Source organism: Lachnellula hyalina (assembly GCF_007821495.1).
Source record: "Lachnellula hyalina strain CBS 185.66 chromosome Unknown contig00022, whole genome shotgun sequence".
NCBI classification, from domain to species: Eukaryota; Fungi; Ascomycota; class Leotiomycetes; order Helotiales; family Lachnaceae; genus Lachnellula; species Lachnellula hyalina.
In genome coordinates this window covers 1-53,396 of record NW_022157136.1, presented here as the reverse complement: position 1 = coordinate 53,396, position 53,396 = coordinate 1, and the positions used below count along the sequence as shown (strand labels likewise).

General features: G+C 48.2%; 17 protein-coding genes across 17 annotated transcripts; 8 read left to right on the top strand and 9 right to left on the bottom strand.

Moving 5' to 3' along the window:
* Nucleotides 1-2,403: 2,403 nt before the first annotated feature.
* Nucleotides 2,404-4,472, top strand: ftsH (ATP-dependent zinc metalloprotease; the record flags this gene model as incomplete). The annotated part of the gene is made up of 2 exons (XM_031147431.1): nucleotides 2,404-2,749; nucleotides 2,770-4,472. The coding sequence occupies 2 exons, from the start codon at nucleotides 2,404-2,406 to the stop codon at nucleotides 4,470-4,472; spliced, it is 2,049 nt and encodes a 682-aa protein (XP_031007846.1).
* A 762-nt stretch (nucleotides 4,473-5,234) lies between these two features.
* Nucleotides 5,235-6,560, bottom strand: galE (UDP-glucose 4-epimerase; the record flags this gene model as incomplete). The annotated part of the gene is made up of 1 exon (XM_031147430.1): nucleotides 5,235-6,560. The coding sequence occupies one exon, from the start codon at nucleotides 6,558-6,560 to the stop codon at nucleotides 5,235-5,237; it is 1,326 nt and encodes a 441-aa protein (XP_031007849.1).
* Nucleotides 6,561-7,075: 515 nt separating this feature from the next.
* On the top strand, nucleotides 7,076-8,062 carry SR4_1 (Spherulin-4; the record flags this gene model as incomplete). The annotated part of the gene is made up of 3 exons (XM_031147429.1): nucleotides 7,076-7,173; nucleotides 7,233-7,590; nucleotides 7,742-8,062. The coding sequence occupies 3 exons, from the start codon at nucleotides 7,076-7,078 to the stop codon at nucleotides 8,060-8,062; spliced, it is 777 nt and encodes a 258-aa protein (XP_031007912.1).
* Nucleotides 8,063-10,746: 2,684 nt separating this feature from the next.
* On the bottom strand, nucleotides 10,747-11,748 carry LHYA1_G002452 (uncharacterized protein; the record flags this gene model as incomplete). Its single annotated transcript, XM_031147428.1, has 1 exon — nucleotides 10,747-11,748. The coding sequence occupies one exon, from the start codon at nucleotides 11,746-11,748 to the stop codon at nucleotides 10,747-10,749; it is 1,002 nt and encodes a 333-aa protein (XP_031007910.1).
* A 1,602-nt stretch (nucleotides 11,749-13,350) lies between these two features.
* Nucleotides 13,351-16,256, bottom strand: LHYA1_G002451 (uncharacterized protein; the record flags this gene model as incomplete). The annotated part of the gene is made up of 9 exons (XM_031147427.1): nucleotides 13,351-13,430; nucleotides 13,505-13,788; nucleotides 13,847-14,100; nucleotides 14,150-14,245; nucleotides 14,308-14,758; nucleotides 14,918-15,149; nucleotides 15,206-15,332; nucleotides 15,378-15,531; nucleotides 15,589-16,256. 9 exons carry the CDS (start codon nucleotides 16,254-16,256, stop codon nucleotides 13,351-13,353), a joined length of 2,346 nt encoding a protein of 781 aa, XP_031007848.1.
* A 1,865-nt stretch (nucleotides 16,257-18,121) lies between these two features.
* On the top strand, nucleotides 18,122-21,869 carry LHYA1_G002450 (uncharacterized protein; the record flags this gene model as incomplete). The annotated part of the gene is made up of 5 exons (XM_031147426.1): nucleotides 18,122-18,193; nucleotides 18,238-18,333; nucleotides 18,404-19,327; nucleotides 19,382-21,286; nucleotides 21,357-21,869. The coding sequence occupies 5 exons, from the start codon at nucleotides 18,122-18,124 to the stop codon at nucleotides 21,867-21,869; spliced, it is 3,510 nt and encodes a 1,169-aa protein (XP_031007911.1).
* Nucleotides 21,870-22,023: 154 nt separating this feature from the next.
* LHYA1_G002449 (uncharacterized protein) lies at nucleotides 22,024-27,599 on the top strand (the record flags this gene model as incomplete). The annotated part of the gene is given in 10 exon segments (XM_031147425.1): nucleotides 22,024-22,420; nucleotides 22,438-22,511; nucleotides 22,562-23,196; nucleotides 23,246-23,954; nucleotides 24,096-24,689; nucleotides 24,735-25,394; nucleotides 25,446-26,375; nucleotides 26,424-26,488; nucleotides 26,544-26,754; nucleotides 26,808-27,599. 10 exon segments carry the CDS (start codon nucleotides 22,024-22,026, stop codon nucleotides 27,597-27,599), a joined length of 5,067 nt encoding a protein of 1,688 aa, XP_031007889.1.
* A 923-nt stretch (nucleotides 27,600-28,522) lies between these two features.
* On the bottom strand, nucleotides 28,523-29,641 carry LHYA1_G002448 (uncharacterized protein; the record flags this gene model as incomplete). Its single annotated transcript, XM_031147424.1, has 1 exon — nucleotides 28,523-29,641. The coding sequence occupies one exon, from the start codon at nucleotides 29,639-29,641 to the stop codon at nucleotides 28,523-28,525; it is 1,119 nt and encodes a 372-aa protein (XP_031007888.1).
* Nucleotides 29,642-31,023: 1,382 nt separating this feature from the next.
* Nucleotides 31,024-32,656, bottom strand: srpA (Signal recognition particle 54 kDa-like protein; the record flags this gene model as incomplete). Its single annotated transcript, XM_031147423.1, has 2 exons — nucleotides 31,024-32,511; nucleotides 32,579-32,656. 2 exons carry the CDS (start codon nucleotides 32,654-32,656, stop codon nucleotides 31,024-31,026), a joined length of 1,566 nt encoding a protein of 521 aa, XP_031007885.1.
* A 236-nt stretch (nucleotides 32,657-32,892) lies between these two features.
* On the top strand, nucleotides 32,893-33,762 carry RRP15 (Ribosomal RNA-processing protein; the record flags this gene model as incomplete). The annotated part of the gene is made up of 1 exon (XM_031147422.1): nucleotides 32,893-33,762. The coding sequence occupies one exon, from the start codon at nucleotides 32,893-32,895 to the stop codon at nucleotides 33,760-33,762; it is 870 nt and encodes a 289-aa protein (XP_031007884.1).
* A 280-nt stretch (nucleotides 33,763-34,042) lies between these two features.
* On the bottom strand, nucleotides 34,043-34,799 carry YAH1 (Adrenodoxin-like protein, mitochondrial; the record flags this gene model as incomplete). The annotated part of the gene is made up of 3 exons (XM_031147421.1): nucleotides 34,043-34,281; nucleotides 34,347-34,453; nucleotides 34,513-34,799. 3 exons carry the CDS (start codon nucleotides 34,797-34,799, stop codon nucleotides 34,043-34,045), a joined length of 633 nt encoding a protein of 210 aa, XP_031007887.1.
* Nucleotides 34,800-35,402: 603 nt separating this feature from the next.
* ugo1 (Mitochondrial fusion and transport protein) lies at nucleotides 35,403-36,977 on the top strand (the record flags this gene model as incomplete). The annotated part of the gene is made up of 3 exons (XM_031147420.1): nucleotides 35,403-35,806; nucleotides 35,852-36,364; nucleotides 36,413-36,977. The coding sequence occupies 3 exons, from the start codon at nucleotides 35,403-35,405 to the stop codon at nucleotides 36,975-36,977; spliced, it is 1,482 nt and encodes a 493-aa protein (XP_031007886.1).
* A 1,114-nt stretch (nucleotides 36,978-38,091) lies between these two features.
* Nucleotides 38,092-39,822, bottom strand: rtt109 (Histone acetyltransferase; the record flags this gene model as incomplete). Its single annotated transcript, XM_031147419.1, has 1 exon — nucleotides 38,092-39,822. The coding sequence occupies one exon, from the start codon at nucleotides 39,820-39,822 to the stop codon at nucleotides 38,092-38,094; it is 1,731 nt and encodes a 576-aa protein (XP_031007881.1).
* Nucleotides 39,823-40,064: 242 nt separating this feature from the next.
* Nucleotides 40,065-40,933, top strand: LHYA1_G002442 (uncharacterized protein; the record flags this gene model as incomplete). Its single annotated transcript, XM_031147418.1, has 3 exons — nucleotides 40,065-40,443; nucleotides 40,501-40,739; nucleotides 40,787-40,933. 3 exons carry the CDS (start codon nucleotides 40,065-40,067, stop codon nucleotides 40,931-40,933), a joined length of 765 nt encoding a protein of 254 aa, XP_031007880.1.
* A 287-nt stretch (nucleotides 40,934-41,220) lies between these two features.
* Nucleotides 41,221-43,134, bottom strand: het-6_12 (Heterokaryon incompatibility protein 6,OR allele; the record flags this gene model as incomplete). Its single annotated transcript, XM_031147417.1, has 1 exon — nucleotides 41,221-43,134. One exon carries the CDS (start codon nucleotides 43,132-43,134, stop codon nucleotides 41,221-41,223), a length of 1,914 nt encoding a protein of 637 aa, XP_031007883.1.
* A 1,866-nt stretch (nucleotides 43,135-45,000) lies between these two features.
* cfd1 (Cytosolic Fe-S cluster assembly factor) lies at nucleotides 45,001-45,963 on the bottom strand (the record flags this gene model as incomplete). The annotated part of the gene is made up of 2 exons (XM_031147416.1): nucleotides 45,001-45,891; nucleotides 45,931-45,963. The coding sequence occupies 2 exons, from the start codon at nucleotides 45,961-45,963 to the stop codon at nucleotides 45,001-45,003; spliced, it is 924 nt and encodes a 307-aa protein (XP_031007882.1).
* A 4,576-nt stretch (nucleotides 45,964-50,539) lies between these two features.
* On the top strand, nucleotides 50,540-52,161 carry spe2 (S-adenosylmethionine decarboxylase proenzyme; the record flags this gene model as incomplete). Its single annotated transcript, XM_031147415.1, has 2 exons — nucleotides 50,540-50,654; nucleotides 50,702-52,161. 2 exons carry the CDS (start codon nucleotides 50,540-50,542, stop codon nucleotides 52,159-52,161), a joined length of 1,575 nt encoding a protein of 524 aa, XP_031007847.1.
* Between the last annotated feature and the right edge of the window lie 1,235 nt (nucleotides 52,162-53,396).

Below are 53,396 nucleotides of genomic sequence, written 5' to 3'. Positions count from 1 at the left end.
GGTTCAACACCCCCTTCCTGAGCTCTTTGGGAATTTGGAATGACGATGTGATCTTCTACATCTCTTGGACCATCATAAGACTGTGTGTTCCTTGCACTGCTGTCCTGCTGCGTATCTCTTGCATCAAAACCATCGCACTGTGCAACGTACTCCTCTTGGATACTTTGCTGGCGTGATATTTGGGGTATGTCGTCTTCCATTCTAGCGCTCGATGACCTCGGTCGGCTGAGCGTAACTTCCGATATGCTCTTCTGTATATCACGTTCTCTCCGGAGTCTCTTGTCTGTTGCGTCAGCCTCAATATCGGATTCTGAGCCTGAGTCTGAATCCAACGTAGCCTCTGTTCCGCGCCGTCTCTCCTGGCTATCTTTCCTCGAATCGTACTTTCGGGGTTCTGGTAAAGAGTTCGTCCGCTGTAAACTTCGCGCTAGTTTTGATACTGTCGATAATCTAGGCTTGGCCGTCATTGATTGGGAGAGAAGAATTCGAGTGGAAGATTGTAGTGGTGTCAGCTCTTCCTTTTCCTCGTGATTATTATTTCGCTGTGCGAGCGGAGATGAGAGTAAACGGTTGCGAGCAGGAGATGTGAAGTCGTCATAAATGTTGGGCGAAGGTCGTGCAGATGATGGAGTTTCTGCGGCTCGGCCTACTGATGGCTGGGTCGCACCAAACATTTCATGTTCTTTGAGTACTGAGCCCTTGTGGGAGAATGGATTGACTGGAGGGGCTGGAGTTTCCGGTGGCTCTGGATGGCCATGGCCAACAAATGATCCAACGGTTTGGACTGCGTAAGAAGCATCTTGCGATTCGGGTTCCTCGTAGGGAGCCTCGGGTTCGAGATCAATATTAAGGTCGATGTGTCCAGTATCGTTCTCCTTGTATGTGTGGATTGTCGATTCAGTTCGCGTGGAATATTGTTGCTTCCAGGAAGATTGAGTATGAAATGCATTTCCTTCAATTGCAGCCTGGGAATGATCGGAGCTTGGTGGAGGCACAGATCTCTCGATATCAAAGCGATCGTAGGCCGAGGAAGAATTCTCTTGGGTCGGAGAGAGAGTGCTCAATTGGGTGTTTTCAATTTCCATGGTGGCGAGGAATCGTTGCGCCTGAGTGGCTGCAGCGATCTGCGGATGCGTTTCTTGATCGAATAGCCTCAATCGGCGGAGGGAGTCACGGCCCACGTATTTCGAGGCTTCTGAATTGGTCGTAACATCGCTATCGGGAGGTGCTTCGGGAAGTTCTGCAAAGTTCGCAGGCGGGTGGAGGAATTGCTGGTCGTCGTAAGTCGCAGGGGCGGGTGCAGGCTCAGGTCCAGGTTTAGGAGCGCGTGTTGGAGATGGCTCTGCGTGAAAGTCCAACTCGAGGAGAACTTCAGGTCCAGCCTCGTCGTCGTCTGTAGCTTGAGGTTCAGGTTCAGACTCCACGGCTCGCGATATCGCAGAATACGCTGCTGCAGTCGGAGCCTGGTCGATGTCGTTCTGGATGGTGGACGCGATGCCGGGAGTCGCCAACGCGACTTGATGTGGACTCTGCTATAGGTCAGACTCCAAATCCTCACCCTGGAAGGCTGCGGCTGCAGACAGGGGATCTTCTTACCGAGAGCATCAAGACGGCCAGCTCGTCGCAGGTCTGGCTGTCCCAGTTCTGACTTTCGCCTTCAAGGGCCATCAGGGCTGCGCGCTCAGCGGCAGCTACAGACCTGCACGCCATCTTCTCATACCTTATACCTTATTCATCGATGTTAAGGTGACATCTGGAATCGCGGGGTTGCAAAGTGGCAAAACGCGAAATCCACGCGGCTAAATCAGGATGAAAGAACTATTTGCCCCACTTAAAAAGATACGTACCGATATATGAGCACGTGAGCACGTGAGCAGATCCGAGCATAAATCTGCTACTGTACATCGCCCATCTCGTCCTGTCCCGTCCCCTCCTTCCTCCTCCACATTCTGACTTCATCCTTCATCCTTCTTCCTTCTGCCTACTTGTTACTCATGACAATACCTATAGCTTTCCAACTATCCAAGCTGCCTAGAGAACATGTGAAGCTCAGGGCAGACTTATGGCCTTATTGGTTGCGATGGTCTGCTGCCAGGCAGAAGCCTTATTGCCTAGTTGGATCATCGAAGAGTCATCCCTCGAGTCATTTGAACCCTGAAACTTGTAAACTTTCCTATTTGGTCTGAAGATACTCGCTATAACTAACAAACCAACAATTTCTGCGCCGCGTTATGGCATAAAAGGGTTGAGTCGCCTTGCCTGCCTAACTTCGTCGAAGAGCCATCTATAAGTACCATTGCTTCACACTGCTATTTCTTTCACTTCTTCCATCATCCAATATCTCTTCCCGCATCTACTCACTTCTTCCATAACATCAACTTTTCCAATTTCCTCAACTTCACGATGGCCCCAGGTGCAACTGAAAACGGGGGTGGTGAAGCCCTCGTCACTGCTTTGACAGCCACCTCAAAGGAATCAAACGGAACTGAAAGCATTCCTGAAGTCGGTATGGAGTGCGACATCAAAAACCTCTACCAGAAAGAAGATGCAAGAGGTCGCACAACATGGACTGACAAGTACCCCGACAATCTCGACGAGGCTGCCGAGAACGAAATCACTGCTCGATTTGCTATTCTTGTTCGAAACAAGAAGAGCTTCGATTCCAGAAAAAAGCTTGAGATCGATAGCATCGTCGTTCAAAGCCCTTTGTTGAAGACAGTCTTATCCAAGGTTTTAAAGGATTACCCCGGTAAGTTCATTCACTCACAGAACTTGAAGAACCACCTAACACCAACCAAGGTGTTACAACTACCTTAAAGCGACTCGTCTTCCAGGCTCCCTTCAACCCATTTGTTCATCGTTGGACTCAATTCACTACAGCTCTCGAAGAGCAAGAAGAAGGAGAGACCAAGAGCCACCTGCAACTGCTGCATACAACCCTTGAGGCAGAACTCAGGGACACCATCGAGGCGAAGAATGACTTCGTCAAGAACAAGGTAATCACTTTTGGCTACTTGTGGACCATCTTTCAGCCCGGTGCTACTATTTATACAAACGAATGGGATCGTCACTGTGGTTCCAAGTTCTCTCAAGGATCCTACCATGATCACCCAAAGTATGGTCCAGTCTATGGCCTCAACTGTCAGAAAGTTGAATGGGACGGCGACAAGTTTGGCTACGCAAATTGCCAACATGTTGTCACATCTTTCGCGGGCACAATGTCTATTTCCGCACTCGACGCCATCCCTCTCGAGTTCCACCCTGAGCAAAAGAAAATTCGTGCCCAGCTCCTCAAGCGCGGTAAGCTCTTTGAACACTACCATGGTTACCATTACAAATCCTACAAATCATTTGCAATCGGCAAGAACATGTGTGGGCAAGACATCAAGGTTACCATCGACTCCCGTATCATCATAGACACCCACGCATACGGTAAATTCAATCCCAACAGCATCGGGCACCTTCAACCCCTCAAAATGAAATCCAAAGCCGACACACCTGAAAATTCCGACGAGGAATACGACGAGGAATACGACGAGGAAGAGGAGGAGACCGATGATGATTATGACCAGCAAATTCACTACTCAACCCATAATGCTGCCGCCTCCCGCACAGACACAAAGCTCATCGCTCTCTCTGAAGAGCATCTCCTGCACTGCTCCTCCCTCCTCAAAGGCTATGCCCTTAAGACCAAACGATGGTTATCATTTTTCTTAGACGAAATCTCCGAAATTATCTGGAACAACGCCGCATTCAGCAATCTCGTCCTCCCAGCCGACCAAAAGGAGCTCATCCTTGCTTTCGCGGAGTCACAAGTAAAATACAAAGACAGCTTCGACGATGTCATTTCCGGCAAGGGCAAAGGCATCATTATGCTTCTGTCAGGTGGACCAGGAATTGGTAAAACTCTCACTGCCGAATCTGTAGCAGAGAACATGCAAGTCCCACTATACATGATGTCCGCAGGAGATCTCGGCATCAAGAGCTCGGAAGTCGAATCCTCCTTAACTACCATCCTCGAAATGGTCGCCAAATGGAACGCAGTCCTCCTCCTCGACGAATGCGATGTATTCCTCGAAGCACGCAGCGCCCACGATCTCGAACGCAACAAAATCGTCTCCATCTTCCTCCGGACCCTGGAATACTACGAAGGCATTCTCTTCCTCACCACCAACCGCGTCAAGAACATGGATCCGGCCTTCCAATCTCGCATTCACATTAGTATGGAATACCCAGGTCTCGACAAGAGCGCTCGCGTCCAAGTGTGGCGTAATTTCTTGGAGAGGGGCGTTAAGCATGAGTTGAGCGAGGGGGAGATTGAGCGGCTAGCGAGCGTGGATATTAATGGCAGGCAGATTAAGAATGTGTTGAAGACTAGTCAGTTGTTGAGTCAGCATAAGGGCGTGCCGCTTCGCTATGAGCATTTGAGGACGGTTCTGTATGTGGAGAGGAAGGAGTTGGAGCTTTCTTGAGAGGGGGTGGAGGGGAGTTTTTTATAGGAAGTTTCTCGAGTAGGGAGATCTAGTTGGAGGAGTGTGGAGTAAATCGCAATAATATGATATGACATATAACCTGAAATGTCTGAGCAGTCTCGGAACAAAGTCAAGTGGGAGTATTACTGTAATTGCCTGGGTTTAAATGTTATTTTTTAACCCTAGGTAGAGTAACCTTCTCGCATACTGCGAAACGGCACGCTGAAGAGCTTCGTTGCTTAAAGTGCGGCCCCCTAAGATGTTCGGAAAAGGATACGGTCAGGTGCCATAGTTAAGTATCTATGAAAGACTCTAGACGGATGGAAAGTACGAAGTGATAGCTAGCCATAGGAGGTTATCTAGAGTTAACTTGATACTCAAGACTGTTGAAGGTGCTAAGCGCCACCAGTCTCAGTGCCTAAATTACTGACAGTACCCTTCTCACCTTTAGCATTGATGCAGTTCTGTCTTTAAACCAAGGTGGTGGATGGTGACTTCCTTCCCCTTGCTCGCTTAGTCGTTTACGTCAGCGTAGACCACTGACTTCCGCATTACGCCAGTTTCCCCTCTTCAACATCATAATACTCATCTACAACTCATCACGATAAGACCCTTTCTTTGAAAAGGTTATCAATATAATACTATTAAGGAATAAATAAGCGACAGCCACTCAATCTGTAATCCAATATCATCCCTGTCCTTTGTTTTCACGAATCGTAACTAACTAAACATACAGATCTGATTGCACACACTCTTGCTGGATCAGCCGATGGGAACTGGACCCCCCTTTTTATTCTCCAGGAAGTTGTATATGTCCCGACAACTTGTCTCTAGTGACTTCTGCGTTTTCCAGTCCAGCTCAACTTCCGCCCTTTTTGGCATCGCAACGCATATTCCAACGTCACCATCTCTGCGGTCGACGGCCCGAATCGGAATTTTCGTAGACGATACGGCTTCTACAGCAGTAACGACATCTAAAACCGAGCTCCCAGTACCACTGCCTAGATTGTATGCTCTGAAACCTTTCGGCACTCGCTCGTTGAAGGTTGCCGCAAGGGCTGCAATGTGTCCCCGAGCCAAGTCGGTAACGTGAATGAAGTCTCGAATTGCTGTGCCGTCAGGAGTGGGGTAATTGGTTCCGAAAATATCAAGTACAGGTAAGGTACCCGCAAGAACATTCAAGACCACCGGCATCAAATTTGTTGGTACACCGCGAGGATCTTCACCGAGAAGTCCTGACTCGTCACATCCCACGGGGTTGAAATATCGCAAGGCGATAATTGTCCATTCGGGATCTGCCAGCGCAAGATCCGAAAGAATTGCTTCGCACATCCATTTTGATCGACCGTAAGGATTTGTGAGGCCAGTGCAGCCCCCAAAGGTAGTTTTGATGAGGCCATCATGATCGACAAAATTCTCCGTCTGATGAGTGCAGTACTCCTCCTTCAGGGGGACACCAGAGTTGGCAAGAGAGCCATATACTGTCGCTGAGGATGAGAATATGAAATTCTTGATATTGTAGTCCCTTAAAGTTGCACATAACTCAATCACGCCAGCAACATTGTTTGCGTAGTACTTGAGGGGATTTCGAATGCTTTCTGATACTGATTTGTATGCGCCGAAATGTATAACACCTTTGATTCTTGAAGTTATGACGGAGTCGTCATCTGTGGTTGCAAAGCGTCGATTTGGCTGCGAATATTCGCTGAGGATTGACTTTATGGCTGTCTCATCTCGAAAGTCCGCCTCATAGAATCTCATAATCGGTGCATCTATCTCATGCCCTTCATAGTGGAGCTTGGAAAGTAACTCGAGGCGATCATACACACCGCGAAATGAGTTGCTCAGGTTATCGATGATAATTATATTCTCCCCCGCTTTCAATAACTCAAAACATGTATGGCTTCCAATGTATCCAAGTCCTCCAACCACGGCGATGAATTGCTGGTCAGGATATAAGAAGTTGCTCAGTGAGCCGCTGAAAAGAGTTGATCTCTCCGTCTCTGGTGTGCCAATATCTGAGATTGAGTCCGAAGTCGAAAGTGATAGTCGAGGGCTGCAAGAGCCAGAATCAGTAGTACTGGCCATCTTCAAAATATAACGGAAACTTTCTCAATCAACTGCAATGGTCTCAAAATGTTTTTGTTTTGAGAAATATATAATCAGCGAGGGTACTTGAATATATAATAAATACCTAGTGGTAATTGGTGAACACATTGTACTTGGAATGGAACTGTTCTTTTGCATACCCCTGCAAGAGGCTATTATTTTGGACTAGCTACGAAGCTCCGTAACGTGCCCGTTGAGAGACACTGAAGGTCTCACAAACCTGCCGTCGTATAAGCATGCGAAAATGCAATCCATATGCGTGACAATCCTATCTCAAAATAGATCAAGTTCTTGGCACCATCATTAGCATAAATCTCGACCGCATCTTCCTTTCTTCTTGTCAAACTCCAAAGAAACCCAAAATCATATATCCGATGAAGCCCAGAAACTTGAGAGCTTACTGCTGCACGTCTAGACTTTGGGGTATTCCCAAGTACCTATTTTGGGCCCTCTTGGGATTAGTCTTGATAGTCATCGTGGTGCCAATTGCAGTCATGTCTGGGCGGAAAAAACACTCGACACCGAAAGGAACAGTTCTAGTTCCCCTCTACGTGTATCCCTCTCCAGGAGCGTGGGACCCTTTGCTCACTGCGTACGCCACCAATACTTTTTAAATTTAGCACCAGATAACTTCAAGCTAACGGTGAATAGGATCACAAACCATCCGCGCCTCAAATTTACCGTGGTAATCAATCCTGCTAGCGGGCCAGGTGTGGAACAAGGACCTGACAGCAACTATACGAGAGAGATCCCAAAGCTCAACAAGCACGCTAATGTGCGCACCGTTGGTTATGTCTCAACAAGCTATACCAATCGAAACATCTCACTGGCATTGCGGGATATTGAAACATACTCGGCTTGGTCCGAGAACTCTACCATTGCCGGACTAGGCATGCAGGGCATATTTCTGGACGAGACGCCTTCCCAATACCAAGCTGCCAGTGCAATATTCCTTGACACCCTAGCGGATTCAATAATTTCCGATACTGGGTTTGGAAAGGACCCTTTGGTAAGTGTCGATTCTTTAATTTTTCAAGTTGTCACGTTTCTATACCCCCCTTTTCAGAAATATCCAAGCGCGCGGATAAAGCAGCAAGTGTTTGTCACCCCTCTTCAAAGCGGCACCCGTGATCGACGACGCACGAACTAATTATAAGTAGATAATTCATAATCCGGGGACAATCCCTGACTCAAGATACATGAAGTCGGCCAACCTCACCGTCGTTTTCGAGGGGGCTTATTCAACGTATCAGATGCATGGCTTCCACAAAACCATGACAGCGTTCCGGGATTCGTCGAATGCAGGTCGCGATGCGCTTGCGTGCATTGTGCACTCGCTGCCGTCAACGCTTGACGAAAGTGCGCTCGTCAAGGATCTTCGGTCGTCGTGTGGCAGCGTCTTCATCACAGGCTTATCCGGGGATTATTATGCTAGTTTCTGGGAAGGATGGCTCGGGTTCGCTATTGATATGGCAGCATAACTTCGTCTGATGGGCAGCGATGATGCAATATGACAGGACAGACCAAGAACGTGCAGAATAGACAAGCATTGATACGGGACAGACTCAGGCGTAGGGACTTTGTTTGATATCGTGGATGGATACTTCCGCGCTGTTCTTCCTTTCGTCTACTCCTTTTCACGACTTATGCGACTGGCTAGTTTAAGAAGAGGCACCGGACTGTGCGTACGTTTCGAGTAACCTGGGGTTATTGAAAAATTGAAAGCAAAAAGTTGTTAAATCCGAAGAAATGTCTGTCGTGCGACTCAATTCTTCACTTGCAGTGCAGTAATCTGCTCTGCCTCACATTATTACAGCCCCAGATAGGATGATACCGTATGATCGGATGGCATTCCAAATAAGTTCTACGAGTACAGACAATATTTGCCGTCAAAGCTCAGTCAGGGTCCTCACTCGTCAGAAATCCATTCAGCCTCGTGGATGGATTTGGGGGATTTCTCTGAGTCATATTGCTACCCTAAATATATCCCACTGATTACTATACATCTGCCGTGCATAAAATCTTACGTACCGTATTAGAGACACGACACTCTGCTCGCTGCTCGCTGCCCTTGCCATGCTGATTGATGACTACCGAACAAGCTCAACGGCCATTACCCATATGAGTACCGTATCTGACAACGCGCCTTGGCAGGCGCTAGCAATTCCCATTCCCGCGCCCAGGGGCCAAGGAAACGTCAACATCCCCGTACAGTAGCGTGGCCCCACGCTAGAATCTTCAGCCCCCCGGCCCGTGCGTGGAAGAGAAGAGAGATGAAATAAGCTAAACTTTAACTTTATCAGGACCGTAACCGTAACCGTATACTCTCTGTCCGTAACCGTGTTTTGTATCGCAGTGGTAATTCCAGAAAAGGTTGATTCACGGGTACGGAACCGATTCCCCATCCATCGTTCAGCTGTGCTTGGATGAGCCTCTTCGTATTGTTCGGTCCTGGGCTGTTGTTCCACAAAGCGCGTAATTAAAAAACACCCTAGGATTGGAATTGGAACTACGTTGAGGCATGTACGTACGTGTAACGTTTTCTAGTGGCTTGGCTTGGGATCATCTCAGCCGCATTGCCTGTCCTGCCACCAAGAGTCAAGACCGTCGTTCTCGTAGCTGGCCGGCCATCAACGACCCGAAGTCAAGACAAGACAAGACCGGATAGAAGGAGTCCGTGCTTGCTGTAGGTAGGGACCCTACTTGTCTCACTTGCACGCACGCTCCTTCCATACAGGATTCCGTGCAGGTGTTGGATTCCTTGGACTTGACCTTGCCTTGCCTTGCCTTTCCTTACCTTGCCTTGCCTTACCTACCACATCTAGCTATAGCCTGAGCATGACTCCGGATCCAATGTCCTTTACGATACGACCGACCGACGCACTCCCCACGGTACCTACCCAGCGCCATCGGAATCTCCAGCTGACATGCTGCCCGTATGGTGCGAAAGAAAGGATCACCATGAAAACATGCGCCCCGTGGTTCAGCTGACATGTATCGTCGTCGGGAGATAGATAGATAGCGAGCGGGATTTTCCATATCTCATCATCATCATGATTACAACACTCAAGAACCCGTCTACCTTCAATGTTACGAGTTGTACAAACCCAGCCAATACAATACTTCCTTGCCATGCATGGCCCGCCACGTCGCACTACTGACGGACTCTTCTTTCTCCCTTTCTCCCATTCACGTTTTCCCCACTGCTAGAGCGCTCACTCTCGCCAACGGAGCGGGCGTGCGCGTGGCTGGAGCGTACAACAGACACGCTTTCATGCGTATTGCACGCGCGAGGTAGCTTGGTTACTCGAGCACAGCATGCATGCATTCATACGGTACGGTACGTTACATTCCCTGGACCGTCGAGCTGGGAACTATAAACAGATGTATGTATGTACAGAACATTGGATATGGAAATATGTAAGATTGCATGATGTTGAGTTTAGAACACGGCATGTAGGTAGGTAGGTAGTAGTTGGATGGTGGGTATCACAGGAGAGGTTGGTTATCTACAGTACAGTACTTGTACACTACTTTCCTGTATTGTACAACTCAGGTGAGAGACTCTGAGGAATTGACGATTAATCTCATGAATGAATCACTCAGACGGATTCCGATAATGGTATTGAATTATTAAGCCACTGATCGAGCTTTCGGCGCTTGCCAGTCACCGATACCGGGGCGCACTGCACTGCACTGCCACTGCGGGGAAGTTGGCTTAATTCATCTAATCTATATTAAGGGTAAGTACCCTACAGTATACTTACAGTACTACTATAATCATAGAGTAAGCTACTGTAAGTCACGAGATACGATGGCGCAATCACAGACGCTCGTATGTCTTGCATTAGGGACGGATAGGACAGGACTAGAGCAGGACCAGGATCAGGGCCCTAGCTAGCGTCATATGCATGCATGTCGTCCAAGGGCCGCTTGGAAGGCAAGGCAAGGTAAAGTACCTCAAGGTAAGACAGACAAGACAGACGGGTTGAAATAAACGGTCAGGTTTCAATATGAGGGACGTGGGAGATTGTATGTACAGGGAAGTGCATTTGCAACGAGCTGAGATGTTCTATGTGCTGTACGAGTATTCTATGTGCATCCTATGTGCATCCTATCCTGTCCTGTCCTGTCCTGTCCTGTCCTGTCAGTCTGTCTCTCTCTCTCAGCAATCTTCCACCCAGTCATTCAGATCCATTTCCTTCATAACCGTAGAAAACCCATGCGCCTCGTTATTATCACACGCACTCTTCCGCGCGCTCGCCGAAATAGACGGTGCGGAACCAGGGTACTCGATATGGAAAACCGGCTTCCCAGCTGCGATGAAGGGCCGGAAGAGATCACACTCCTCGTACTGCACGCACTGCTCGTTGACCTCCCACTGCAGGAAGTCGAGCGTGGCGTTGACGATCGCCCCCGCGTTCTTGAGCCCGATCGACATGCTGTAGCTGTGCGCGCCGATGGCCAGGAAGCGCAGGTAGTCCTCGGCCGTGCTGGGACTGAGGCTGAGTCCGCTGTCGTTGTCGTAGCCGTCCACGTTGTCGGGATCGACACCGTCGCAGCCTTTGCTATGGGCGAGAGCCAGTCGCGCGCTCATGATGGCGCGGACGTTGGCCGAGTTCGTGTTCAGCCAGTACTCGCCGGGCCAGCCATCGAGTCCCTTGCCGTAATCACTCTTCTTGAACTGCGCCGAGTCGGCGCGGTTGGGCTCGTAGCTGCCGGCTGAGAAGTAGCAGATGACTTTGCGGCCATTGGCGTGTAGCTTGGAGATCGTAGAGGCGGTGTTGTCAAAAAGGTCGATGTCGTAGACCGCGACGTTTAGCGATGTGTCTGTAGGTGGGTTTTCGAGGACGATTTGCCAGGATGTGCCCGCGGCCGGTTTCCAGTACTCGCCAGCGGTAGCATTGGTGGTGCTATTCGGGCTTGAAGGGGTGCCTGATCCCCCACCTCCATTTCCCGAGTTGCCTCCTGAGGAGCCTCGCGTCAGGCCAATGCCGAGACCGATTCCGAGCCCGATGGCGATGATTAGGAGGAAGATGCCTGCGACGAGCAGCATCCAGAAAGTTTTCGACTGGCGTGAGAGGCAGGATCTCTTTTCAGAGGCCTTGAGTGGCCCATCAACCTGATCGGCCTGTCCACGAGATCGCGACATCCATGAGGGAGACATGCTATGAACCTGGGAAGTTTGATATAATGATTCAGCGAATGAAGGTATGTGAATGCGAGGATGCGAGAGCGTGAACGTGAACCACGACTTTGTACTACCCGAAACGAACCCTTGAAATAGCACAAGCATTCCAGATCTTTATACAAATATATTGATCCCTTGAAGCGTGAAAGATCCATGACACCAGATACGACGAGGAAAGCTTAATTCTTCCCGTCACAGCAAAGCCCCAACTGCAAAGTCTCAGCTGCCCTCATCACCAACCCCTTCCTCGAAGCACTAGCCTCTCGAGTCTCACTTCGGGTTTCCATCCGGTACCACAAGCATAGCCACCGCGGTACTCCGTCCCCAGCGTGACCGTATTCCTGCACATGATTAGAACAGCAGCGCAGCGCCCCGCCGCCCGCTTGGGGACGGTGGTACGGAGGGAAGCATCGATTGCAGCGAGTACGAAGTCACGCAAGCATGCTCTGCAATGCAAGCACCGCTTCATTGATCAAATCAACGTTCTCGCGCATCTATCTCTACACAGTATTCTATCCACTTTCGTAGTGTACTTCGTACCGTGGGAGAGGAGTTAAGGCCGCCAGCAGTAAAATGGGGTTGCACGTAGTACAGAACAGTTCACCACGGCTCGCTTAATTGGGTCAGAGTCCTCGGTTGCATGCAGAAAGAAAGAAAGAAAGCCGTTCGTGATATAGCAGATCATATAACTACCCCGAAAAAAAGAAAAGCAAATACAGTGGCACGTCGCAATAGCCTCTCCTCGTGCCCTTTGCCAGCCCGGCGTCCATCGAAGCCGATTTGGAGCATGACGGCCTTGCACGGGACGGGTATTAGTGACAGACTTGCTGTCGCGTACTGTACTGTAGCCAGGGCGCAGCAAGGGCGAAGTCAAGGCAAAGTAACCAAGACAGGTCAAGACAAGACAAAGCTCAGCCCTAAACGACCCGGCCGTGGCGGGCGGGTGCAGAGAACGAGGGCAGGTACTTACTTACCGTATAGTAGGTAGGCCGACGTGGACGTGCCAGTGGGTGTTTGTCCGGGTTACCGCCACACAGTGCACCTGGATCTATTTCATCCCAGCATACTCCGCACCGTACTATTCAGCTGGAGTCTTCTGGAAGGATGGAATCGGATACTGGAGTTTCTCAGGTCTCCGCATTTCATTTCATATCATTTTCCCCGCATGTACTGACTGTACCCCGGTATTTACCCCGAGATTCGCTGGGGTTGAGGGGTTGATAGAGGATTGCGGGGTGCTTTTTATTTTTATTTTTTATTTTTTATTTTTTAAAAAAACAAACTTGTACTGAAGGATAACAGGCTGAATTATATTTCTCACTGCATTGCACTCTTGATACCGATAAGTCTGGACTATGTGCCCGCGGTTTGTCATTAAATTCACGATGATGGGGTCGCTGACATAAGGTCATTATTGCATTCGATTTTTGATGACTCATCTAAAGACGACGTGATTGGTCTAATTAATTAATACAATAACGCCCTGTATTACCCCACGCGAATCCCTTTGACAGTAATTTTTCGCGTGCTATGCTGATCTAATATTACTCATCTTGGATGTACAACTGAGACTTTTCTTTAAAGAGAAATCGGTGTAGATAGGGTGAACGTGACTGGAAGACCCGACATCTGTACCCAGATGGTAAGAGGATCGGAGCCTATAAAAGGGTTAACACACATGACTGGAAACCCAGAGTGGAGTTGGAACTTGGAAGGAAAATAATCGACGTACCAATCTGCTCGGTCCTGAACCCTTGGGTGCTCGTCACGGCTCCTGGGACGGTCACGGGGATCGTCGTCGAACACGTGTTACCGGTCGTTGTAAGTGTTACACCTGTGATGGTTTGGGCGGTTGGGTCCACGTTGAACGCGAGGCTGGCACCGCAGGCATCCCGCGCCATGCGGCTGGCGAACGCCGTTGCAATCTGCGGACGTGGTGTCAGTATATGTCCATGCAATGGCAAGCGGAGGTTACTCACGTCGTCGTGCTTCAATGAGATGATAGGCCAGTTGACACTTGGAAGCATAGATTAGTCCCGAGAAGCTAAGCGTTTCCGAACGGCGGGCGACTTACACTCTAATCATCTCCTGTACCACGGTTTCAACCCATGCTTGTAGCATGGAATACTTTGTGCTGACTCCGTTAATAACGGTCTCGCTAGCTGTCTGGTAATTCAGGTTGGCTTGGTGGAACATGAAAGGGTCATGGTGGAGCCCGAGGAGATGGCGCGTATTTGTGTTCTTTTCAACTGCCAACAAGGCGTACCAATCTCCCTTGCCTGCAGATGTGTTGATCCATTCGAGAACGGTACAATCAGGAAGATTACACTTGAAAATATCAGCACAACGATACAATTAAAGACGGAATCAGACGAACATTATAGTAAATGTTGGTAGCCCAACGTGGAGTGATCTGTATTCCGTCATATCCATTTGCAGTAACAGTTGTGATTAGTGGCCAATGCTCATTTTGCTGTAGGACCAAAAGTCAGTCTGGATAGATGGAAAATAGCAGGATATTGATTCATTTCTTACAGTGTTTAATAAAGCAGGGCGAGTATTGTCTCCCACAACATTAACAATCCCATTATCCTTCCATGCTCTAAGAGCATCGCCGTTATGTAAACCAGTAATGGCTGGAGGGATTATACCTTTGGGGCTGAACTTAGAAGCTGATGCAATGCCGACTTGTGAGAGCCAAGCGGCATTCCAAGAAATTTCCCGAGTGACATCGTAGTATGTAGCATTGTTTTCATCTTCGTGGGTGAAAGTGTGGGAAACGTGCGCAAAGACATCGCGGTTTGCGGGGGTTGCCCACCATATCTTAAGCGCGTCAAGGTTAGTGCAGACAGTGGTATATGGATACAAAAGTGCATTTGCTGGCCATAGATTTGTCCCTGTGCCAAGTGGCTTTTGAAACTCGAGGGGCGTGTCTATCTGATCCCCGTATTCGATTGGGCCACTTCCGCATTCTAAGTGCCAACAACTTGGAGTTAGTGTCAAATCTTTCAAAACCAAACGGTTCGGAGTATATAAGGCATTGGCAGGAAAGGTTGGGTAGGAAAAGGCCGTCAACTCCAAAATTCAACGTGAACTATGTTTCAGCAAGGAATTGTGTACTTACGTGTACCTGTCGCCACATCACTGGAATCCTAGAGTCACGTGAGTATTTTTCGAATAACCAATCCAATCAAAGTCAATTACCTCAATGTTGCCATTACCATTATGACCAACCTCGACAAAGTAATTACTCCCAGCATTCAGCTTAGCGTTGACAGTAGCCATCCAGGTGACATGCTGGGCTAAATCAGCAGGCGTGATTTGAAATGTGGTACCGTTGGGGCTGTATATATCCGATTCCAGGAACATATCATCAACTATTCAAACCCAATCATTAGCAAGAGTAGAGCTAAACTCTAGATTTTCAACAAACCTTGTGTATTGAGGTTAACACGACGGAACCCGGTGTATAAGCCTCGCGTAGCCCAATGAATCCATGCGTGTTGGAGCAGGTTGGACGTAGCGGACCAGTCTGTTGCAAAACCGATAAAGAACACCATCTGCTTGATGTTAGTGCAGCCCATTTCACGTGATATGTCTCATACTTGTTGTCGGCCACCAATATTGTTGATGACCCCAGCTGTAGATGTTGTGCTAAAACCAGCAGCCGGAGCAAACTGAATAAACTCAGTAGCAATACTGGAGTTGGTAATAGTTGCCGGGTAATGATAGAGCCCTTGGGTGCTCACTCCTGCTCCACTGCTGTTGTTAGATGCTGTGGAGACTCCCGTAAAGGAGCGAAGGCTTTGAACTCACGTCTTCAAACCAGAAGTAGGAAATTTAGTTGTATCAGATATGCTCAAAAGCTGCTCCACCCCATCGCCACAACAGTCACCAAGAGCTGTTGTCCCAGAATCTGCAGATGGGAAAACATCCAAGCGAACCATCCGTACACCGAACGTGTTTTGATACTGGTAGAGAGTAGCTAGTTGCGCTGAAGTCAGAGCACTCTGGAAGCCCAGTGTGCCTCCATAGTCGTAACTGACTTCTGACAAGATAACGATGGCTCCATAATTGCCAGAAGTCGCACTGCTGTTCAGATTGGGGAGAGTGACGCCAGCCTGAGGGACGACAACAACTTGATATGGAATGGCGTAGCCATTAAGACCAGAATATCCAGAGTATGAAGATGCAGTATCTCGAGCGAGTATCAAAACAGTACTCTTCACTGTTGTTGCAGCGACGACGGCAGCTGGAGTGGTCACGTTAGAGGTTATAGCTGAAGTATTAGAATTGACGGCGACATTGTTGATTTCCGCAGATACTGTTTGTACGACTGGAACTGGTCCGCGAACAGCGGAGGGTATAACGATAGCCTCTGGTTTGGCATTACTGATTTTCGCCTGTGGGGATGCAGATGCGGCAGTGATAAACGAGATGGACGCTGCCAAGACAGCAGATTGAAAAACTACTTTGGAAATCATGTTGATGGTAAAGAAGTGAAATTGTAGATCCCTCTAAAATATGGGAACTTTTTTATGGGAGAGCAAGAAGCAGCTATGCGTTCTCTGCGGATGTATATACTTTTTAGATCACAGACGATCAGGGGGTTTCCTTACAAGTTCGTGGAAATACGAAAACCACCTAGACTTCTAGAATGCTTTTTCAGTCATGGCACCAGTGGCTGACGAACAGAACGTTCTTTAGAGTGATTCGCGGGACGGATCTAAACACAAGAACGATTCCGCAACTCGGATTTCGGGTTCCATAACATAATGGTAAGAGCCAGCATGACAAATAGACGCGTGGATCCTATTTTTGGTTGTTATAGCTGAAATTGTATGACGCCGTGACCTTCACTCAGCTCCCACTATCGACGATTTGCAGTATAGTATGCCAAAGATGATGTTTTCTGATTTTGACCGGGTTGAGGTGAACAGATCTCATCCCGGGTCAGCATCAGGGTTGTCGTCTGCGCTGCGCTGCTACTTGACAGCCACGACGGGGGGGGGGGGGAGCACTGGGATTGAGGCGCAAGTTATACGGAATAGGCCAACAGGGAGGTCGAAAGAGGTGAAGTTTGCGAAATGGAATTATCCCGTGCATCTTCTGGCCCGTTTACGGATGCCCCGATGCCGATACGGATGTACGACGGCGTGGGAACACAAAACGCGAGACATGGAGGCTGGTTCACGGGTGAAGTGAAGCGTGGAGATGAATAAAAAGGAATAAATACCTGCATTGAGGCGGTGGAACGTTGATTTTAACCTTTGGACCCGGCGCTTTAGACCCCTGTGACTCGCTGCTTTACGAGTAAGTGGAGAATCTACACCACCAGTGCACTGCTCGTACTCGAGTACGGTACGAAGGTACGCCAAGGGTGTTTGACGACATGGAGCAGATACATCCATCCGATCACGACAGCTTACCAGAGACATGCAATTGTCTGTCAGACCACAGTCCTGGGAAAATCATATACTATTTCTATTCACAGTCCCAGTGCAACCATCGCATTGGGCCCCTGGCGCTATTCTTGGCGCTTCCATTCCACGCTATGTGACTCCCTACTCCCGGCACGAGGGCCAAAGTTGTCCAATTCAGCGCTTCCTAGTTCTGCGTCGAGTGGCTGATCCTCTTTTGACATCCTCTACGTGCATGCATGACGATATCGTGGATTGCTAGGATCCCGGAAGAGCCCTGCATGCGTTTCTTGCATGCGTTTCTTGCATGCGTTTCTCGCATGCATCAACGCTTTCGTCCCAATTCAAGTACCTAGCTCGTGGCTAATGCATTGTTGTCATGGAAGATTTAACATCAGAGCAATACGAGCTATGTGATCGCCGCCTGGGGGTGTGAGGTAAAACTTGCAGCCAGCTCATGAGCTCTCGGACCCGGATAGTGGTCACCGCTTCTTCCTAGAGCTAGAAATTTGAAGTCCTCGAATGAGGATGAGAAGATCAGGATTCGTCTATGTCTTTCTACTCACCCCGGTCTCTATCTTCAGCTTCCGTGCTGAAGTGCTTTTAATAGTCCATGGTGGGTGTTCTATTGACAGCCTACGTCAGTTGGCAGGTAGGGACTGAGCCGGCCCTTCTTATAGATTCCCCTAACCAACCTTTCAAGGAGATTTTGGTACCAGAAACTCATCACCACGAATATTACTTCCTCCCGCGGCGTCCGCCACCCCTTTCCGTCCAAGTATCCTCACAGCCTTGCAAAAGAAGTTATTGTAGGCTTGCAGGTACTTCGACTACACACAACATCCTATGTGGATGTTGTAGTTGCAGTAGCTTATTTAATTTTTAGTCGTTTATATGCGGAACTTCACATTCTTTCGCTTTTAGTGACAATGGTCAACACGTACATCCTTCCCATCGATGCAAGCAGCGGATCTCAACTCTTTGATCACTGGTGGCAATGGGTGAGCTAAGCGTCATAACTTTATATACTTTACTAACAATATAGGTTCTCATCGGTGCTGCCCTCACGTCCATTACTATTGGCTCCACTTACATCGCTTTTACTCTTCTCAAAAAGTGTTACCAGCATTTTTCAATCGGGGTTAGTTCTTGAAACTTAATGTTGTTTCCCGATTATACCAAAAATCATACTTATAGTTTTGTTACACTAGAACCAAGCATCTGATGTTCTCCCCGCTGAGGTTGCGAGTCATCTACAAAAGTACACAGCTTCGCGGTCACAACTGACGCTTGAGAAATCCGACAAGCTGAAACCAAAGTCCCTTGGGATTTATTTGGGACACTTTGATGAAAAAATTTCGGCAGACCAAGAAAAAATTCTCTCCGATAAAGATGCAATAATAATCGATCCTCTTGGGCGCAATGTTGTTGCCGCATTAGCGCAGCGCCCGCATAACCAGCAGCAGCACAAATCGCAATCTGTCATTGGCAGACTCGATATTGGCGAAATATTACATATGCCAATCGCAACCAAGCAGTCAGGAGACCTGCTTATCTCGGGGATTGATCAATTGATGACTCTCATTGCTACACGATTTCAGGACTACGAAGGGCGCAGCACTGGTTTTACTGGTGTCCTTCTGGCAGGCTGGGAGGCGATATCGAACAAGGTCTTACATGCGCTGATTGATGCACTTTCCGTCTTCGATCTTGAAGTCTACTTGGAGACCTCGGCTCCCAACTTTCTACATGATTCAAACGTTTTGGATTGTGACGCAATCTCTGGGCTCGTGATCCGTAACTGCCTTATCTTGGAAAATGGAGAGAGGCGCGATTGTTTTGGGTTGGAATCTTTGCGTACCACACTCAAGGCATTTGTTTCGCAAGCCTGCCTGAGAGACTTTACAGTCTTGATCTGGGATACATTGGGAGATGGCGTAGTACCTTCCAGCGCAGTTCTGAAGAGAACGTTTACATGGTGTAGCTTTTACAATGCTGTTCCTTGGATCGGCCCGCATAGCGCCCTTGTTGATGCGTCTATTGAAGTTGTTCCATTTGAACCTCTGAGTGCATTTGATTGGCTGAAAGAACCTCGCGTAATGGAGCTGCACGATCAATGGAAAAGCAAGCGAGCTGTAAGTGGCTCCAACGCATTATTATTATTCCAGACTAACAATCTATGAAAACAGGTGCAATATTCCGATCAATATCATTGCATCAATGAGCAGCTTGAAAACTTGCTGCCTACTTTGAAGGACGTTGAGATGGGTAGCCTGTGCACACGCCATGACTTAACAGCAGCTCCAGAGGCAACTGCCTCCGATTTGGGAGATTCCGAGTGGTTTATTCTGCGAGATGCGGAGTTGAGAGATCCGCTTTGTGTACCGACAAGGGGTTGTAGCAGCCTTGATGGGCTGGGGTGTTGCCCTTTGGGAGTAGATGTCACGGAGGACGATTTTAGAGATATCATTTTCTCCCAGAGAAATCTCAGGAAGCTAGAACTTCTGGACGCAGTCGGTCCTCCCGAACTCCGAAAATATGGAGAGAAATTGGGAAGGTTCATCGCCGAAACCGACTTTTGGACGGAGTCTACGAATCTTGGTGCATCTTGCTCGTCTAAAAGTATCGAGACTTTGGCAATGGAGTTATCCCAGACTCTCGATGATAGCTGTGGTAACGTTCAAGTCTTCCTGGGGCTGCATTCCGGCTTCCAAAAGAAGGGAAGGAAGCAATTCTGGGCAGTATATCACCAGTCACAAAACACCACCGATATATATATCTCCAAAAGTTCGCATGATATATTGAGCGTCCTGCTCCATGCTTTCTTGTCAAGCGAAGGCTTAACACGGGATCAATGTCTTGCTGCTGAGATTTCGTTTGGTCAATGGCAAGACACTCTCGTTTCGCCTCATGATCTGCCTCCACGGATGATTCAGGACATTTCGTTGCTCACTCCAGATGAAAATATCCTACTACTGCAACGTCTTTCCCTTGCCCCGAAATCAAATAACGAAGAAATTCCAAGGCGTGTAACGTCTGCGGCAACCGAGGCATTGATTGATGTCCCAAGTCTGAGTCAGCTCAGGGCGCTGAATACAATTGGATACATCAGTGGAGATATAAACGCAGAGGAGTTGGTGAAAACAAGATTACAGTGGCACTGTAAGTCCGAACGTTCGCATCCAGATCTGCCAGCCGCAATGTCTTTGTTCCAAGAAGTCGAAGGGACGGTCTTGAGGGCCCTCAAAACTCGAAACCGTAACAATCTGAACGCCATCGTTGAAGCTCTTGAATTGTCACTTCAACATTCAAATCCAGACGCTATCGGCGACATATTCGCTCTTTCGGCTTTTTGTACCATGCGAAGAGCAGCATTCGAAGAGGTGTACATCGAAGTCACAGACAGAAATCCGCTTTTCAACGATCAGCCCGATCAAGCTGCTGCTTTTGCCGAACTCTTTGCACTGGGATCGCGATGTGAGGCATACTTTGATATCACTCCGAGTCAGTTTGGACAACTTCTTTTCAAGAAATTCCGCAATTACTATGGCGAATCTAGATATCAGCCTCCTACAATTATGGACACTTCAGAAGCTCTCGATTCAGCCTACTCGGAAGCACGAATGGACGTTGACCAGAATCAGAAGGCAATGGGAATGCCTACGTACCAACGATTCACGTTCTTGAGTGTCTTCGCCATCCCGGCTCTCATTGATATCCTAATGCTTACTACTACTGGTCACGGCCTTTACCTGAGTGGAAAGATGTCCTATCAAGAACAGCATAGCGCAACGGTTGCGTTGATGGTATCTCTGCTACTATCTGGTGCAATTGGAACGTGGATTACATGCGGTGGAACTTACTACTTGGCGTCAATGGCCTTCTCTGCTATGAACTATTTTGTAGTCACACGCTTGCTGGGTGGATTTGCGTTCACACTTATTGCAGGCTTAATCGGGTTCATTGCATTCTTTTGCACTAGCGGGTCTCATGCAGCCATTGTCTTCTTTCTGTATCTTGTTGCTTTAACGACGTATCTTTGCTTATTGGCCGCACTCGCCAACTACCAGTTTACGGGGTCCGGATTTCAATCGGTAAGTAATACGCAATATAGCCCACATGTTCCTAACGTTGGTCGTCTTGATGTATTAACCTTCAACTCAGGGTCGCGTTATCATTATTGCCTGTATCCCGATACTCTTTATCTCGCCACTGGTCTCGATCTTCATCTCACATAGCGATGTCACCATCTATCTAACCGTGATTTACGTGTTCATATTTATGCTATTTCTCGGAGTTCGACGCACTGGCTCACGTTGGACAACGTGGTACCAGAAAATCGCCTTGATCGATGACGCTGCTCTCAGGAGTTGGCATATGAATACTATCTCGCCTCGTGAGAGAGAAGACATCCAGAAGATGACAGATCCAAGTGTCTTGAAATTGGCCCGTGGATCTTTACAACAAATTGTTCTCCTAGAACTACGGAAGTCGGCTTTTGCTAAGGGAAACACCGATCCCATGGTATCAAAACTCGTAAAATCATATGAATCAACAATCTTCCTCATGGTAATGTGCACCGTCCTCTTATCTGACAAGTTCCTGACAAAATTAGGACTGGTATTGCCGATTTACTGGTGTTCCGAAGCCTATAATGTTCAGTTCGTCATGGAATAATACAGCTAAAGTCGCTTTAGATTCTCTGCAAAAGTCCCAACTTGGTATAAGATTCCACTCTGGATTCATCCACTGGCGACAGGCCGGCGATGAGGTAGGCCAACTTCCGGAGTACACTCGTTTCCTTCTAAAGATCCATTAGATCGGCTGCACAATGTTATATTTCATCGTGGCGCTTCTTGATAAGTGGGTCGCTTTGATCGACGGTCGCCATGTTCTCGGTCTCGGTTCATCCTCAATCTCCTTGAGAATCCCCGTGGGCTTTGGGCTAGCCTATTATCTGATCGGGGCGGTCTTACTTGATTTCAATGCTACTAAGCTGCACGAACTGGCTGGTACTGGTGATCAAGAGATCGTATCGTCTGATGCTGATATCGCAAACGCCATGAAGATGAAGTTGCAGAATCGTAAGCTGCTATATTGGAAGACACTTTCTCGATACTTGCTGTGGCATATATGGGGTCTAGCTGTAACATCGATCCTAATCTGGTTGTTTGCCAAGAAGAAGGAAGAGTCAATCTATTTTCTAAGCTATGTAGGAGCCTACACCGGTAAGTCACTTCTCCAGATCTCGCTTGGCCAAAGCCTTTGAAGTGTATTTTATTAAAGGGATATCTTTACGCAGGTCTTTTGTGGTTCCAGGTACGTATAGCAAGTCTATCACCATTACATTAATACTCACACGTCGACAGTACACAAAAATATTTTGCGGACCCCATGCTCTGAAGCCTCTGTTAATTGGTGTCTGTGTTGGCTTACCTCTCGGGTTTATACTCGAACATGAAGCACCAGATTTCAAATACTCAGATGTAGTCGCTCTTGCATCAGCAACTTGGACTGTAGCGATTCTCTCATTATTTGCCGGAAAAATCATTGGGAAATTTGAGGATCACATCCCGCTCATCACCAAAGGATCATATGACGAATATTCTGGCCCAGGTGTCGATCAATCCTGGTCCCAACCAGAACTCAAAGGCTTTTACCACCAATTGGAGGGGCTCCCAAGAGCAGAGAAAATGCACATTGAGCCCCAGTCAGCATCTGGTCACCAAGTTTCTCGGCTCTTAAACCGATGTGGCGATTCAAAACTCACCGACCTTGCACAGCGAGCCTTCCCGGAGGCGGAACATCTACTTCGTCTCAGTGGCAAGCTTTTCAACGAGGGTAAAGTCAAGATTGAATTAGTCTCCATTGAACACTTCTCTAAGTATGACCATGCAATGAGAGCGGTAAGCCACACTGGAAATACCTCAGTTAGTCTTTTGGTTGGGTGCAAGACCAAATGTATTTCTACGGGTCGGGATCACCCCCCTGGCTTCTACCAAGAGTAAGCTCACCACCTCGGAATCTTAAGATATTTGTTAACGCCTTTATAGGGTAGTAGAACTTCTTGTTCAGGTTACTGCTGAACAATATTTGGGCTACAAGACTCGCGATGCTCTTCTTGCACAAACTCTGATACTTAACAACGCAGGGTGGAGAGAGAACTCTGGTTGTTCAAGTGCCTTAGAACGCCAACTGAAGATCAACTCCAAACTAGGAAATACTCCTGAGCTACTAAGTGTTCTCCAAAAACAGTTGCTGAAAGACCTATGCCTTGGAGTTGACCCGGACCTTGAATGGGAAGCGCTCCCTTCAGAGATGCGGCACTATCTCATCGATCGGTGCGTAGGGATTTCAACTTCAGTCCTAGAAGAGCAGAAACCAATATTTATGGAAAAACTCAACATTTCATCGGGAGTTAGACTGGAAACACACATTGCTCGCTGCAATTATGCAGCATTTGCAACTGCGGTCTCACTCGCGCGTGCAACTTCATGGGCCACTAGAGACCCCCCAAGCAAATCGCACGAACTTGCTAGAGTTGCTTCATTGCCGGTTCTTCCTGTAATTGACCTGCATGAAAATACCGCTACTCCTCCGAAATATTCGACTTATGAGAAGCTTCGCATGTACACTGGGAAGCTGTACCACTACTTGGGAAAACTTTGCAAATTCTTTTCTATTGCCTTTGTGGCAGATCCAGAGTATCAAAGGGAGGTCAGATATGGATTCCCGGGCGCGTCTCATCCGGGTAATTATTTGGTAAGAGGAGTACTCATTGGGATTTGGATGTGGTCCAAGAGCATTCAACAGTTTCTTCTCCCAATATTTTTGGTAAGGGCTTCTTCTTATATCTGCAATTCACATTCCTGTTTATGACTTCGCATACTAAGACTATGATAGTTCCACAAGCGTACAAAGTTGGCCGCAGTGTGGAAGAATATCCGCGGTGTCCAAGTTACTATCAAACGACGTCGAGTTTTGATCCGTAATCTGGACGGTGTCTACACAGGCTTCATCCACCCAATTGACAAAGACAGCTTTAAGCTCATCCAGTATCGCGGTGATCATACCATAGAGCCAAGCACCAAGATGGACTCATACGCGGTCAACATATATTCAACTACCATGACTCTGCAGCGCCGCGTGGAAATATCTGGCGGAGATACGGTAAATGATTACATCTACGATTATAGAGACTCTGATGTGGCAGCACAGACGCGGCTCTCTAGGACCGACCTTCTCAACACTCCAATCACCAGAAAGGCGATCGCTGGCAAAAATGCGCTACAGTCTATCAGCTATAATTCGAGAGGGCAGATCGACTCTGGCTCCTACTTCAAAGACGACAACCTCATACGATTCCAGTATCACTACCAAAAGGGCCCGAAGCATTCTGGGGCACTGTTACGCGCCGTGTTTGTACTTCCGCATTTGAGCTGTACTGTTTCATGGTGTGCGCCTCCACGACGAAAACCAGAAAAGCTCGAAACTTGGGTAATTGACAACCCCTAGACAATGAATACTGGGCTAACTATTTAGGTCCCACATTCACAAGTCACAGAAGCAACCTTTGTTGTTGATAGAGATGTCTGGGAAAGCAAGTATTTTTACGACCATAAATTCCACCCCATAATTGTCACCACACTGAATGGACAACCCGTGGATACACCTCCACTAATTCTATATGATCATCTGGATGTTTTGAAGAGGCCCAAACATGTTTCTATCCTGGACGACAACCCACTCTTCGGTTTTAGTACCATTGACTTCAATCCACTCGCTCGTTTCCTTGGACGCTCAACTCGACAATACCCCGTCTCAACTACGCAAACCCGTTCCTGGCTTTGGAAGGCCTGGAAGGAAGATCGCACATTTGACGGTGTAGTAGTACGTTGGCTTGATGAGCGCTTGCTTCGTCGTGACCCAATTCTCCGTCCGTATTGGAGAAAGCGTGACATTGGCAACTTGAAAGCTGCCGAAGACTATCTTGACCAAAATAGAGATGCGGTTATGGCAAGCGTAGACCTTGACAACAGCATATCCAGCATGACCCCGCTTTCTATCAAAATCAATGACATGTATAGCTTTGGCCAAGGTGGAGATTCCGTCAGCAGGACCCGATCGAATATTACTACTCAAGAGGAAGACGAAACGCAGCTCCATGTCATCGCCGTCGATACAGGAACATGGCCAAACGAGGTAAATCATCCTTCTATTCCCTTTATAAAACAACCCTAACTCTAAAAACAGGGTGGTGGCGTCTCAGCCTGCCGCAGTGATGTGGTCAACAATTTACGTACGATTAAATGGCACATGGTCGCCGAATCCGCCAACGATTTCGGGCTCCCCAAGCGCCAAATCGAGCGCAACGTGCACTCCTTAAAGATCATCCCTCTCTGGGGCCTCGATTTGATGACACCCACCCACGGTCTCTTCAATAACAAGCTCGATTCAGAGGTGGAGCACATAACCACGCATGCCACACTCCTTGAAATTGAGCGTGCCTTTGTTCCTATCTTGGAGGCGATGATCAAAGGGGCTCGAGCAATCGAATTGTCAGTGGCCGATATCAAGCAACTTACAAGGTCACTTGTGAATCTAAACTCATACTTCAAGGAAACAAAGCATTGGAGCGAAACGTGGAGGAGTGAAGTGGTGAAGGCTGCATGGAGACGGCTATGGCTTTCCCAAACTACAACAAATGCCCGGCCTTCATCGGAATGGCTGAAGACAGAGCATCCAACACTAGGACAGCTTGATCAAGGACTAGAGCTCTGGTCTCGGTATCTATTTATCTTCGCTATCCCACTCCCGGACAAGATGCCCGCCGTTTTTCAAGCATCTCATCACAGCGTTAGTGCTTCGTATGGTGTTATATGCAAAATCAAGCGGGGCTGTACCCTCCAGATATGGGACCATGCTATTAGCTGGAGAGAAACGAACTTGTATCTTTCTTCAGCGCTCTGTCCACTCTCACCATTTGTCAGGAACTCGCTACTTGGCTTGATGAGAATGACTTCAGTCCTAACTTTGCATCATGCGGACACGATTTTGCCATGTGCTGATTTCTTTAACCCGAATTGGGAGCTTGAAATTGGCACTTGCCAAGGAAGGATTGAGCATCGCGCAGCGTTCAAGAGAAAGATAGATCCTGTCGTGAATGGCATTACGGATATGCAGGTATGTCTCATTACGCGTTGCTTCATCACCCCTGCTAACAGATGAAAGCGCTTTGTTCCAGTAAAAGAGATCAAGACCACAATACCAACTGTTACAATGCTATCGCATGTATGGTACGTGTCGACCGTTCCTCCCTCTGCTATATCATTTGCTAATTCACATTCTTAGGTACGCCAAAGATATTAAGACTGCGCTGCTTTCTGCAGACATAATCGTTAATAAATGGGGCTTTAGAGACTTCAGATTGGACATTTATGGTACTATTGACAAAGCACCTTCATACACGACACAGTGCCAAGAAATTATCGCTACAAAGTCCCTACGGCACCAAGTCAAGCTTCAAGGAGAAGCGGACCCCCTCAAAGTTCTCGAGAACACCGTATGTCGCACCTTGTATTCCTGCACCTCTTTCATATACTAACTCTTATGTAGTGGGTATTCCTCAACTCCTCCGTCTCCGAAGGCCTCCCCCTCGCCCTTGGTGAAGCAGCCCTGACCGGTGCCCCAGTCGTCTGTACTGATGTTGGCGCCTCCCTCCGCGTCCTCACCAATCCCTCTGACGGTGCTTGCTATAGCGCAGTCGTAGCACCCAACGATGCGCTCGCCATGGCCCGCGCCCAAATCAAGCTTCTGGCACTACTAGACGAATGGGCGCAATACTCCGACCATGCTCAAGAAACCAAAGATGCCTCATTCCCGGAAGAGCCGACACCTGAAGATGTAGCGCGGATTACGAAACGTATGTATGAGCAGCAGGATGCTCGGAGAGCGCTAGGGATGCGCACTAGGGCTATTGTGCAGAAATCCTTTAGTGGGGATAGGTATCTGAGGGAGCATGAACAGATGCTGTGGATTGGGAAGGCGAAGAAGGATATGGCTTATTCCAGGACATCTGGCCATTCTTCTACACCTATGGAGCCGATTTCCAAGCAGATTCGAATACCTGACACGCTGACGCCGAGCCTGGTTATGCCGCCTCCTATTTACCCGAAGCGGGCATCGGCTGAGGATTCGGCGGTACCAAGTTTGGCGTTTGGAAATACGAGTTGTGTGCCCAGTCTCATGACAGATAGTATTCCTAGTCGGGCGAGCACGATTACGAGCTTGGAGGTTGGCGCAAGGATAGAGAAGCCGTTGCAATCCGCCGTCGGCGTTCCTGGAAAAGTATTGCGGCGGGAGATGAGGACAATTAATGTTGTTAGCGTTGGTGATGATATTGTGTGACGGGATCTGGGGCTGGTGTAATAATTACCAATGAAAATAATATGCAAGTGTGTTAAGTAGGAGCATGTATTTATAATATCATAGACTAATATCATAGACATAGATGAGGATAGATTTAATTTGATATTTTTCGCCAAAATCACACGTTGCTATTCAGTATAACAAAGTAATTTACTTAGCTTCTAGAAGGAAACATCTGCAAAAAGAATATAAAAAGAAAAAGGAGACAAATCTAAGCTTAATAATATAAAAGGTCCACCTAAGTTTAACTTACGTTCAGATTTCTCCTAATTGCACTTTAAACTCGGATAACATCCTCCCCCAAGCAACACTGCGTAATGTGGTGCTTGAAGCCTTCTATCTCTCACTCTAGACTCCTCAATGGTTAATGCCTAGCTAATATGCTTCTCCCCGTGGATCATGGAAGTAATTAGTGTGTGGTAGCGGTCTTGGAGAGTTCAGAGCATAATGTTAATAGACAAGTTGAGAGCAGTTGCGCCATCTTTCTAGAGATTTATGCTTTATTTGTTATGATGGACAACCTGTTTATTTTGAGCTATACTTTATTGAATGGCTAGTTTTTATTCACCTTTTCCACCGCAGAACTGAGACTTACATCTAATCTTCCTCTTCGATCATAACACTAGTATTCGCAAACTACTATTAGTAAGTGGAACATGTCTTCTTATTAGTACTAATCTATATGTTTGCTGACACTCCATGCATTATCAATGGCCATCACACTTGTCACGATTAGAGAAAGATTCTTATAGAAGCGTAGTCATTATCAGTATTGTTTTTCTTTAAAGTGATTTGAATTTTTTATCTTTGACGAAACCTCCCATTACCCATATATTGAAACGTACTGCTTTATTCTTCTTTTACGTTACCTTGTGCATAAAGTAACTACTAACTAGCAGTGTTCACGACTTAATTATAGTCAATCCGACACCCTCGCCACCGGTGCAATGCGTTCCAGAGCCAAGTGGTTGCGGAGCCGTCCAGGTTCCACCCGTGCAGGTAGAGAATTCGTTGCCATTGACACAAAGCAGATGACCCTCCCCACATTTCCCGCTCGGAGAAGCCGCTGGTGCTGAGCCAGAAGCCGTGACCGACGCAGCCGAGCTGGTAACATGGGCTGGCGAAGTCGTAGGTGAGGTAACCTGGGTTGAACTCAAGACCGGAACGCATGACACCGAAGGTACTGGTGCTGAAGGGATTGGTGTCGATGGATCTGGCTGTAACCCGCTCCCGCTATTCCTAGGATTGCCATCGCACACCTGATGAAACAACTGGGAGAGGCCTGAGCCAGACGGGTCGCCATTAGGATGAACAATATTACTCCCAGGATGCGGGAATGCAATAGCAGCCTGTACATAGTGGGCTTCAGTAGTCGTACACCCCTTGCTCGCATCCCCGATGTTTGCCAGGAAGAGATCAGGAAATTGCGCACGCTTCTCAATTTGCGCTCGACGCTGTAGGTCCCGACGGCTCTTAGGCCCGTCAGACTTGACCACGATCGGTGCACAGTTCATGTAGAATTCGGGCGAGCCAGCGATGCGGTTCACCCACGTCCACGCAAATGTGTACTCGCCTGGGGCAATGCCTACCGGGATCGTGAAGGTATATGTGCTGGGTGTATCGGGGTCTTCCAAATTGCCTGTTTTGTTGATGGCCGGGCATCCGCCTTCGATTGACTCAATCACAGACCATGCGGATGTTTTGTTGGGCATAAAGCTGGGAGTGAGAGCAAATTGACAACTACCTCCACCATGAACAGCTAGTCCTGTAAAGGAGGCTTGTTGTTCTTGGCCGATGGTCATCTCCGTAAGACTGCCGTCGATCTCGAGTTTGGTGGTCCCAGGTGGCATTTTGCACGGGAAGTCTGACCCATCTGGCGAGATAGGATTGCTGGGACCATAGGCCGCGAAGAGAAACGGCTTTGGGGTTTTCAGGATAACGTGCCCAACAGCACCCTGAAAGGACAATGAAAGTGTGAGGAGAAAGAGTGCAAAACTTATCGTGGGATTAGGATGGAACATTCTGTGGAGCTTGTTGTGTGCGTTTGCTATGGCTAGCAGTGTGTAGATGAGCGAGCTGTTGATCAAGTTTGTTTGGTATTCAGCTGTAGGTTGAGGTCGTGGGTTGAAGTTGGTTGATAGAATATAGAACGCGGGCGGAGATGGTCTTTTTATCAATAAAGCGTTCACACTGTTCCATATTGCTTATCGACGAACAATACCCCCAAGGACATGATATAATCTTGTCTCAACAGAGGCAGAACAGTCATCCATTTCGACACCATAATTGATGGATTTACTATTGGGCCTTTGACTCAAAGATACGACCTTCTTTCATCTATACAATCATGGCTATCCTGTTTCTTTGTTTTTTTGGTATGTATAAAAGAGCAAAACAAACAATGCAAGAACAGGGAACAATAAACCAGATAAAGTCAACCAAGGAGGTAGAGTCTTCATCACGTGCACTAGACAAGTCAGGTACTTTGTTAGAAATATCTGATGCAGTATAGTCTGTGTATTGTCTGATATGTAGGTGGTTATGTGTTAAGTACGCTAGCGATCAAGGTTAATTTGTCTGTTGACTAAGCAATACTGAAGTCCACTAGATCCTGGTGGTCCAACATACTTCGAGTAATCCCCCCAGAAAGGTTAGCAGGGCGTCATTTCAAAACGCTCTACAATATCCTACCTCATGCGTAATCTAATACATAGTCGTAAGCCCGGACTACCATTTAAACTGCCCATCCAAAACAAAAATATCCCCCCCACATAAAATTCAGTTCTGCGTCATATGTCGATAGTGACCCACTATACTATAGGAAAGGAAACGGATATGCTCTGGCATTCAACGTGCTTGGCTTTATTCTCACGTTTGTAAATAATTTGGCTGTTAATGAGGAGAACTTCCAAAAGGTCAGCAGCAGCAGATACAGTTGAAGTTGCAGCTCTACGCCGCTTGGGGGTAGAGGAGATTCAGGATAGGCACCCTGACTCTTTATACTACCTGTAGAGAGGAACGGTTCAACCCGACACTTTTCATCAAGGGCTGCCTATTTTTCTTGAACTCAAAATGTTGCTTGAAATGGACACAGGGGGAAATTCGAAGCGCGCAAAGGACTAGCGATGCAGGCTCAGGGGCTCGCTTAGGGCCCTGCCGTTCAAAACGTGATCCCTTGGCGCCTAGGACATTAGGTAGACTCTTGTGTAAACTAATGCCAGAGCAAACCTGAAGATTTAGCATTATCACGGGGGAATAAACACGCAGAGCTACAACAGACATTAAACCCAAACATGATTTTAATCGCTATGTCTAGCGAAGGAGGCTTTAAAAAGCACTACTCCATACCATCCCGAACGCCTCGCTCTATGCACTGACATTCTTTCTTACACCTGTCTCTTTACTACCGTCGTCCTCTTCCAGCCCCGGCACCACCCCCACCCATCATTCCGCCCATCTGCTTCATCATCGCCTGCATATCCATTCCTCCTGGCATCCCGCCACCACCACCACCTCCCATCATTTTCATCAAAGATGACATATCCGGCATTCCACCACCTCCAGCACCGCCTGCGCCACCCATGCTTGCCAGGCGCTTCTGCATCGCAGCCATTTGCTGTTGCTTGTTTCCACCGCCCATGGCTGCTTGTGCCTTTTGAATGTTCTTCATGTTACCACCCATCTTCTTTGCCATACCAGCCATCATCTTGTGCTGCGTAAGCAGATCCTCAATTTCACGGACACTTGTTCCACTTCCGCATGCTATCCGGGTCATCCGTGTAGGTTGGTCGAGGAACATCTTGCCGTCGCTATCTAGCTCTTTTGTTGTCATGGAATCGCAGATGTAGATCATGCGTTTGAGCTTCATGGAGCCCTCTTCATCATCCATACCTTGCATCATGCCTGACATTCCTGGGATCATACCTGCCATCTTTGATAACGGTCCCATCTTCATGATGTTTGATAGCTGGTCCCTGAGATCGCGTACGGTAAAGACTCCTTCGGCGATATGCTTCATGGTATCTTTTTGATCAAGCTTCAAAGATTGGACGTGTTCCACCAGTCCTTGCATGTCTCCCATTCCCAGTAGTTTCGATACGAACTGCTGTGGTGCAAACTTTTCCAAGTCCAACATGTGCTCTCCAGTGCCGATGAAAACAATGGGAGTATGTGTTGCAGCAACTGCTGAAATAGCACCACCTCCACTTGCATGGCCATCGGTTTTAGTGATTATAATGGCACCGAAATCTGCAGTCTCCTTGAAAGCTTTACTTTGCGCCTCGGCTTGTTGTCCGATGCTTGCATCCAGAACCATGATAGTTTGGTCAGGCTTAACAGCTGTTTGAATATCCACCATCTCCTGGAACAGGGCATCTTCTTGTCGATGTCGTCCACTGGTATCTACGATTATAATCTCAAACTTCTCTTTCTTGAACTTCTCTACTCCCTCCTTTGCTACCACAGCCGGATCAGTTTGTGTAAGGGATCCGTAGTACGGAATCTTCGCCTTGGTCGCATTCTGCTTCAACTGGTCAAAAGCACCAGCACGGAAGGTATCGGCGCAAACCAGACACGCCTTGAACCCCCTCGATTGATAATGCCTCGCCAGCTTCGTACATGTCGTTGTCTTTCCGGCACCCTGTAATCCAACAAACATGATGATATTAGGTTTACCCTTTTTCGGCTTGAATGGTTCGGCGTGTGGATCAACGAGCTTGACCAGCTCATCGAAGACGGCTTTCTGGATGAGACGTTTCTTGTTCACGGCCGGAGGTAGCTCTTTGAAATTTACAGAGGATTTGATGGATTTTCGTAGGTTGCCTACGAGGCGTACATTTACATCGGCTTCGAGGAGGGCGGCGCATATCTCTTTGATCATGCCTTCGAAGGCCTAGGTATGATGTGTCAGGATGGGGATGAAGATGAGAATAGGGATGGTGATGGTGTTGGAGACAAACCTTTTCATCCAGATTACTTGACCTGGTGAGGTCGCTGACGGCGGCATTAATGCGCCGTCCAAGATCTTGAAGAACCATGTTGTAGGTAGGTAGGTGGAGTTGTTGCGACTGCGATTGTATTAGACGTTCGTTGGCCTTGGTGGATGGCCAAATGTCAAATGTGGTGGGATGAAGAGGTGGGGCGGGCGGGGTGGATTTCCGACGAGTTGTTCCGCTCCGAAACCAAAAATTATTTTTCTATCTTCAAGTTTGAACCACCTCCACCCACCATTTGGTTAAAGAAAAGAACACCATAACCAAGTAAACTCAACACAATGGCAGGCTCATATTCAAAAAAACGCAAGATTGAAGAGGGAATGAAAGGGAAAACCTCGAGACCCGTCAAGAAATTTAAGAAACAAACGGACTACAACAGCGATTCCACCGCAGATTCAGAACCGGAGCCAGAGCCAGAGCAAGATTTCAAGGCTGTCAATCTGCAAGATTCCGACGATGAAGGACTCGACACCGCGGATCTTGTCACAGCAGAGCTATCAGATGTGGGGGACGAACCTGCAATCGCTGCAGAGGTCGAGGAAGAAATCACAGACGGTTCAAACTCCGATTCAGAGGACGATGACGACGAATCAGATACAAATTCCAACCCCAACTTAATACGAAAGCGGAAACGAAATGACCCCGAAGCTTTCGCAACGTCCATGTCCAAGATCTTGGGCTCAAAACTATCGACGAGCAAACGCGACGATCCAGTTCTGTCCCGCAGTGTAGCAGCTATTGAGGCTAGCAAAGAGATGACGGATCAAGCATTGGAGAAGAAGGCCAAACATAAGATAAAGGAGGACAAGAAGGCTGCGTTGGAGAAAGGCAGGGTAAAGGATGTGCTCGGAGCGAGTACGGCGTTTGATGCTGCGCATGGGGTCGGAACGGGTGAGAGTGTGCAGGAGACTATGGAGTTGGAGAAGAGGTTAAGAAAGACGGCGCAGAGGGGTGTGGTTAAGCTATTCAATGCTGTTAGAGCCGCGCAGGTTAAAGGGGAAGAGGCTGCAAGGGAGGCGAGATTGAAGGGGGTGGTGGGACAGGGGAGACGTGAGGAGAAGGTCAACGAGATGAGCAAGAAAGGTTTTTTGGACTTGATTGCTGGGGGTGGAGGAGGATTGAAGGCTGGTGGGGTTGAGGAGGCTTAGACAAAAATGGCAAATCTGCATGTAATGAACGGCGTTGAGGTGGGAGTGGTATTCCATTATGAGCATCTTTTTGATGCCGAGAGCCTGGATCATCTTATACAGGCCAAACGCCTAATGTCTTTATGGTACATGGGCAAAAATGATACCCTTAAATGGAAATCCGCGCAAGTAGTGCACATTCCCAACCACAAGTTGCGCCATGATACAAGATTATGCCCATGCTTCCTTTCCTCTCCTCCTAATGTATTCTACATATTCAAATATCATGTATGCACGCCTACTATGCGCTAAAATCTTTGGCTTGTAAGTTCCTCGTGTTAGAGGGCAGCCGCACTCGTAATCCATTCAGCTCGGGAGTCATGTCGATCTGGCAGCCAAGCCTCGATGTCTCAGTCAAGCCGAATGCTAGATCCAACATGTCATTCTCGTCGTCGGTCGCCTCGGGTATTTTGTCAAAGGCGTCCTCGCTCTCTACTATTATATGGCATGTCGAACAGGCGCAGGATCCTTCGCAGGCGCCTATTTCACCAATTGTCAGTCTGGATACGGTGGTGTAGGTGGGGGTGTAGGAGGAGATTTCGTACCCTCCATCTCGATGTCATGGGCCTGTGCAATAGTCAACAGGTTATCGCCCTTGCTGACCGCAATCTTATGCTCGTCGCCATCCTTATCGATGAATGTCACGTAGAGCCTGGGCCAAGGTCAGTACTAATGTACTCTTGTGGTTGTAGAAGGTGAGAGGCGACAAACTCTTCGCCAGGCTTGGGAGGGTCAAGGTGACCATGGGAAACAGCTGTGGTTGCAGAAAAATCCCTACGAGCTATGCGGAAGCTGCCATTTAGCCTCGAGCTCGGTATACGTTGCGACGTAGAGGAGCCAGCAGATGGGCACAAGGGGGTTGCTGTGTTGGTATAGGCGTCTGAATATAAAGACCTGCTGGTAACAGTTGCAGGAGTCGCAGAAAGCTTGGAGGTACGTTGGATGCAGCTCTTTGGCAGCCTTGCTAGACTTCGGATGGTATTTCTTGTAGCCAACATGATGCCGGGTCGTGGGTGGGGTCGAATGGAGGCTTTGCTGACTGACTGTCGGCAGATATAAAGATTGGTTGGTGATGCGCCGCAGTGAGGGAGCGAGGGATGTTTATAAAATGTACAGATAAACTACGAGATTTTACCCATGAAAGAGTGCATTTTCCATGTTGGAGTTGTAGTTGGAGTTGGATATGTTGTGAATGTGATTGGATATAACAACAGCTGTTGTGAGGTGAGAATGAGGATATGTTGGTTGGTGGCACATGCAGATACTGTAGAGCTGTTGCTCCAACCAAAATATATTTTTCTCTGACCTTACATCCGTAGCTTATCCTGATGCCGACTATCTCCTATCAAATACGCGAAGACATCGGTGATACAGTATAGTATCAACATCCCTGCACTTACTCTGCATGTGGATTTCGAGATTCTGATGTGATGTGGATGTGGACGGTCCATTACAAGCTTCAATAACACAGAACTTGGCTTTCATGTTCAACAACACAACACCACCGCAACCACCACTACTACCACCATCAACACCAACACCACACCATTTCCTTTCCCCCCTCCATAATCCACCCCTGATTCAACAATAATACAACCAACATGTCCACCTCCACCTCACGAGATATCCCAAATCCCCTCAGGCCGTACTACAGACCTCCATCCATCGGCATTCCACAGGATATTGATGCTCCCGGGAATATGGCGGCGACGATGAGCAGCTCGGGCTTGCATGGATCATCTTCAAAGAATGGCAGCGCGGCGTCATACGCGTCGTCTGCGCGTGACATGTTCGATTACAGCGATTACCTGTCCGACTCTTCACCGTCATCGGTAGAGGCAATGAAGAAGACGTTGGACGACTGGGTCTACAAATATTTCAGCATCTTGTTGGCACAGCCATTTGATGTTGCAAAAACCGTCTTGCAAGTCCGGAGTCAGGATGCCGCCGAGGGAGCAACCCCAGCAGCAACAGAGGTGCGGCCTTCGGGGTATAGGGATTCGATGTACAACGAGGCAAGGCTCCCTTCTCTACACCTAATATGAGAGAGGATGGAATGGCTTCTAATAGCTATGCAGTACCCTTCGGACGAATCCGATCCAGACGAGCCTGCATACTTTACCTCTTCCGCCCCATCCTCCCAATGGCACTCCCCCTCAAAATCACAAAGACGGCATGCGAGTGAACGGGACTACGAAAAAGACTACTCTCCTCCAGTTTCACCAAAAGGAATCTCCATACCTCCGCACCAGCTCTCGCTAAAGAGAGTAGACTCGGTCATGGAAGTGATATCCCAACTATGGAATAAGGAGGGGGCCTGGGGCGTGTGGAAGGCGACGAATGCGACCTTTGTGTATAGTTTTTTACTGCAGACTATAGAACAGTGGTCCCGAGGCCTATACTCAGCAGCTTTCAACGTACCAGAGGCTGCAGTAACAACGGGAATAAATCTCTCGACGGAGCTGCTTGATACTCCATACCCCTGGGCCTCACTCGCTGTAGCAGTAGCCGCAGCAGTCAGCGCTGGGCTAATTCTAGCCCCTCTAGATCTCATCCGAACCAAGTGAGTTTCGCGCTCTGCCAGCCACTAGTGCTATACTGATATTCGCAGACTCATGCTTACACCCCTCTCCTCCACAAAGCGGTCGCTCACACACAACCTCCGAAATCTACCATCATATCTCTGTCCTGCCCCCTTGATGGCTCCTACGATTCTCCACAGTCTCATCACACCAACTATCCACCATTCCACACCTCTTCTACTACGTTCTTACCTGGGTATTGACCCTGTCCTGACGCCCACCACTTATGGCATTTCCAAATGTCTGTTCCAAACCACCGAGCTATTCCTCAAACTCCCCTTCGAAACAGTTCTACGCCGAAGCCAAATGGCCGTTTTGGCTACGCCGCCTTACCGATCGGAAGATGGCAAGAGGTTGGAGACCATTGTAGATATAGGACCATACCACGGCGTTTTGGGAACAATGTGGTCAATCGCCCGAGAAGAAGGCAGATCTTCTAGTGTAGTAAGTGTGAAGAAGGGGAAAAAGGCTGAAACAAAGGGCCAAGGCGTTGACGGGCTGTGGAGAGGTTGGAGAGTAGGCATGTGGGGATTAGCTGGGATGTGGGGCGCGAGGGCTTTAGGAGGCTCGGGTGCGAATGGTGGAGAGTTCTGAATTGGGATACCTTTAGCGTGGGGAGTTTGGAGTTGGGTAGGGTGCATATACTCTGCTCTTATCACATTATGTGTATACGAACACTCTGCTTTAGCAATGTATGGATGGATATGTAGGTTTGCTATCTTCTGTATTCTGTAGTGGGGCTTTTCGCGGCTAGCTGAGTGGCAGCAGATATTAACAAATGGCAAATTTGAATAGGATAATTTCACTTAACATTCCTCCACTATAGCCTTATTCGGCGCATAGAAGAGACAATGAAAGTTTTAGGGATCTCTTTGCCGCATTTTTATCTTCTATTGCATATTATGTCGCCTCCAGCTACTCAAAATACCCTCTTACCCTCAGCGCAAGCAAATCTCTCGGCCCCCTACCCCGATTCAAGAGCAACCGTTGCTCAACAATAAGTCATGACAAGAAAACGCAGCACTTTTCATCTCCAAACTGGTCAAACCTATCTTTCCTCCTTTGCAGCCTATTTATAATACGTACAGTTTCTACCCTGCTCGTTTAGTTATGGCTCGATAAGCGAGGGGGCGAATATTTTACGTGACAGACTCAATATATGAAAAACGCGATTGTGCCTGATTGGGGAGTTGGAGACACGGGTGGGCGACTGCGGATATGGCCGGGGCTGGGGCTGGGGCTGGGTGGTTCTCAAGGACTGCTCGGCTGGAGGTCTCAGGTCGAGATCAGTGCTAAGGGTTAAGAAATATCAAACTCTTCAGGAAAATGAGAGAAGGGTCGGCACTTTCCAACTGCCGGTCTGAGTAGTATCCTTTCTTCGACTGATAATTCAGGGGTGTGGGTTTTTCATCTCGGGGAGTAATGCTAAAGCGTAAATACTTGCTAGTTGCACCTGAGACACCGAAGCAAGTCTTGAGAAACTTGCGCTCGCCTTCCACTAGGAATACAACACCGCGCCCATAAAATGTATGCAGAAGCTGGTTTAAAACAGCAGAAAGCTGCACGCAAACTGATATTTCCTATCGTATGCTCCACTATCCTGTTGGGTATTCTAAAATATCATGATAAACGCCGAAGTCATGCCATACCCAATGCCTTCCCTTCCGATACCACTGGGCCTTCTATAATCCAACGCCTGTAAAATGACTCAACTCTTCGCCTTTTTGCGAATCATGCTAGCCCCAAGAACGTTAACTGCAGGAGTTATATCGTTGTGCGCAGGAGATGAACTTTTCGACTCATCAGGAGCAGCTTTCATCTTCTTTCTAACAAGTCCCATGTTGAGCGAATTAACACCCGCAGCCCCAGCAACGTAAACTCGCTCTACGGCTTTCGTCCCAATGACATTTTGACCCCAAGCCTCGGCCATACTTCCGAAAGCATTAGACCGCACTTCGTTGATCCAGCGCCTCGAACTCGAGGTTGCAAGTTCTAGGTTGGCGAAGTCGAGACGAAGTAGTAATTCGGTGACGCGCTTATAGTCTGACTCGTCTACTATGACTTGGCCTCTGCCTTCGGGTTTCCAGAGGTAGTATGGTGTGCTTTCAGGTCGCAATAGTATCTCGCTTTTGATGCTAGTGTTCTCGGTTTTGATCCTTGGCTGTCTTGAATTGATAGGTCCAGTGAGCCTCTTTCTCTTCGAGGGACGAGGGTAGGGTGACTGGACTGATTGTTGTGAAGCAGGAGGCTCGTTATCATCGTTAGCTTTGAGGGGCGAGCTCAATGGTTGAACTTGACTAGAAGCGTTGAATGATGTTGCGGGGGTCATTGGCAATGATGATGACCCGTCGGGTAATCCAAGCAAAACAGACTCATCCCAAGGCTGACTGTCATTACTCATGAATGTACTCTGGGTATCGGGGATGACTGCACGGGCAGGCTCAGGTTGGATTTCAGGAGTGAAAACAATCCAGATGAAACCAACCATCCTGCCAGCCGAACACTCCTGGCGAAAAGCCATCATATCCCAAAACTGATCAATAGTTCGGACGCTCTTCCACTGGCCACTACTAGCGTCATTACCTTTAGTAATTTCATCATCAAGTTCGTCCAAATAGCGGGCCTTTGGATCATCGGGATAGTGGGGAATCAGACATCGCGGAGGCACATCGTCTGGATGCCTTGAAATTTCCTGAAGTGGGTGTCCAATGGTCCAGGAGTATTTTGGAGGATTCATTTTCGGGATGTAGGAAAGTGTCTCGTGGGAATCTAGGCCAGGGATGGTCAAATATCCCTTCACCTTATCCCATTTCGAGGATAAGGAGGCTTTTGAATGGTCGATCAGAGGGTCAAGAACACGGCACCACCAACGTACCAACCCACGGTCATCCAAAACATGTTTGCCACTATATTCTACGCTGCCAGGGAACAAGTATTGATCTTGTGCTCGTGCAAAGAGTGATATAACGCAGCGGATATTGGGTCTTTGGTGCTGCTCAATGAGATGTTGAAGAAAAGTAGCACTGATGTCTCGTAAAGGCGAAGGCGTTCCCTTTTGCAATTCTAGATGGTGCATATATCCAGTCGAGTCTGCTTTAGAGACGAAGAAAGTCGAGTCGTACGCAGTGGAGTAGATTAAAACCTCAATGGCATAAACCAACACTTCCTTAGATTCCGCCCCATGAGCTTTGGCAGGTGTATTTATAGAGGCAGCGAGAAAGTGGTTCTCGCAGTATGTTCGGTCGGGACGAGTATTTGGAGGTGCAGAGTAGATTGCGGATGTTCGAGTTGGGGGAGTTGAGACATGGTAGATGTTGAAGTTGGTATCTTTAGGAAGCACAGTAGCCAGTCGTTGAAGCAATGTAAGGGGGGTGGGTGTAGGAGTAGAAGTAGGAGAGGCAATTGATATTTTGGCAATAGGCCTCTCAGGAGCAGCCATGTTGAATTAACATACCAAAAGATGGAAGCTCATGAAGTATACATGAGGATGTGAAAGAGAAGTTGGATGGTAGTGAGGGAGAGTAATTGAGCCATACCATATAATGAAGTTGGAGCGCGACAAAGGGAGACGCGCTTGGGATTGCTTGAAATGGACTAGCACTAAAATTAAATTCTGGAGCTTTACTTCGGTTCAGGAAGCAACAAGCAAACGAGCATTACATTCTACAAATACAATTTATAATGGCTTCAAGAACGGCTACCCGACCACTGCAATGTGTTATAAAACGAGTACGACCTTCCTGCGAATGTGCTAGCGTGCAAACCTCCTCCCTACGGCAATTCTCAGCGTCCCGTTCCAGAGCAGAACAATCAGAAGTCCAACGCCCACGATGGTCCTACACCCCAGAAGAGATGAAGGCGCCCTATCCATGGAAGTCGCCGGATCCAAGCAAGGCGTTTCACTGCAACGAGGATCCCGACAAGTTGGACAGATTCTACAACAACTTCCTAGGACGAGGAGGAGATACGATGCTGTCAGACGAGGTCAAATGGCTGGCAATCACACACAAGAGCTTCGATCAAGGGCGGAGAGGCTTCAATGACCGGTTGGCATTCTTTGGTATGGGTTCTGCTTGCGTGTTGAGGCTTTTATGGCACTAATTCTGATTCATTGCAGGACGACGGATCCTCACACTGCAGACGAATTTGGCGCTTCTCAATTCGCCCACCATAGCTACGAGGATGCACACAAACGAAAGCCCCTCGGATGATCGCACTCCATTTTCTCATCCTGCCTTAGAAGGCCTTGAAAACCTATCGAGTGCGCCGGTAGGGGAGATATTGACCAAGGAGAAACTGTCCGCTTTGGCAACGCAAGTGGGGATGCGGGAGGTCATGAGATGGCAACCAAGACTGGTATGATAATCGATGAAAATCCGAAGGACATGGTTGACATTTAACAGGTACACAAACTCGATCATTCGGGCATTGACGTGATTCTTACTACCTGTTTGTACGCGATAATTGGCGCCATATCATTGCACAGGGGCGGAGCAGTTGCAAATGAAATTGCAAGGGAGAAGATTTTGAAGCCTCTGGGGGTTTCATAGCGCGCATATAATATCGATAACAATGTGTAGAATATTGTACAATACAGGAGAAAGTCTACAAATCTGGATCTGCATTCAGATCTACTCTCCGAATTCTTCCTGGTCGTGTTTCGCAAATTATTGTGTAAAGAATCGCTTGGCTTCACCGTTGCAGTCATTTATTTATCCTTTGTTTAGTAAGCGCCTTGCTCTTCTTCGTTCTCTATCACTAGGCTAAAAAGCAGTCATCTGATTTCCGTGCAAGTGTTACTCTGAATCTTTCACGCAGCGGACATCAAAGACCCCGTTTATGCAATCTGAAAATCTACTTCAGTTAGTCCGCTAGCGTTGGTTAGTGCCTCTCCATTCATGAATCCATCAAGATAACATTCCCCAATCAGTTCGCAGGTACCATCTTTCTGTTCTCGTAGCAATACTGGAATGCTGCACCCATACAAAACACAAATCAAATCTCCCCGAGTCGCTCGGCTGGCAGCCATGCCAAGGTGTCCCTCTTCCGTAACAGCAAGCCTCCTCGCCATTGTCACTACAGTATCCTCGACCCGCCCATTGAAATACTTGAGAGGCCCGTCGCAGAATTCTTCCCATTTGGCTGTTGGAGTATACAGTGTCGCATCTCGGCAATGCTCTCCCAACGTCCGACCTCTGAGGAGAAGCATTTTGTTCCTCTCCAACCATTCGCGAAAATATGTAGGAATTCTTTCGTCTGCGCCATGCTCTAAATATGCCTTGCAGAATATTTCAAAATCCTTTCGAAAGAGACCTGGCGCTAGATGTTCTGCTAGGTATCGGTCCTTGCGATCCAGAGCAAGACAACGGGAAATTATTTTCATAAGGCCAGACGTTGAAGCGGCTTTACCATCCAACTGGATACTTTGCTCAGAAGTTGATTGTTCTAAAGGCAGCTCATTCTTAGTCTCGTTGATTTCGCCGGCATCCTCGTACTTGGAACCCCCCAGGCCATCAATCTTGTCCAGAACTACGCCGGTACACGTCAATACTCTGGCGTCCTTTGAAATACTGTACCGCGGAGACTTGTTTCCGGAAGCTTTGTATATTGCTTCAGACTCAGTAACCCATGCCGGACGGAAGTTTCCAGTCCCTGGACTTGAGCCCTGGCAAGCCATGACAGGTATGACTTTGCCCTCGACAGATGCCCTCCAATCTGGAACCCAAGAAGGAAGTGTCTTATTATCCTTGGACTTCCTGGCAGAATAATTGAAGAGATGGGCATAGCAAATGATATCCAAGCTCTTATACTTGGAAATAAAGGACCCGACAAGCTCACTGTACACATCGTATACGGTGGATTTGGGATCAAGTGTCCCGATCAAATCAGAGTCTTTCGCAACCCCGAGAAGAGAGTAGACCCGATCCCGTTCATCAGTTGCCCCACTATCACCAACATAAGCCATCATGGCAACAAGACTCATCTCGTGCGGCCTTTGCGAATACCATTGATTCATACGGCGACGGTTCCAACCTGCATAAAACGCCTTGGTGTCCATGAGGCCATTCCAAACCTTACAAACCCACGTAGCGAGAATCGCATCCTGGAAGTCTCGTCTGGAAATACTCTTCTTCCCGCAAAAGAATGATATTCGTTTGCTGATCAAGAATTCCTGCAACGTCCATACACGACGCCACCAGGGCCTCAATAGCAGCCGCTCAATAGCCTTCCAATTAATGCCCTTTTTCTCACCTCTCATTTCACGCAGCTTTTCTTTGTCCATCGAGTTATCCTTGCGAGTCGCCTTGTCCATCTCTTTGCATAGACGACGTAGGCCATCAACAGCACCCCCGCAATCACCCTCCTCGCCTAACCACACAACGGTTTTAGACGCCTTCTCATAAATCCTTCCCATAATCGCCATCTGTTCACTCTTCTCTTTCTCGTCTGCTTGGTTAATACAAATCGAATCGATCCACCACCACGTCTGCGCCGAGAATTCCTCCAACTGGGGCAGAATGTTCAAGAATCGGTAGAGATCAGCGAGGACTTCAAAACGGTGGCCGTTGATGTTGATGCTTTTGGGATCCATGGTTTGACCCCAGGTGTAGGATAGTGCTACGAATGGCGGGCAGGAGGTGTAGTCCAGAGCAAAGGCCACGAGTTCGCCTGCTGGCTTGGATGGACCATTGCTAAGTCTGAAGAGACGGATTGTGGAGAGGGGTGCATAAAGAGGTTTGGTATCCGCCATGTGTATTGTTGATATATGTTTGATCTATCCGAGTAAAGAGGAGGGGGCATGTATGTTCATTTTCAGCTGGGAGTGCACAGCAAGGCTGTGCCAAGATCCGCCACCTTTGTATCGTTCCCAGCTAAGTGGCTGTCGCCCAGGGACATGCCGTCTAAATAGTATGACTTCAGGATTCAGATATTTTGATCTGATCCATGCAGATATCAGATATTTGGTGGCATGGAGACTGGGGAGGTACTATACCATAGAGAGTGGAAGTGAAGGCATAAGCGGGAGATGATGTCCTCCGATTGGTTTCCGGACCGGACGTAGGTATTACCAGAGTCACGTGCTTCACCATTAGTTCGTATGAAGCTAAGCTGGCTCCTGCAACTATATATACCTTGGAGAACATACAATTCAAAGATTATGGGCTTTTTTTCCGAATTCATTTGTCGTATCGATTTGGAAAGCCTCTTCTCGCTCTAAAGATGGCCCCCCATCTTAAACTCATCACATCCCCCACCTATTATACTGCCATGGCGCATATCCGGCAGCGCGCCTTCTCCGACAACCCCCTCAACAAATGTCTCTACGGTCAAGTCCCCGTAGATATCCTCGAGGCGTGGTTTGCGGAGCGAGAGAAGCGCGATTCAGAGGATAAGTCCCAGAGGATTATTGCAATCATGGATGACGATGAAACAATGCTGGCGTACGCAAAATGGGAAGTGCCAGCAGATTGTATGTCCGATATTCCAGGCATTTTGGACAGTGAACGCAGAGATGGAAGTGAGGGTGAAACCTTTGGCATCCTGAAAGTTCCTGAGGGTGGAGATGAAGAGTTGTTTGCGGCGTTTAGGAGGGGTATTGCGGGGAACCGAGAGCGGTACTCTGATCACTTGGTAGACTTCTGTACGTGCAGACCTATGAGTCTACTTATGCTGCTCTGATCTAATATCTCCAGCTCTTCATAATCTAGCCGTACTCCCCGAATATAAAGGGCGTGGTTACGCGGGGACATTAGTAAGATGGGGTACTGAGCAAGCGGATGCCTTGAAGAGAAAATGCTATCTGGAGTCGACACCTGCTGCGTATGACTTGTATTGTAAGCACGGCTGGGTGACTGTTGACGAGATCGTGCTTGGATTGGAGAAGTTGGGGGGAAAGAGCATACTATTATGATTATGATGAGGGAACCAAAAGAAGTTGCCCCGTGAATAAGCTTGCCTGCTCATGTGGGATGGTTTCTGCAATGGAGAAAATATTTAACTCGTAACTGTTTCGGGGCCCTTGAAACCCTGGCGATCTCCTTGATGGGCATGGGATTTCTCGGGTCGCGAAGTCTGCGACTAATACTATATTATCCACGCACGTATAGGCATTACTTATGGGTTGCCCATAACACAGATCAATATCCAATGGTCTTCTGAACTTCCCAAATGGGTCTGAGCATTTTGCTCTTCACTTGAAAAAGCAACGTGAACAAGAAGAAGGGATGGGCGGTAGTTGAAATCTAGCGGACTCGTCCAGGCAAGCTCTCAGCATTTTTGACTGTCACAAGGCGAGGGGAAACGGGAAAGTAGAAGATTCTTCAACATTCCAGTGCTTTTAACTGGATATGAGCGCTTGTACACTAGGCACCTTGGTGCAAGTGCTCCGCTCGTGAGAATTGGAGGAGTGGATGACTTGAGTCTAGTCGCTATCCAACATTTTACTCACTGCACTGATAAATTCCCCGTTCAAGATATATGGTCGAGTCAATCTAGACTCATGCAAGCATACTTTCTCGTACACGAAGGCATTGCTGCTCAGGCATTGTCCATCTTTCCCCCAACGCCGTCGCTATGCATGAAACCCCAATCCATATGCGTTACCTGCACCAGCCCCTTAAACCGCTTGCGCTTCTACTGCAGTAATAACGTCTTTGGTGATATCTCTGAAGATTTTACACAAAGAGCAGTCCTTGTACTTCTCAATCAGCAGGCTAGAGTCCTTCGTATCAGCCAGAGTATGGGCAGCCTCAGAGCTTCCAATATCGTGGCCGTTAATTTCAGTCCCGACTGGATATACCGGCCTCCTGCCAGTCTCGACCAACATCACAAACTGAGGATCGATAGGTACGCTTCCAAGAAACTTCACCCCAAACTCCTGTGCCATAACCTGACCACCGCCTTTGCTGAAGACATTTGTGCATTCCGAGCAGTTCGGACACACAAACCCACTCATGTTTTCTACCACCCCAATGACATTTATGCCCGTCTTGACGCAGAAATTGAGTTCCTTTTTGACATCTGCGGTTGCCACGGCTTGCGGCGTTGTAACTACGACGGCACCCGCAACTTGTCCTGGAAGTGCATTCTTTAATAGTGTTTCGGCCAGAGAGATATGCTCGTCGGAAGTTCCAGGTGGAGTATCGATGAGGAGGTAATCAAGCTCGCTCCATAGCACATCCGTCAAGAATTGGCGCACCATAGCCGTCTTCTTGGGTCCTCTCCATACCACTGCATCGCCTCTTTCTCGTAACAAAAATCCCAAGCTCATACACGAGAGTGATCCGACTCCAGGGGTGGAATTTGCAGAGTGGACGGGAACTGGGATCCAGCCACCGGGGGCTTGTGTTACTTTGGCGCTCTCGATGCCGAAGAGACGTGGGATAGAGGGCCCTGTGAGGTCGATATCAAGGATGCCAACGGAATGGCCGGCTAGGGAGAGGGAGAGGGCGAGTTGGGTGGTGATGGAGGATTTCCCCACTCCACCTTTGCCTGAGAGGACCTTTTGCTATTAGCTTGATATATTGAGGCTTCTGGAATAACATACCAGAACAATATGCTTGACTTTATCAAGAGACATTTTGATTTAACTATTATAAACTTTGTCAATCATATGTGTCATGAAGTTGTCGCATTTTAAGAGGTAGTGTTGTCAACGCAAATGCAAATGCAAATGGAGATGGAAATACAAATTCTTATCGATTATCAATCTTTGTTCTTTCCTGGCCGAACACGGAATGACGCTTTCAGGCCCACCTGCACCCAGAGACCCCCTTTTCTGCCGAGTCAGACCGCCGCCCAACTACCAAACCAAAACATCCGACGCTTCCCGCGACAACTTCTATACATCGGTATCACAACTTCAGTATTGGCGTTGTTGTCTCAAAAGATGAACCCTTTTATCCTCACTTCAACATCAATATGAGAGCCTTCTCTCGCCCCTATGGATATGGACGACCCTTGGGGCTCACCGTGGGCAGACGAAGTTCAGAATCCCGTCGCGACCAAAGAAAGCCATGATGTTGCTGAAGAGCTAGGATCAAGGACGCCGGTCAAAGCGTCCAGTGTAGCTCTGCAAGAGCAAACAATTACACCTTGGGATAACCCGAACGATGGCGCTGATGATGGCTTTGGAGATTGGGCCGCGGTACCCTCGGAGACAGGAATTAGCCTCGACGGGGCGCATGATGGGTGGGGGATGGGTACTGGCGTCGCCGACACGCATTTGACGAAGCCGGACACGAATGGGCTCTCTGCTGGTTGGAATGCAGTGCCGAGAGTTGCAGAGGACAATATATCGAAATTGGCACCCAGTCTCCTACGTGAACCTACGAATATCACGCGACAGCCCTCATCGGACCCATGGGCTTCTGTAGTGGCAACTGAGGAGATACCGGGGCGAATTAGGTTGGAAGAGGGGCAATATCCAGAAGAGACCAAGAACTCTGCTGTTGGGAATGTCGGGTTGGAAACAACAAATGGGGAGTTGGAATCGGGGCCCCGGACGAGAGATAATTCTATCGAAAAGGCCGTCCCAGCCGAGGAACTTTTAGAAAATGGGAATTTGGAGGTTCTCAAGCGAAATCAGACAGGAATCACTGCAAATAGACCCGTGGAAGCGGATTCCCAGGATCATCAAAAGTTTCAAGATCTAGAATTTGAATTACTACCTGAAGTGGAGGATATTAGACCCGAGAAGCCAACCAAAGACAGGAATCGGGAGGAGGCGGCGATGCCCAATGGAATTGAAAGTGTTCAACAACCTGACAAACCATTGCCTATTTCTACACAGACCTCAACATCCCAGGAAGTAGATCACATGTCCTCAAGATCATCGACCTCGCCCTCGGAACAAAGTCATCACGATGAAATCCTCTCCGAATCCCCACGAACATCGTTGGAGGAGGATCCAACGCGGTCCCAAATGCCGAGAAAAGCCTCGAAAGTGCAAGAGCTTGTGGAACACTTCGATACTCTGGTCAAAGAGGATGAATCACCCGAGGTTACTGGTGATGAACGTACTGAAGTCGTGCAGCAGTCGGATAATGATGAAGATGATATAGATGACTTTGGGGACTTTGAGGATGTGCAGTCTGACCTGGATGGGCCCATCGAGTCAAGCGAACCAGTTGAGACTTCAGCCCGTCCTACCACACCAGATTCCAAAGTTCCGCCGCAAGTCATGGAACGTGAACTGCAATTGTCTCCGGAAATGCAAACGCCCCAAAAAGAGTATGGGCCTGTGGACTATGCCCCAGATGCCTCACTGTTGAGCCGACTGTATCCCAGTATCGAGGATGAGTTACCCAGTGAGAGTTGCTTCATCGCAGATCGAATGCCTCACGATTCATTTACTTCAACCGAGCAACGCAAGACGTGGTATAGAATTTCTAGATACGGCCCGTTAAGGAAGCATAATATGGGGGATGATGAGAACTACACCCGAGTTAACTGGAAGCAATCATCAGTCCGAGCTGAGACGTTAAAGATAGTTGCTAGATGGATTGAAGAGGACCGTATCAGTGGGCGCGTTATACTTGGAGGCGGTAGTAAAGCCGGCTCTATGTTTGGTTGGAATGACCAAAAAGCGACACCTGCATCAATAACTGCAGCTTTTGCGAGCAAGGCAGCGAAGAAGATCGTTGAAGCACCGGTGGAGCCTACTTTTGAGGTTCCGCGAGAGTGGCCAAAGGGCCTCGTAAGGGACCACTTAGCATCTAAAGGTTCTTCACCCAAAGCGCGTCGGAAGAGCTCAGTAGCATCCAAAAGCCCGGAGGAAGCCAAGGTGGAACGGCAATCGCCAGTTGCAAATTTCGGATGGAACATTGTTCCTGAGAGCTCCCATAAGTCTCATAGTCGGTCTTCCTCCAAGGAAATGTCCTCTAGGTCTATTCCAATCGGAGTGCCTATCACGAAATCTCCATCCCCACCCCGGAAACGTGCATTATTGAGCCCTTCATCCTCAGCCACGTTCAAACCAGCGGAGCCTGTCCACGATACATCAGCGCCTGTTGCTAAAGATGAGGTTCCGTTAGGTTCTGCACAGGAAAAGATAATTGTGCCACCACCTAAAGCAGCCGTGGCAAATCTCGCCGAAGAAGATGATGATTGGGGGGAGATGATATCCTCCCCAGTGACTTCTACTGCCCCGGCCTTTCCTCTGTTTAGTGGCTTGCGGCATAAGAAGTCGCAGAGTCTTGGCGGAGCTTTCTCATCCGTCAAACCATTTAATCCTACCATGGCATCGATTCAATCTATAGATTCTAAACGAGGCTACCGCCCCGCTCTAAGTTTTGATGAGATCCTCAAGCCAGAGACGCAGAGCCCTCGAAGTGCCAATTCTCCGGAGAAACCAAATCTGTTTTCCGAACCTATGGACGCATTTTCAAGCCCTGTTGACCCAGCCCAACCTCTTCCAGCCGGCAATAGTGATCCTTGGGCCTCGGCAGATTTCTCCTTCTTCGAGACAGCATCTGCTCCTACACCTCCTGTGTCCACACCATTGCCGAAAACGATTCCGAACAAAACGGTCAGTTTTGTAAATACACATGTGAGGGCCTCTTCACACGCAACTCGCAAATCAAAAGAAGAGATGGAACAGGATAGGATCGTGCAGGATATTGTGAAAGGCCTTCCGGATCTTTCGTATATGCTTAGACGGTAGATTTGATGGGCGTGTTAGGAAGAAGATGAGACTCATGGGTAGGCGATTTTGAAATGTGCATTTTAGCGTGGGGGATTGGATATAAATATTATAGGGTGGGGATTAGATATTGTATACTACGTAATATTATTGGGAAGAGCTTGGAGTTTCGGTGGGCTGTGTTGCATCAATTTCAAAGGCCTTATTCGTGACCACAGTGTGATTCTCCCGGATGACTTTGAGTTACGGAAGTTCGGAGAGGTTGGAGAAAAAAGGGGAAGTGGTCACGTTTCGTTTGGTGGGGTTGAGGCCCAGCCACAGGGTTGCAAAAAAATAAATCACTCACCAATTTATTGACCGTGAAACTCTCTTTTCATCTCACCTCCCGTAGGTTTACACATCTAGATCTAGGTCAAGGTTTACAAACAGTTCCTGGCCAGCTTCTAGAGCTTACATCGAGCTCATCTTGTCAAAGAAACCGGTGGTACGTACCTACTTGTAGGCGGTGGTGATTGTTAAAAGTGCTAGGTGGGCATTTGCTCATGACGCTGCAGATCAAAAGATTTTTTAAACGACCATTCCATCAACACCACAACTCTACCGAACTCACGACTTCTACTATTCTACTAATTTACACACCATCGCATCGCATCGCATCCATCGCATTGCATAACAGTCCGTCCTCGTTCTCGATGATTAACCATCTCTGAATATTTCGCAATTCAATTGCCAATCGTCTCGCTAGGCACACGAAGCTGTGACTGCGAACCCCACCAAGTTCTTCAACCTCTTTCTCTTGACTCCTCCATGAGCACCAAAGACCTGCTACGATTCTTGTCCAAGCCCGCCAAGTCAGTTTTCCCATCCCATTTCATGTTCCTCCTTGGTCGGCATCTGGCTTCTCTATCAGTTGCCATACCTTGTCCCATCATCTGTTCTGGAAATATCCAGAGGTGGCGGTCAAGCAACCAAGCAAGCATCAACTTCTCTTGCACAAGACTATTCTCGTTCCTTCCCTTGCCTCCTCTTTCTTGCCTTCCTCTCCTACTATATCTCATGCTAATAATCATTATTACAGGCCTAGATAACACCAGCCACACCCCCATCACCACTATCCAAATCGAACCAAACCAAACCAAAAACCCAAATCCGCAGATAATCTCGTCTGCTAGACCCGATATCTACACACGGTATCGGCATCTACAGAGTGAGGACAACCCCAAGAGTCACCATTCCTTCCCAAAAGGACTTTTTCATCCCTTTGTGCACCCGACCTCCATAACGTCCCCACAAGACGTTCCCATAGCTCCCTTATTCAGCTGGCTCCGCCAGCACATACAATTTCCCACGGTTCTGTGGGCCTTCTCTTCTCAGGCGAACACCGCAAGGTTCGTCTGAGTGGCAGATAGTGCTTCACAGTACTTGCCAATCAAGCGTTTTGTTGCCACATCAGTAGACCATCTCGGCCAGGAAGAATCTCGAATCAGTAACTGGTTCCCGCCATTACGTAGTTATGGTCAACCTCGAAATCCCATCCCAGTATACATTCTCGCCTTCTGAAGGTACACCACACCTTACGATCAATCGTGATGCTACTATCGATCTTGATAGCAGCAATGCCTTTGAAGGTGAGTACATCAACGGGATCTTTCAAGATATTCGCTAACAGCAGTAGGCCCTGAGAAGTTGCTAGAGGTATGGTTTGCTCCCTCACCAGATACTCTTCCCGTAGGAACCAAGAAGGATGGCCTAAAGGCGGTTTCTGGCGAGACATGGAGGGAGATGTTGGATATGGTCAATTGCAAGGTTCTGTCGGTCGTCGAGTCCGATCATGTTGATGCCTATCTCCTCTCTGAGTCCAGCATGTTTGTCTTCCCACACAAACTTATCCTTAAAACATGCGGCACTACAACTCTCCTCCTTGGTCTCCGGCGTATGTTGAGAATCGCCGCTGTAGATGCTCGCTTCCCTTGTCTCAACAGCAAGTCTTTAAAGGAAGTCAAGGCTGCTGCGACGCCATACCGAGTCTTCTACAGTCGCAAGAACTTCTTATTTCCCGACAAGCAACATGGACCTCACAAAAGCTGGAAGAGTGAGGTTCAATTCTTGGATGATATGTTTACTGGTGGAAGCGCTTATATGGTTGGCAAAATGAACGGAGACCATTGGTATCTTTATTTGACTACGCCAAACTCTGGTCTCACCCCACCCCGAACACCCGACAATGAAAGAGTTCCAACAGAAACCAAGATACTGAAACTTCCTCCTAGCACAGCCTATGCTGTTGGGCAGGGCGCTATGGGCAATGATGACGAGACCCTTGAAGTCCTCATGACAGATCTTGAGCCTGAGAATGCTAAACAGTTCTATCTTGAACACGCGAGTGCGGTCGCGGAGGGCAAGTATGCAGCGAGGGCTCATGAGGCCAGAAAGGAAGCAGCAGATAGCTTAGGCGAGTTGAGCAGCAACGATATGACAGCCTCCAACTTGAGCGGAACAACAGCCGGCAGCACCGATGAAGGCTTTGACATATTCAGCAACACCTCATCCGACAACAACGGAGGTTTCACCCCAGACTCTTTGCCAGAAGAACTCAGCACCGAGGGCCATGCTCTCGGCACAATCGTTTCGGAAGCTTGCGGTCTCTCCGACGTCTACTCTACCACCCGATACCCCGATGCACGCGTCGATGCGTACCTCTTTACACCCTGCGGCTTCTCTGCCAACGGCGTGATTCCTGCTCCAGATCAAGCAGGTTCCGCAACGCACTACTTCACGGTCCATGTCACACCGGAGCCACAATGCTCGTACGCATCTTTCGAAACCAACGTACCAGGCCGCCAGTCTGGTCGCGACACGGTCGAGGTGATCAAGGAAGTCGTGAACATCTTCAAGCCCGGCCGTTTCAGCGTGACGTTGTTTGAAGCCAAGGCGAACAGCATTGAGACTGGTGGAAAGGAGCAGTTGAATAGTCGATTAGGATTAGAGAGGAGCGCGAAGATGGAGAGGATCAAGGGGTATCGACGCGTAGAAAGGATCGTGCATGATTTCGATGGGTATGATCTTGTGTTTCGATACTACGAGCGTGATGATTGGGTTGGTGGTTCGCCGAGGTTAGGAGAGGCTTATGACTAGGCCTACCAATCATGAGATTTCCTATTTCCTATTCCTGTTTCCAGTCATACACGGGAAGCTTCGCTTGGAAAAATTTGACTTCTGGTACAGACAGACAGAAGATCTCATAGTTACGGACGGCAGCCTGTTTATAGGGTTCAACAGAGTTGTTTTTATGGTGGCATATTTTTTATTTTATTTTCCTTTGGATTGGCATTAGTGGATGTGTAAATAGCACCGTCATTACAGTACTGCGATATTAGCAAGCAAGCCGCGCATGGCGTTTGCAATATGAACACTCCGTACAAATGCGTTTATTTGTCCACAGAGTGTAATAATGTCGATGGTTTTATATGATGTTGTAGTGGTGAGGTGGGAGTAATAGTGAGAGTGAGGTGTGGGAGTGGAGTGAGTGAGAGTTTATGCACATGATTCAGGAGTACTGGCACTTTATGCATTTCAATAGAAAACTTCTGGCGTCTGGAGGTGGGCAAAGAGGCTCATTGCTTGAGAGGCGCTCATGGGTATGGTGCAGGGCAAGATAAGGAGGGGGTGGTGAGGTGGTGTGCGGAAGCTGAGGAAGATGGCCTTGATGTAGGTAGGTATGCAGGGCAGGTTACCTTGGTATGCTGTCTGTTGGACGTGGATGAGAGAGAGTCGTGAGTATGTAGGTAGCTATATAAGGTAGAATATATGCTATGCTATGAGATGATTAATTAGCTAATTTGAAACACTGGGTGATGATATGAGAATGATAAGCTAGTCTTTGATATATCTATGGCCGGAGTACGAGTAAACCTCTGCATGTCTTGATGGTATGGTACAAGTATCATGTCATGAGCCACGGCTCGGTTGGTCTCGATACGGACGGAGGAAAGGCTCAAAGGACCATGTGCGGAGTAATGGATGACTGAACGAACTTACATAGCCTACTTATCGATCAGCCTGGCAGATCGCTCGATCGACGATGGTGAGGCTGGGTGATGGTGAGTGGTGTCGTGTATGCAAGCACTAACCGACGAAGCATAGCCGGAAGATAAGAAGAGCGCAACTGGAGACCAGTGGACAGATGTGAGGTGAGGTGTGACGCAGAGTGCCAGAGTTGGATAGGATGGGATGTGAAGTGAAGTGATAGGGATAGGGTCGCAGAAACGGACGTGTTGGTGCGGTGCGAGTTGGGGCGGTGCGAATGCGAATGCGGGTTGGGAGAGGACGTGATGGGGGCCTGGCTGATGCGTGGTGGTTTTGGAGACGGG